This window comes from Alnus glutinosa, chromosome 13, assembly GCF_958979055.1.
Source record: "Alnus glutinosa chromosome 13, dhAlnGlut1.1, whole genome shotgun sequence".
NCBI lineage: Eukaryota > Viridiplantae > Streptophyta > Magnoliopsida > Fagales > Betulaceae > Alnus > Alnus glutinosa.
This window is the reverse complement of record NC_084898.1, coordinates 7308762-7380850: the sequence shown is the minus strand read 5'-3', so window position 1 is coordinate 7380850 and position 72089 is coordinate 7308762. Positions and strand designations below refer to the sequence as shown.

Genomic DNA, 72089 nt, shown 5'->3' with positions numbered 1-72089 from the left:
GCATGGGAAAATCCTATGCGTATCTGTGAAGAAAATTAAGAATATAGAGATTATATTGTTCTCGATATAGAAGATGATGAAGAAGAGCAGCAAAAGAAAGTGAAAGACCTCGACGCATAGGATTTTCCCACTCCCAGCCCCTAGGAAGGATAAACGCAGAAAAAAGAGTAACGGATAGAAAAATCACCAAAAATACCGACGTTCAAAGAAGAAGAATGAAAAGGACACATCTTTAAAATCTTGGGATTTTAATTTATAATATAATAATAAAACATAATATTTTAAGATGATGTGGCGAAAAGGCTTTCATGGCACTTGTTGGGGAAAAATATTGACCTTCTCGGATGTAGGGCCCAACCCGAGAAGTAGGCCCACTCTGATCCACCCGACCAGGCCCAAATATTAAAGGGGCATGATCCACCCGGGCCCGTTAAGGCCTCTTGAGCCCAATATGTCAAAACTGGCCCGTATAGGCGACCCAAATGCTAGTTGATATCCACATCTGCGTATATCTCAGCAATACCCGGAATCTAAGGGACACGACGCACGTTATGAAACATGATGGTGCCTCCGAGGTAAGCGGAACCCGAAGTATCCGTTCATCCGGGGCCACGTCTCCTCCAACCGCCTCATACACGAACTGAAAGGCTAAGTCATTAGGGGGTAACTCGGGACTACTCGGTTCAAATCAAAATAACTTTTTTAAATACAAAATGATAACTCCATTTATATGCCAACCTCTTGTCCCTGGCGGCAAAATTTAAAGTTTCAGTCCAAAATACAATCAAAAAATAAAATATTTTTTATACATTTGGACTGCCGGGCGAGTCGACTTCATCACAATCTTCAACTTCCACGACTTCTTCATTTCCGGGAGTGCAGTCCGAGATAGAAGGCCCGGATGTCAAATCATCACGGTATGGGTTGGGAGCATCCTCGGTCCAATCAGTCACGTCCGGAAAGAACTCCACGCCCAAGGTTTGAAGTTCATTAGTAGCATTCTCTGGCATCTCAATGAGGTCGGGAGTTACAGTCTCCGGATCGACTTCGAAAATTTCCGGATGAAGGAGCATAGTTCTCAAGCTCTCGAAACCCCAGTTTGAACCCCGACCCCAACTAAGGCCTCGGAGCCAAGGAACCAAATCGAGCTGCTTCTTCAAGCGCTTAGACTTGGACTTGTAATGGTGAATCTTCTTCCGGAGCTTCTTGCACTGAGCACGAGCTTCCTTTTGCTTCTCCGCAAAGGCTATCTTCTCGGATGACAGCAAGTCCCTCTCCGTCTCCAGTTCGGCCACCCGGGCAGTCAGAGCGGCCTTGTGTTCGTTAGCCTCCGTAAGGTTAGTTAGCACCCGGTCGAGGGTCTTCTCATTTTCAGCGGCCTGGACACGAGCCTCCTCTGTGTGCTTCCGGGTTAGAACCAGATCTTTGTCCCGAGCCTCAATTTTTCTATCTCGAAGTTGAATGTCGTTTTTTAAGGTCTCGATCCGGGACTCCAAATCTTCTGTCCTAGACACGTCGAATTCCAGCTCCTGAATCTGGGACTGCATCTCGGTAACCTGGGTCGCCAAAGAGGGTTGATTCGTGGAAGCTTGCCGGTGGATCCGCCACAGGGCAACTGTCCTTATTATACTCTAAAAAAAAAAAAAAAAAAAAAATGAGTAAGAAATAGAAGATAATGGGTTTGAGAAGTTAGGCGGGCAACTTACCTGAAGTTGCGTGTAAAGTACAGCCTCTGCGAGTTCTTCCTGGGACCCAATCCCTAGCACCTTCAAAAACCCTTCCAGGAGTACCTCCTTCAAAGCCTCCAAGGGACAATGTCACGCCCCCGTTTAGGAAAATAAGGGAAACACGAACTAAAAGATAAATAAATAAGTAAATAAAGACAGAGAGTTACAAAACACAAGTAGTATTACTATTTATGCCAACTAAGATAGCAGTATCAAAATTTTACACTGGGGCTCGAAGTTATTTACAGCTCAAAAAGTGAAGTGGTAAAACAAAAGCTAGCAATCTACATTGCTAAAAAAACCACCACATAAGTTAAAAGACTGAAATGAGTACAGTTTCCATCAACAAAATATGACTGTACTATCATGATCTATCAGCTCTACAGTCTATGTCCACGACGGAGTCCCCAGGTACCAAACTGCTACTATTTACAAGAATCTACATCCTCTACTGGTCCACTGTACAATAAGTCCAAGTTGCCCATGGATGGGGCCAGATCTGGGGGTCACTGACCACCAAAAGTCCTACAGGCACTCCTCCCCTCAAAACTATGATGTACACCTTCATCTGAAAATGGTTATAAGGGAAAGGGGTGAGTTCGACAACTCAGTAAGGAAATATCAACACCAGGAAAATAAAACATGCTATAAAATCATTAATTATGCATAATGACAAAAATATCAAAATGAGCAATTAAGACAGAATTTATAAGTATAAATAACAGGACTTAAAAATAGATGAACAAGAAACATGAATAATGGCACGAATAATCAAATCAATTCTTTTTATTTTCTCTTTTATCCTTTAACTGTGGTTTAACCCTTTATAGACTCTAAACCGCTGTTACCCGTGAGCGGAGCACGTTGGCTTTTGTCACACAGACCTATGGACTCAGCCTGTCGTCACAGGGGAGAGTCGGTTCCGAGTTGGGGATCTTCCCTAGGTGAAGGCCAACCTCGGCTGGTAGCACACACCAACACATGGTATGCTTGCCATGCTACCCTATGGGTACCAATCCTAGCTATAATAGTGCCTCAGGGTTAAACGGTTACTGCACATGAACATTTTCTGTAATACTGTGGGCTCTGCTTTAACTGTATACTTATTTCAAAACTGTAAGAGCCGTTTTCATAACTGTAGTCATGTGCAGAATTAATTTTAAAATCTCTTTTCTTTCATTCACTGGATTCATGAATAGAATCATATACTTTGGAATTCTCTGTAATCATATATTTCAAATGCTCTTTATCATTTCTCTGAGTATGCATAATTCATAATTTTTGAAATGCTCATATTCATGACTGTAAACATGCTTAATCCATACTTTGAAATGCTCTTGATCATAACTTTAATTATGCATAAATCATAACTTTAAAATGCTCTTAATCATATCTATAATTATGCATAAATCTTATCTTTAAAAATGCTCTTACTAATAACTGTAATTTATGCACAAAATTCTTTGAATAATAACATATGAGCAATAAAAGCTTCGCATTAAAAATCACATGATCAACGCTATGTAAAATTCCCCAACACTTTTTCAACAGATTTATAGTAAAATCTTGTTGGGGGTTTTTCGGTGTTGTATCCCCTTACCTTGATAGCCCTTTTTGTCAGAGTTGCTTTTACCTAAATAAAATGCAAAGGTAAATTTTATTTAGAGGATATTCTGAAATTAGTAAGCCGTTATAACAGTTAATAATAAACCTTAAAATCTAAATTAGAGCTAATTCTTACATTATTATTATATTCATACCTTTTCTAAAAAATAAAATTATTCTATCTAATTAACCAAAAATAATCCCATAATAAGTAAATAAAAAAAAACAAACCTAGAGATAAATTAACTAATAAGACTTAAATATCAAAACCCTACAATTTCAACCCCAACTCACGGGTCTACCTAAAAACACAACATCTACCGGGTAGACTAATACTAACCTAAATAACCCACTAAAAACCAAAATCTACAAGGCATAGAACCACCAAAACCACCGGGAAAACCAAAAACTCAAACCGGTTAGCACAACAAACCAAAAACCCAAAGACAACATCACGGAACCGGCCAAAATGATAACTCAAAATAGGACACACACACACGGCCAGATTCCTTCACCATAGCTCAGTGGCCGAATAGCTCAAGGAACCACAAAACCAAAACATCCATTCAGTTGAAATACTACACACACAGATCTGCCAAAAACATCAACATCTCAACACACTCGGCCAGCCCTTCAAACGAATCCACTGCCCTCTCCAACCAACCGGCCGAAACCCACAGCCAACCTCCTTCCAACCAACCGAACCCACAAAGCCAACCCAAAAAAAAATAGACAGAGAAGAGTCTTCGCAGGTTATACCCATCTGAAAAAAAAAATTCTGTTCAAAACCCATTCAGCCTACCCAACGAATCTTGCTCTAAATTCTTCTCAAAACTCAACTAAAAATTGATAAAGACTAAGATTTTCACTTACCCAAGGAGAAAATTGGCTTCCAAAGGTATGGGTACCGGCAAAGTCGCCGGAAAAAAAGGCACCAGGAGACGTCGCCGGCGCGGGACCGTGGCCTGCCGGTCCGGCGGCGTCGTCCGCCCAGTCCGGTGGCCCACCCACCGGCTGGGTCCTCTTCCTTCCTCCCCTCCCTCTCACGGTCACACACACACAACTCTCCCTCATCTCCACTCTCGTCTCCCTCTCAAACTGTGCAAGGAGAAAAAATGAAGAAACACAAGCAGAGAAGAAGAAGAAAAGAGGAAGGAAAAGAAAAAAAAATAAAATCTTGAGGATATAGGGTCTGGTACACGCACGGCATGAAAAGGAATAAAAAGAAAATTGAAAAAGAAATGAATAAATAGTAATGAATATATGCCAAAATTATTAAAGAGCTAATGAACAAATAGAGTGCACTAATTCTTAAGAGAAAATACCTGCAGATTTCCTCTGAGAAGAGCTTCTTAACTGAACTAAAGTATGATGTGCAGAAATAAAATAACTCAGCTCTTATAACTGTGACCGGTAGAAAATTGATTGGTGAAGAAGAAACTACTTACGTGAAAGATACGCAGTTCAACATGTCCATAAGAAGATGAAGCTTCAAACTTGCCACGTAACCCTCAATTCAGCCAGAAATTTAATATTTTTTTTTCCAGTTATTACTACTGATTCGATTTTATCACTTATCTATTCTTTTTTTTTTTTTTTTTTTTTTTGCAACTAATTATCAAATCTTAAAATATTTTAACAATTATTATTATTATTAGGGTGTTATAGACAGACCATTAAGTCTTCCCTTAAGGAGTCTATCAACGTTCCTAGTCGAGAGACGCTGGTTTCCCCAAGTCTTTTCATCCCGGGCGAAACAACCGCTTCGGTCGGATTTGATCCTTCTTGAATCGGCTTTAATAAATTAGTTGTCTCGGTTTCTATATGATCCAGGGTCCTCAAGGCACATCCAGGACTTAGCGAAGCTTCTGGCTCTACTAGCAATCGGTCCTCTAATATCAAACCCGCACCAGTCTCCGAAAGAGCCTCGGTCTCGACAGCAGGTGAACAGTCAACAGGCTCCCCAGTAAATGGCACGGCTAGAGTATCGGAGTCTGGAAGAGAAGGCTTTGCAGGGATCTCCATTGTCACCGGCGCTGTTGGCAAAACAAAGCGCGGGCGACCAAAAAGAAGCTCGGCTTCAGTGGCCCGAGTAAGCGCGTACTCCCGGGTATCCGAGGCAAAGCGGGTCCTCTTTGTTGACCCTTGCACTTTCTCCTTTCCTTTACGTTTGGCTGCATTTTGAACCGAAGGAACCTCCTCCGGCTCTTCAAGTTTGTCGTCGATTTCAATCACAACGGGGATGGGAGCATTGTCGGCGCTGTCCAGGCGATCCACGGACGAAGCATTGGGGACCCCATCCCCGGATGCTTCCCCCAAATCCTTCGCAAGTGTAGCGAATTCTAGTGGGGCAGCCGGGGCAGAAGTAGTTGGAAGCTTTTTTTCTGAACTTCCGGTTGACTTGCTATGGGGAACGGTTTCACGGACGGAAACGGTGGGGGTACGGTCATCCGCTCCCGGAATAATGGTCGGCTTCGCGACCTTCGATTTGGGAGCGTCTGTTTTCGGCTTAGAGCTTCTCTTTGGCTCGGGGCAAGCCACAGCTCAGGGAATAGGAGCAGCCTCGCTTCCGGATTTCCGCACCATTGTTTTTCCCTTCTGGTCGTACCAAACTTTGCCGGTGGGAATCTCATATTTGAGAACTTTCCGCATGTTCTCATCGGTAACGATATTGTCATAATCGATCTTCAAGACGTTGGTTGGCGTTTGGGAGAAGGTCAACATTGTGGCGACTCTCCTCCTCCCCGTTGCATTCAGGGCCGGAGGTTCCCTAAGATCAATTTGGATTGGTCTCCACTCCCGGGACATCCTTTGGTTCTCCGCCAGGGGTGTAGCCAACTCCCATTCACCCGAGACCCTAAAGAATTCAGATCTCCACCCCCGGTTGTTTGAGTAACTCGGGGAAAGAAAAATGAAGATCGGGTTCTCCCGGATGGTGAACTCAACAACCCCTTCCCTTTTATAGTTGACTCTGTATATATTGAAGAATTTCGGAATCGTCATCCGGGCTTCCAGCACTGTACGCCATAAAATGAAAGACGTGAAGAGGTATCTCCACGCATTTGGTGCGATCTGACTCGGGGAAACCCCGAGGTATAACACCATCTCCCGAGCTACGTCAGGAAACGGAAGTCGTAACCCGGCTGTAAGCATCTTCTCGTAAATAACTATGTCACCTCTTTGGATCTCCAGGGTGACTGGGTTCTGGAAGTGGAGAAGTACTGGCGGAAGAATATCATAGTTGTTACGGAGGCGGAACTCGTCCCTAACATGAATCCTCGAAGCCCCTCGACGATCAAGTGGCACAAGAGGCCGGAGGACGTTCCCTCCCTGAGCCAGATTGTCACCCAGTTCGGGCATCACCTCATCGTCGGACAGGGCGTCTTCTTCTTCAGGCTCCGGAACGTCGACTATTTCGAATTCCTCCGCGTTAGACATTTGATAAGAGAAAATGAGGAAATGATGTGTTATATGATACTGGAGGGAGTTGAGAGAGGATGGGAAGTCTAAAGAAAATTCGATGTGGAAATGGGCGGAGTGTGGAATGAGTATTTATACAAGTAAGTGACCCGGGTTGGCCGGTTTCCAATGACCGGTAGTCGAAAGGTCTCATTCAAATTTTCTACCTCAAAACCGGCAGCCGAAGAGCCCCCGGTTGTACGCCTGACAGCTGCAACGCGCCTCAAAAGATGAACCAACGTCCAATCACATTTAAGGCACGGCCGGCGTATGTCAACAAATCCTGTAGCTTGCGGATTTCGATGAGAGGAAGATTCAGAATTTAAAATTAGAAAAGCACGGGATTCCATAAAAAGTGCGGGAATTTCGAAAATGGCGCTCAGAGGTTCTCGGTTGAAGCGACAGATAAAATTAAAATACCCAGTTACACCACCGATTCAGGTATAAAGCCAGTCTATTGTTCTCGGTAGTATACCTCCGGCATAGTCTCAAAATAAAATGCGATTTAATTACAGTTGATTATACATAAATTCTCTCAAGCACAAAATTTGTGTAAGAGAATTGGGGGGTAACTGTTGGGGAAAAATATTGACCTTCTCGGATGTAGGGCCCAACCCGAGAAGTAGGCCCACTCTGATCCACCCGACCAGGCCCAAATATTAAAGGGGCATGATCCACCCGGGCCCGTTAAGGCCTCTTGAGCCCAAGATGTCACAACTGGCCCGTATAGGCGACCCAAATGCTAGTTGATATCCACATCTCCGTATATCTCAGCAATACCCGGAATCTAAGGGACACGACGCATGTTATGAAACATGATGGTGCCTCCGAGGTAAGCGGAACCCGAAGTATCCGTTCATCCGGGGCCACGTCTCCTCCAACCGCCTCATACACGAACTGAAAGGCTAATTGAATTGCTCCTCAACCTCTATAAATACTAGAACCACTTCAGATGTTAAGGTACATGCTAATCAGTCTTTTAGCATTATTCTGCGCATTTATTCTCAGAACCATACACTTACTTAAGCATTGGAGCGGGGTTGTCGGAACCCCCCGACGCAGTTTTATTTTGCAGGATCGTTTACATAGTTCATCCCAGCTTACCCCTGATCGACACGTCACCGACCGGAAACTGTCTCAACAGCACTAATAGAAGTAAAAAAATTGGATGGAAAACTCACAGAGAGATCTCTCTCAAATCCGTGAAAACTTAAGGAGTAAAAGTTGATTTTTAAAAAGTGAAAGAGTAATTTCAAATTGCGCGTTGACTCAAGAATTTATGAGACATTTACCCTTATTTTAAAATAGCATTGTTCTTCATAAAGTTCGTTATTGGCTTTAACCTTTAAGGATTTTATTTTCCACTACACAAACATGTTTTTTGCAAACCAATTCCCAACAGTTGGGAGCCCTCAAGGTCGTGTTGTAACATTTTTGAGGTACCAGTTGATCTTCTTTGATTTCTCTAACTCCATTATCTATTGGGAACTTCAATTTTAAATGATGGGTAGAAGTTATCGCCCTCAACTTGTTCAAAATTGGTCTCTCGATTATAGTGTTGTAAGCGGATGGACGATCTACTATCAGAAAATTGGTCATAATTGTAGCCTGTCTCGGTGAGGTCCTAGCAGTTACGTGGAGCGTAACGACACACATCGGTTGGACTCTCTCTCACGAGATATTGACTAAAGGAATTTGAATAAGTTTCATCATGTCTTGGCTGATTTTCATTTGTTGAAGCATTAGCCAATACAATATATCGGCCCAATTTCCATTGTCCACCAAGATCCGATGTACATCGTAATTAGCCACTGTCAGCTTTATAACGAGGCCATCATCATGTGGTAATGATACACCTGTTTCGTCTTCTTCAGAGAATGTCAAAACAACTGACTATTTCCTTGAGATTTTAGTGGGTTTTTCCAAGTCGAAGACTTCATTTCAGGATCCCATTTGGCGTACATGGGCTTTTCTTGTTGACACAGATTCTCCCACTCCAGCGAATCCACTAGATATTGTATGGATCTTGACGATGAGTTCCTGATTTCTTTGGAGATTTGGCGTCGAGGTAGGTTGTCTCTCTCTGTTCATGTTGGTGACCATCATTGTTTCTCGAAGGATAGCAATCCTGTGGAGGATTTTGTTCCTGTCGAGGTCTTTGTTGCTATTGGTCGGCAAGGAACCAGATCAGTTTCTCATTCTTGATAATCTTCTCGATTTCGAAACACAGGGCAACACATTTTTCCGTATCGTGGCCATGATCATTGTGGAATTCACAATATCTATTTTGGGACCTCCTGTTGGTAGGAGTAATCATTTTTGGTGGCCAGATTAACTCTAGATCTTCTCGGATTTCCATGAAAATCTCAACCATAATAGCATTCAACCAATTGTAAGAGCATTCCTAGCAGCTTCCCTTCCCTTCCTCTTCATTTTTCCTAAATGTAAGGAATAAAACTACTTTTTGCTTCCCTATCAAAAAACACCCCACAGCAGCTTCCCTTCATTTTTCCCTAAATCATTAAAATATTATTTTGTTATTTTTACTTTAATTAAAAGTAAGAAAAGAAAGAGATAAAGTAAGAGAGAGATTATATTTTAGAATAAACAATTGATTGGGATGTGAACAGTGCTTCCCAATGCATTGGGAAGCACTGTTCACTTCCTAAGGAACAGATAATTGTAGGGAAGCTGCTGTTGGATGGTTTTTTTTACTTTCTTAAAATTTTCCCTAAAATTTAGGGAACAGATCCCTTGTAGGGAAGCTGCTAGTAATGCTCTAAGTCGGTTCCCACTGAGGTGCAACCATTCTTAGATGAGTTATTGCATCTATCTTCTTAGCAATTTTATTCGAGGCTTTTCTCCCCTCCTCTCGAAATTCCTTCCGTTTTTTCTCGAGATCCTACTTGGATTCCATCAAAGCTTATATAGTTTCTTTGGTGTTGATGGGTTCTTCTATTTTATCCATTAACTCTGAAAGCGAGCGAGAGTTCTACAAGCTAGCTCACCCATTAGTGGTCCTCCAGCTAGGACCCCATTCATGAGGGAAGCAAATACTAAATCATGCTTAGGGTCATCAACAGTCAATTTTTCATTATTGAACCGTGTGACATAATGCTTTGGAATGGTACTCTTTGACATCATGCTTACAATGACGGATTTATATATGGAAATGTAGTCAGTTCTAATAGATGGAGCCAATTTCTAGTCTTAGGCTGCACTTAATGATCAGATAAAGAGTGACATACAAAAAATAAGAATCAGAGTTCGTCGGGGATGGTCCGGCCGGGATAACTCTGGCACTCAAGTTAGTCTCTTTGCCAAGGAGAATAATCTCACAATAATAAGTGTTTGAGAGTGTATGCGAATAGAGAAAATCGTCCCCCTTTACCTGGCCTCCTTCTCCCTTTATAGGGATGGTTTTGGTGTGCCTCTCTCTTTCCCACAATATCAAGAGGTTAATGATTTGCTGGAGTCTTTCTCTCAAAATTTGGTGGATCGTGATGTGTAACAAACCATTCAAATAAGAGAAATGCTACACTTTGTAAGAATTTTTTTCAAAATTTGGTTCCTAAATAATGTGTTACAATCTTATGAGATGATGACACATTTCTCGAAATAATAAATCACATGAGATTGTGACACATCATTTTGGAACCAAATTTTGAAGAAAAAAAAAATTTAGGCTTCATTTGGTTCGCGGAATGGCCATTCCATTAGAAAATGAATAGTTATTTCTGGGAATAGAAGGTGGTGGAATGGAATGACTATTCATATTATTTTATTTGGTAATAACTCACATATTTTAATCGGAATTCAAAATAAATTACTAAAAAAACCCTACATTATATATATATATATATAAAAAAAAACTAAAAAAAAAAATTGAAATAAAATGGTAAGTAGCCGAACCGGAGGTCACCCCCGACGAGAACTTGGAGTGGCCTGTGCCACCCTCAATTGCTCCGGGGGTGGTCGCACCCTCCCCCCAGGCATTCTAGGGGTGGTGCGACCACCCCTGGCCCTCCACAGTGGCTAACCGACCACCAATGGATGGTCGGCCAACCACTTTGGGGTTTAATTTTTTTTTTTGAAAAAAAAAAACAAAAGATTTGAAAGAAAATAAAAAATGAGTTTTTTTTTTAAAAAAAATGTAGTCTTTACCGTCAAGGAATATGTATTCCTATTCGTAAGGGAATAACTATTTCATAAAATAAACTTCTACCAAACTAAAGAATAATTATTCCTATAGAATAGCCATTCTTTTCCATATGCTTAACATTAACATTAATACTTTTATTTCAATTTTCAACTAACAGAGTCTAAGAGAAGTTTATATATATATATATATATATATATATATATATATATATATATATATTTAATAAATATAAAAAATAAAAAATCTACATATGAGAATGTTTTACGCCAGACAAACCGACGAACCCATATAAGCACTGCCCTCCCGTCGTCTAGTTCCCCAATCAAGATCAAGGAAGCTCCCCAGAAAACCGCTGCTCACTCTCGGATCCGAATCGAAGCGAAAATGAACGACGCCGATGTCTCCAAGCAGATCCAGCAGATGGTCAGGTTCATTCGCCAGGAAGCCGAAGAGAAGGCCAACGAGATCTCCGTCTCCGCCGAAGAAGTACGCCCAATTCCTTTTCGCCTACGTATATGAACCGTATGTTTATACTTCTACGTGATCGTGTTTTTCTCTTGGCAGGAATTCAATATTGAGAAGTTGCAATTGGTCGAGGCTGAGAAGAAGAAGATCAGGCAGGAGTATGAGCGGAAACAGAAGCAAGTCGAAGTTCGAAAGAAAATGTAAATTGTTTTCCTGGAATTTGAATTCGGTTTCTCGTTTTAGTTCGCGCGGTTGCTTAATTTCCTCGCGTTTGTTGTTAGGATAGGTTAGAAGTTGAATTTCAATTTCACAAGAGCTTGGATTTTTTTCGATTAGTGATATAATTGTGGTTCTGTTTAGCTGTGTGTGATGAATGAAACGAATCGTTTTGTAGGTTGTTATCAATGTTAGTTAGATTTTTGAATATCGGTGAGATCGAATGGGGCAAGTCGAAGTTCGGAAGCTGTAAATTGTTTTCCTGGATTTGAATTCGATTTCCCGTTTCAATTAGTCAGGCTGATATTTTCTTCGCCTTCTGTTGTTAGGACAGGTTAGAAGTTGAATTTGAAATTTCCGTGAGCTTGGATTTGGTTAATTTCCTCCTCCGGTTTTGTTGTTAGGATAGGTTAAAAGTTGAATTTGAACTTCACAAGAGCTTGGATTTGGTTCAGTTAGTGATATTATTATGGTTCTGTTTGGCTGTGTGATGAATGAAAAAAATCGTTTAGCATTTTATTTTTTATGTTAATTAGAATGAATATCAGTGAGCTTGAATGGAGCTAATTGTCCCAATAAATATAGGAATTCAATTAGTTTGGCTGAAATATTTCTTTGGAATGGAATAATGTGACAGATAATCGATTGTTGGATTGGTGTGTTGCAGTGAGTACTCGATGCAGCTTAATGCTTCTCGGATAAAAGTTCTTCAAGCGCAAGATGATGTGGTTAATTCCATGAAAGAGGCGGCATTGAAGGAGCTTTTGAATGTGAGCCGCGATCACAATGTGTACAAAAGGCTTCTAAAAGATCTGATTGTTCAGGTCAGCAAAACCCGACTTCGTGTTCTGTAGTTTAACATCACATGTATTGATGAATCTGAAATCATATTTTGATACTCCTGACTATCCTTTGGCTTTTAAGAATGCGAGAGCATCTCCAGCAATGACTTTTAGTTTAGCCACTCAAAATATCACTTTTTCTAGTTTAGCTACTAATTTTTCTCTACAAACTCTAACAGGACTATCTATTTCACTCTCTACTTTATTTAAAATATTGTTCTCTTCCCCTCTCTCTCCACCCTTGTTTGTTTTTTTCCTGCACTTTTTCTTGTTTTCTATCAAATTTTTTTATTATATTGGTAGAAGATGCTCTGATGGAATTGCATTTACATGTATAGATCTTGTAGTGTTTATAGTTCTTTGGTAGTTTAATTCAGATCACTTTCAGAGTAGAGAAATAAATTATTAGCGTATATGATATACTTATTCGGACATGTTTAGCATACGCATATAATTATCTTTGAAGAATAAGACACTGAGTTCTGAGGAAGTACGATAAATACTTCCCTTATAAGCTCTAACTGTAGTTGAAAGTGTAAACTGACATTACCATCATCTGTGATGGTCACTTGAGTTTTTAGCGTCATTTTTGGTGATGGTTTTTTTATTTCTTAATCGATCCATTGTTGGATGGGTTGTTGCTGTTAAATGATATAAGAGAAATGGATCCATGTGATCTTCAACGGATGCCAAAAAGATTTTTAATTACTTCGAGTTTGAGCATAATGTATGGGAAAAAGTTAGTAATAATCAGTAACTTGGCTTTCTGATATTAGTAACATTAAATTCTGTGTTGCAGAGCTTGCTCAGACTGAAAGAGCCTGCTGTCTTATTACGTTGCCGGGAAGATGATCTTCATTTGGTGCAGTCTGTGCTGGATTCAGCAGCACAGGAATATTCTGAGAAAGCACATGTTCATTCACCTGAGATCATAGTTGACAAGAAAGTCTATCTTCCAGCTGCTCCTACCCATCATAATACCCATGGTCCTTTCTGGTAAATTTTTTGTTAACTTGATACACTAAGATATTGCCAGACTCCATTTACTTTGCCAATTACCCTTCATATGTGCTGTTGGGGCTTCGCAAAGTGGTCTGGCTGAGTTGTTCCAAGTTATTGCTGAACTAGTTATCAGGTTGCAAAAGCAGCTTTTAGACAGGTCTTTCTGAAATTCTGAATCATCCTCCCTTTTCCGTTGTTAATTGTGTATCAGCCAGCCAGTTGGGGAAGATTGAAATTGGCTTGCTTAACATCTTATGTCCTCAACAGCTCTTTGTTATTGAAAATATATTGATGGAATAGCTTTCTGATAATCTTTGTTGTTGTTCAGCTCTGGAGGCGTAGTGTTGGCTTCTCGAGATGGGAAGATTGTTTGTGAGAACACCCTTGATGCACGGTTGGATGTTGTGTTCCGTAAAAAACTTCCAGAGGTACTCCATTTTGTCTTACACAGAGACAGCATTACATAAACTGCCTTTGTTGTTTTATTTAGTAGTCACTTGCCTCATGGATTTTGATATTATTTCTAGTCATTCTGCCTAGGTAATTGTTATATTAGAAGAAGTATCTATTATTCGTGCTCCCCTACACTGCATCATTTGCTAATTTGCTCCAAGGGAAGATTCAAACTAGTGACCTTTACATTATGAAGTGTGGTCTCTGGCCGATTGAACTGTCCCATGGGGTTTCAATGACCAAGTTATATTAGATATGATGTCATTAAAGTGGAAGATATCTCTTGTGAGAAATTCTGTAGTACATGTTATCTTATGGAGTTAGAATAATAGCCATACGTGGTGAGACCACATTTGAACCAAGTTTCTGTTTTTCTTATTGCAGATCCGCAAGTTGCTATGTGGTCAGGTTGCTGCATGATGGGTTGGATTGTATTGTTTTACTGCCCCTAAATTATTTGAGACCTGAGATTGGTCTTTGATGATAAGATTATTGTCCAATCAATTGCTTTGTTTGTATGTTCATTTTCTTGTTTGCTGCATAACTTTATATAGTGTAGATGTTCTTCAGTTTGGTGCGCTCTTTAAGTCTTATCGATTGGGGCATGAGAAAGTACTTATTCTTAGTGATAATAAATGTTTTCAGCTTGAGTGTTTCTGTTATTTGTTCCTTATGAAGTCAAGCATAGTTCAGGCTAAATGGTTTATATCATAGGATTTGACGGTGTTGTGCTGTAGTTTTTTTAATGGTCTAAGAAAATGAAATTAAATCTAGATCGTTAAAAAAACTGCACACAGAAGCTCTAGTTTTCATAGAACTGCATAGCAAACCGTTCTTTGCAAATTTGGCATGATCCTTATATGGCAGCAATGCCCCACTCCATTCTTTCCTTTTAAAAGCTAGGAAAATTATGCTTATTAGAGCATTCATGTTGAACTAGTCAAAATTTAGGGTCCGTCTAGGTTTGCGATTTTAAAATGTGCGATTTGAAAAAGTGATTTTAAAAAACGCAGTTAAGCATTTGGCAAAATCGTAGTTTGACTTTTAAAATCACAGGTTAGCTATTAAAATTCTGCGTTTTCAAATTGTAATTTTTTAAAAACACAATTTTTGAACGATTTATTTTTTGCGATTTAATTTAAAATTACAAATTTTATCTACGAAATTGCAATTTCAAATACACCCTTAAGCAAATTTTAGCTCTAAAAAAAAAAAAAAATTGTTATTTTAACTATCCACTTTTTAAAAGCACCAAATATCTAACTCTTTTAAATATTTTTCTACTTTAAGAAAAATATTATTTTTTATTAGATTTAGAGCAACCACTTCAACTGATGAGGACTAATTCATGTTAATATTTCATATTATGCTATCCTTCGGTGCTACACGTTAATGGGAAGAATATTTTGATATTTGGCATTGTGTACATGCAAAATTGTCACAACCAAAGTTGAAGAATTAAGATCAGCCCCTATCAAGTCTCTTCAATCATATGGAAGCACAAAAAAGAGACAGAAAATTAAAACTCATTTGCCAAATTGAAACTACCAAATACTCGGCCAAACCATAGACATGGCAAAATTAAGACCCATTAACCAATTAGAAACCAGTTTATTAGACAAAAATTTCAACCTATTACCTAAACAAGTGTTGTATTTTGCTGCTCTCTTTCTCAATAAACATCCATAATAATAGAATACACTCGGAGAGAGCAAGAGAATCAAAATCCGTAAATCTAAATCAAAATCAAAATCAAAATTTTATATTCAGAATCAAAACTCATAAACCAAATCAAATTTGAGATTTAGAATCAAAACTCATATACTAAATCAAATTTGAGATTTAGAATCAAAAACTATAAACCAGATTAAACTTGAGATTCAGAAGCTTGCAAGATGCAATCTATGAGGTGCGAATGAGTTTTTCTGCTACGACTTCAAGAGATAACGCGGGAAGACTGAATAAACAAATAAAAAATATGAAGAAACGAAAGAAATTTGACTCTGCAGACCAAATGAGCAAGTCTGACTATAAGCAAATTTATTGAAGCGTTGACGAGACGCAATTTTAAAAAAATTTGGCAAATATTGGCAAAAGTTCCCCTTCAACGAGCTTGATGCGAATGCTCTTAGGAGTGTGATCTGAATTTGTAGCTGGAGAATGACTTTCCAAGATAGTGTGCATAACCATGCTTCACATTTTACAGTGATGTGGCTAATTATTTTTAGTATTTGCAACTCTAAGAAATACTGGCTTAGTGGCTGCTAAAGTAGATTTTAATCGGCCATTTTACCCTGTTTCTAACTTCATTGCACAATTTTAGCAGCTATCTTTATGGACTTTGTTTTTGCTTTAGTACCCTCTCTGATTTAAAAGAAAAAAAAGCCTATCGAAATGCTCAAACTGCAGAATGATTTGGGTGTGTTAAAATTTTTGTTTCTGACTTTAGTTTTTTGTTCTAAAAAAAAATAAAAATTTAGTAACAAACAATTCAAACATAAAACACTCTTAAAAACATTAAAACAATTCTAATATTTATATATATAAAAAAATAAAATAAATAAATAAACAACAAACAATTTTCAAATTCACATCACACATAACATTTTTTCATTTTTGTTAAAAAAAAAATCAGCGGAACACATTAACAAATAAAGGCTTTAATTTTGAACCTGTTTATTTTAAAATGATTGATATTATATACTAAATCCTCATTATATTGAGTTGATGTGATAATGGTTATCAGTCTTTCAATTTTTTTTAATAAGGGTGGATGAACATTGTTAAATCAGCTCGATAAAATAAAGTTGTAATATGTTACATTAGAGCATTCTTATCAAACTCTTTATTTTGAAAATTTCACCAAATTAGCTTGGTGAAATAAAGGTATAATATATAACATTAGAACATTCATATCAAACTCTTTATTTTGAAAGTTTGACCAAATTTTAGAGAAAAATCGAAACTCTTTCTTTGAGAAATTTTTTTTATAGTTTTTTGAAGGACAAATTTTCTACAAATCGATTTATAAAAAATTTCATATAAACTACATATAAGAATAATGGGTGTCTTTTAGAGAAAAATTGAAATTTACATCATGCAGAGCAAGCTCTTTACTATTTCTTCAAAGAAAAGTGTTACAAAAACACTCATTACACACCAATTACATTCTCTCCTTACATGAGGTGGGACCCACCATCACATGACCTCACTCAATATGAGTGAGGTATATAATGAGTGTGTAATGTGTGTGTTTTTTTAATCATTACTCTTTCTTCGAAAATAAGTTACTTCAAAAACTCTCTTAAAATTTGATTCCAAAATTTCTTACGCTATTTATATTTTTATCAATTTTTTTTTCTTTCTCCTGCTTCTTCACTCTCTCCCTTAGTCCCCACTCCCTTCGACCCTTTTCCACCCCCTGCTTCACTTCCATATCTCAATCCCAAAATTCATGGGATATCCCATTATCCCGATTCCCATTACAAAGTAAAAACCAGACAGACTTCGTTTCTCTTTGCATTGATTTTCGTCAATGCATTTATAGCTTTTTTAGTGCAGTGACGACAGAGAGCAGCCTTGACGTCCGATCATCATTCAAGACCCTCCTACACCGTTCATTTTCCTCCTCGTCTTCCCACGCCAATGACGCCATCGCACCGTTCAATATACTTAAGCCTTTTGCACGATGGGAAACTCAAACTTAACGCCTCCTACAAGGCTACAACCCACAACACTTTCATCTCTCATAAGATATTCAATGATTCATCCAATTGTAATCATACACGTGGCATTTACCTTTCTATCACTCAATCACTCCTGCAACATTTACTTTTTCAACGCTCAATCAACTTTTAGGCTTCGTTCAGTTTGCGGAATATACCCTTGAAATGAAATGGTTATTCCTACGAAATAATTATTCTTTTGTTTGGTACGAGTCTATTCCTTGGAATACCTATTCCTTTACATATTCTTCTAAAAAATGAGAGAAATAGTTATTCTTTGGGGTAAATATAATATTTTTCAGAAAAAAACATTTATTTTATATTTTATTATTTTTTTTTAAAAAAAAAAAAACCAAAAAACCAAACCTTTCACTGTCTAGGTGGATATGGAGCCGGGGGTGGTGGCGTGGTGCGACCACCCTTGTCGCTTTTGGGGTGGCCGGGTTGGCTTCGGGGGTGGTTGCGGCCACCCCCAAAGTCCCTCGGGTGTGGCCGGCCACCCCCGACGAGTATTTTAGGGGTTGCCGCGAAGACCACTCCGGGGGTGGTTGCGGCCACCCCCGACTCTTGGTGGGCAGCCGACCACCCCAATGGGTGGTCCGCCACCCATGGGTTTTCTTCTCTTTTTTTTTTTTCTTTGATTTTTGTTTTGTTTTTTTAATAATTTGATTTTCTTTTTAATTTTTTTAAATAAAATATGGGGTTATTTTAGTAATTTTGATTGAATTCCAATTAAAATATATGTGTTCTTACCAAACTAAAGATTATGAATAGCCATTCCATTCCGCTACATTTTATTAGCAGGAATAACTATTCCTTTTTCTAATGGAATAGCCATTCTGCAAACCAAACGAGGTCTTAGTCGATTCACAGCATTAAACGTCTGCCTACGATCTTATCACTGCTTTGAGATTTTTACCGTTGTGCCCTCACGTCTTCCCACTCATTTTAAAATTGTGTTAAAAAAATACTTCTAATGCATAAAAGTTGTGTTCAAAATATGAGCAATATTAAGAAATATTTTTTAATTCTCTTTTTATTCTTTTAAAATTAATCATGTCTTTTAAAATTATCATTTAATTAAAATTTAATAATAATTAATCTCAAATCAAATAATAATTTTAAAAATCAAATTAATTCTGAAAGGATAAAAAAAAAAAAATAGTTCATAACATCACTTTTATATGATAAGAGAAAAAAAGAAAAGAGAAAAGGAAAGCAAAGAGACAATGATGAATCACATTTTGACCGTATAAAAATAGAGGAATCGTAGAGTTTATTTTAGTGTGTTTTTAGTATTTATCTGAAATGATATTAATATAAGAAAAAAAATTAAAAAATTACATTCACATCATTCAAAAAGATATAAATATATATATTTTTATTATATTTCTATCATTCTAGATGAACAACCATAAAACACTAAAAATGAGGTCTAGCATTCTTTATTAAAATGCACAGCACAATATTTAACATAAGCTCAAGCTCTTATTTATAGTGATGTCATGAGTAATGAGTAAGAATATTAAATAAATAAACAAAACCTACTAAAAAACTAGAATAAAGAAAATAATATAAAATATTATATAACATCCCCTTCAAAATTAGACAAGTGCATGAGTGCAGTGGTGCATCATCGTCCTCTTCTTCACAACTCTCTACTTGACACCTTCACACAGACAGACGTGACTCCCATATACGCTTAGGAGTTAGGACTAGGGTCACCCAACACCACCAGAATACGTCACCACCGGCCACCCCAACTCCCCCCTCCGGCGGCGAAATCCGGAGAGCTCTTCGCAGCTAGGAGCTACCCCCTCTAGGTCTAGGCTAAGCACCAAGATAAAAACTAAGGTACTTTCTTAACTTTCTCAATCTAACTGCTTTGGTTCGCGTTTGTAAATAATGGGTAATGAATAATCTAATGGAATGTAAGATGATCATAATGCGCATTTGAAGGGGCTGGAAGGGCTGGACTTTGGGAGGGGAAGGTGCGAGTTCTTTAGGTGTGATGGAGGTATGGAAAGTGGTATGCACCATTTTTGGGGGCTTGGATGTTGTCGAAACCCCACGGAAGTGGCTTCAAGTTTGGGACTTTATTCATGTTTATGTTTTGGAAAAAAATGTTTCAATCCACTTTTGATTTATTTCTTATTTTTTTTTTTATTCTTTTTTTTTCTTTCTTTCTTTCTAAAATTTTCCTGTGAGATTATGAATCGTGGTAAAATGATTGGAGGTAAATCTTCCATCTTGGTAGGTCTTTATTCTATTTAATGTCTCTGAAGAAGGTGGCTGGTGTTGAACAATAAATATATATATATATATATTGAATTTGGATACCTCTAGGCTGATGATTATTTTATGTGGTTCTTTTGTTCTACAGCTGTGCAGAGTTTCACATTCTTATGAATGACATGGAGAGGACTTGCGAAAAAGGTTAGCTCTTATTAGGTATCAATATATATCTGAATCCATTTTTTTTCACAAGCATCTTTTCTTTCCTGTCTTCTTAGAGTTCACTTAAGTTTATATCACCAATTTAAACATGCCTAAGTGATTGCACTGCACCCTCTTAGTATCTTACAACCTTAGATTGCTATCTTGTTTGACGTACACAGGATCCAAGAAGAAGCAAAAGGGTTTGGTGGTTGATGACTTGATGGTAAGGGGTCCGATGGTGTGAGCACCGGCCACCTCGAATTTTACTTATGATCACAGGAAGTCGAGAGAACTTTGTTCTCGCACGATCCGTCATTATGAGTATCCTTTTGAGTTCGTGGAGGATGTGTTATTTAACAAGCTTATAAGGTTTACCACACCGCACTGGCAACAAATGTCCAGGGCTACTGCTATGAGTGACTGGTTTGCCACTTATGAAATAGAGAAGAAGAAATTAAAAACTTTGTTGAGAGGGGTTGACAAAGTTAACATCACAACTGACATGTGGAATTCGCAACAAGAAATTTCTTATGTAGTTGTGACATGTCATTTTATAGATTCTGATTGGCATTTACATAGGCGTGTGTTGAACCTTTTTAATGTGTCGCCTCCACACTCCGGGGTTCTTATTGCTAATGCACTTTATAAGTGTTTTGAAGACTGGGAAATTGAGAATAAAATTTGTTCAATCACATTAGACAATGCAAGAGTGAATGATGTTGTCATGAGTATCATAAAAAATGATTTTAATTTGAAAAAGTCTGTGTCTATTAAGGGAAATTTGTTTCATGTGCGCTGTTGTGCGCACATAACTAATTTGTTGGTTCAAGATGGCCTTGGTAAGATTGCTGAGATCGTTGATTTGTGTCAGGGATGGTATTCAATATTTGGTGGAATCAAATGGAAGGTTGAAGCAATTTAGTGAGATTGCAAAACAATTGCAATTGACTTCAAAGAAATTGGTTTTGGACATACCCACTCGATGAAGTAGCACCTATTTGATGTTAGTAGCTGCACTTGAGTTTAAAGAGGTCTTTCCTAGATATAAAGACACGGACCAAAGTTTTCAGTGGGTGCTGACAGTTGACGATTGGGTTAAAGTGAAAAATGTGTGTCAACTCCTAGCAATCTTCAACAATGTAATGAAAATTGGATCAAGGAGCAACTATCCAACTATCAATTTATTCATTTTTGAAGCGTGTATGATAAAAGAAATCTTGGCTGAGATGTGTTGGGATCAGAATGAGTGCATCAAATCTATGGCACTTGAAATGAATGCTAGGTTTGAGAAATATTGGGGAGAATGTAACTTGTTGATGTCAATTGCTGTTGTGTTGGACCCAAGTTATAAGATGATGCTGATATGTTTTTGTTTCCCTTTGATCTATCAAGAGCTGGAAGCTACTACGAATATTGAATATGTCCTTACAGTTATGCATGAGTTATATAATGAGTATGTTAAGGAACATAATTCAAGTGTTATGGAACAAAATGTACAAGGCGATGCTAGAGAAAGCTCTTCTAGTAGTTGTTCTAGTAATGCATTTAGGAGGAATGTCCAGAGTGGTAATGCAATGTTTCAGTCATTCCTCGAAAGTGTTGATACATCACAACCGGTTAAATCATATTTGCAAAGATATTTGGAGGAGGGTGTATATATATGTGACAGGGGTTCAGATGCGGAATTTAATGCCTTGGATTGGTGGAAAGCAAATGCCCACAAGTTTTGCATCTTGTCTAAATTGGCTCGAGATATATTGTCAATACCAATTACCACTGTGAGTTCGGAGTACATATTTAGTGCTGGTGGAAGGGTTATTGATCCGTATCGAGTTTCGTTGTCACTAGAAATAGTGCAAATGTTAGTATGCGGGGCTGATTGGGTCAAAGTACAATATGGCAGTGAGAACAAATCTACTGTAACTGTTACTTTTGTCTAGTGGTCATTGTTATTTTCATTTGCTTTTAAAATGTACTAACCTTTTCTTTCTTTCTTTTTCGTTTTTTTTTTAACCTTAGGAGGAGGATGACCCAACTGAAGTGCCAATTGTCTTACCGTAGCAATTTACCTTTTTGTATCAAGTAAGTAGAATTGTTGTAATATAATTGCATATTTTGTTTGGGGGATTTTGTTGGACAATATTATCTTGTTGAGGACCTAAGGACTTGAGGTAATGTATGATTTCCTATTTAATGATTAAAGCAAATTAAATTTTGTGCTATTATCAAACCTCTTTAGACATCTTTGCCAAGTGAAGAGAACTTGAGTAAATAATGCAAGTTAGTAAAAACTTAATATTTTTAGTGTGTATACATGTTCTATTAAAGAATTTGAAGTTGTCGGTTTTAAAGGCCTTTGAAGTTTCTGTTTACGTGAAGCCCATTTGATTCAATGTAGTTGTATTTGTTTAAATTTGATTTGTAATTGCATTGATTGTAATTGTAAAAATTTGATTGTATTTGTATAAATTTTGATCAACCCATGTATTGATCAACCTGAAATCATATTTTGATACTCGTAAGTAACAATGCATTTGAAAAATTAATAATAATCAGTAGCTTGTCTTTTTTATATTACTAAGATTACATTTTGTGTTGCAGAGTTTGCTTAGACTGAAAGAACCTACTGTCTTATTACGTTTTGGGGAAGATGATCTTAATTTGTGCAGTCTGTGCTGGATGCTGCTTTGCAGGAGTAATTTTTTTTGTTTTTTTGTTTTTTTTTAAGGGGAATTGCAGTAGTATTCTTAGAAAGCAAATGTTCGTTCACTTGAGATCATAGTCGACCTGATTTTTGAAGCGTAATTCCCAGTCAATTGGGCTATCCTGTGAAATTTCAGTGGAAGATATCTCATAGGATAAATTCTGTAGTACTTGTCATCTTATGGAGTTAGATGTTCTTCAGTTTGGTGCTTATTGTTGGTTATAATATATGTTTTCAGCTTGAGTATTTCTGTTATTTGTTCCCCATCTTCTCAAGCATAGTTTGAGCCGAATGGTTTATATCTTAAGATTTGGCTAATTTCAGTCTCTTTTAAAAAAACTTTGAATTAAATCTAGACCGTTAAAAAAACTATAATACATACGCCCTAGCTTTCATAGTTCAGCAGACCCTTCTCTGCAAATTTGGCATGGTCCTCATATGGGATGAGTTGTGCTCTTATGAATCTGAGTTGTCCAATGCCTCTACTCCATTCTTTCCTTTTAAAATCTAGGAAAATTATGCCTATTAGGTGTGTGATATGGATTTGAAGCTTGAGAATGACTTTCCAAGAAAGTGTGCATAACCATGCTTCACATTTTACAGTGATGTAGCCAGTTAGTTCTAGTATTTCTAGTAAGCCATTTTACAGTAATGGCTTAGTGGCTGCTAAAGCAGGCTTTAATCGGCCATTTTTACCCTGTTTCTCTGACTTCGTTACACAATTTTAGCAGCTATCTGTTTTTGCTTTAGTACCCTCTCCGATTAAAAAGAAAAAAAAACATATCTAAATTTTCAAACTGCAAAGTGACTCGGGTGTTTAAATTTTGTTCTTTAATTTTTTCTTTTCAAAACAAAAACATTAATAAACAACGTATGTGCATTCACACCAAGCTCTCCAAACTTTAATTAAATTTATTTTTTTAACTATTACTTTTAACAAATGTTGTATACCAAACTCTCCAAATATTTATCTATTTTAATTAAATATTAATTTTTTTATTGGTTTTAAGTAATTATTACTAACAAATGAGGAGAGAGGGAAAGTGAAATGAAAGGGGAGAGAAATTCAAAAAATGATAAAAAATAAAATAAAATTGAATTGTTCATGGAATTTGTGAGCCAAATTTGTGATGGAATTCTGATAAGAGAGAAAATATAAAAATTATAGAGAGTCAGTTGAAATAAGTTTTTTTGAGATATTCACAAAAATTTAGAGAAAATTTTGAAATGGAGAGCTTGTTGAGGATGCTCTAAGCATAAAACATTTTTAAAGAACAGTTTTTAGCTTTACATCACAAAAAATTAAATAAATAATTTTCACATTTATATTATTACATCATAACAATTTTTCAACTAAAAATAAAAAAACACAGTTCAAAACACATTAACAAATAAGGGCTTTAAATTTGAACTTGTTTACTTTAAAATGAGAAATATTGAGAGTGAGATGGTGATGTAAAATGTAACTTTCCTCGTTAAAAATAAAATGCCCTTCACTATTTATATGAATCTCTTATTAGGCTAATAGTGATTTCTAACAGATTTGTAGTGAATATGAAGCTTTCAGATTTGTGAATGGAATGAAATGGTTTTGGTGATTGATGTGAATGAATTGATTAATGGGATTTGAGAATGGATATGAAGTGATAATGGTGATGGAAATTTGGAATTTGACTAAGGGCGTGTTTGGTTTGCATAATAGACTCTTGAAAATAGTCATTCTTTTATTTGGCACGTCCTATTCTTATGAATAGCTACTCACATAAGAATAATTATTCATTTTATGAAGAGTAATACTTAATTTTCTAAAAAATTAGAGGAATAACTATTCTATAGAAATAGAGTACCATTTCAAAAGAAAATAAAAAAATAAAAAATAAAAATGGGGAAATACAATTAACCCCTTTAAAGTTTGACCACTTTTTCAATTTTGCTTTCAATGTTTAAAAATTTGCAATGTGCCCCAACAAAGTTTTTAAATTTGTCAATGTGGCAAATCCGTTAGTGATTTCTATTTGCTCTGATAGAAAGGGCCACGCGTGCTCCGCACGTGATTTTTTTATGCGAGCTTCTCCATTTTAATCTCAGTTAGACGCAGTCAATTACCAAATTGACCCTCAAATATTTCACGCATGGACGACCCTGATCTTGTTCTCCTTCACTAAACACAGCAAGTACAAAGCCGTTGTTATTTTCCTTCTTTTTTCACCTTAGGAGGAGGACCCAACTGAGGTGCAATTTACCTTTGTATTAAGTAAGTAGAAGTGTTGTAATATAAGTGCATATTTTGTTTGAGAGATTTTGTTAGATAATAGTCTTGTTGAGGACTTAAGGACTTGAGGTAATGTACGATTTCTTCTTTAATGTTAAGGCAAATTAAATTTTGTGTTATTATCAAACCTCCATTGACATCTTTACAAAGTGAAGAGAATTTGAGTAAATAATGTAAGGGAGTAAAAACTAACTTCATATTTTTTAGTGTGAATACATGTTCTATTTCAGAATTTGAAGCTGCTATTTAAATGAAGCCCATCTGATTGTATGTAATTGTATTTGTATTAATTGTATTTGGGATTGTATTTGATTGTATTTGTTTAAATTTGATTTGTAATTGTATTTGATTGTACTTGTACAAATTTTGATCGATTTGATTGTATTACTTTGAGAAATAAATTAATAAAATTTGTTAATTTCATTTATTGAATCTTAATTTGAGTACCCGGATCGGAAAGCTCAAGCTTATACAAAATTTTGGTCTTATCGAGCTGCACCGAGCCCATGAAAGAGGCAACATTGAAGGAGCTTTTGACTGTTAGCTAGCCACGATCACCATGCGTACAAATTAAAAGAACTTTTGAATGTGAGCCTATGAAAGAGGCAATATTGAAAGCTCAATTTGTTTCGACGTAAAATATTTTCTGTTGGAAAATGATTTTAGCTGAAAATATTTTTTAACGTTTGGCTTGTATGAAAAATCGATGGCCGCTGGAAACGGCTGGCGACATCCTGTGGAAGCAACCGGTGACTTCGGGCATAGGGAAAATTGAAATTGGCTTGCTAACATCTTGTGACCAAGTTATTAGATATGATGTCATTAAAGTGGAAGATATCTCATGGGATAAATTCTGTAGTAATACTAGTAATACACACTGAGATCGCATTTGAACAAAAGTTTTTGTTTTTCTTATTGTAGATCCGCAAGCTGCATGATGGGTTGGATTATATTGTTTTATTGTGTTAAATCCATATATGTGTCCGCCTTCCATACATGATGATTCACACCATACATTCAATTATTATAAACTGTATAATAAGCAAATATCCGTTTGAAGAAGTTATAAACATTTGATAAATTTAATAGGATCATGGCATAATTTCTCAATTGAAACAAGAAATTAAAGTATATTCATGGTGAAATAAAATCATTTTGTAAGCATTTACTTATCTCGGATGATTCTTCTCACTTTCGAATATCTTAATTTCAAATTATTGCAAATCAAACTTTAGAATTAGATACATTCCACATTGAAAACCTTAATATTGCATGTAAAATCTTAATCATGCAATCAAAATCTTAATCTCCTAGTTTTTGCAAGCATCGACCATTCGGTTCACAAGGGTCGGAATGTTCGTTATACATACATCGATTGTTCGACCTCAAGGTGAAACATTCGATGACTGTTAGGAACTATAATCTATTAAAAACCTCTTACTACACCTTAATCACAAACTTAAATAAGAGCTTTACACTATGCACATACATTTAATCAAGCATGGCCTCTATATTGTTTTAAAAAGATCAAAATTACAAGCTTTGCTTTTTCGATCAAACTCTATTGTTAATCATACGAGGAAAAGTGTTTTGAGGAATGCCACATATTTTATTTTATTTTTTTCCAAATTCTGCTTGTTCTCAAATGATCTAAAACCCACGTTTATTTAAGGAAAGAAAAAATTAAACATAATTATTTCTTGAACGGACTAGATCATTTGGGAACAAGAATTTGGGAAAAAAATTTGGGATTTATAGCATTTCTCAAGTATTTTTAGGTATTGAAATATATAGATGCTTGATACGGTTTTAACATAAAAAAAATGAAATCTATCTTTAATGTTTATGTTATACGTGTAATGACCAAACTTTCCCTTTATAAAAATCCAACTTTACTACATGAGAGATTAAAGCAACACTCATGTTTAAGTACAAAAGTCACAATAATAATCATGCATAAAAGTGACGACTAAGATTGATTAGACTCCCTTACTACAATATAAAAGCTTCTCCAAACAATAGAGACACAAAACCTCCAAGTTGACCCCATTTCTGTATACCCCTCTCTCTCTCTCTCTCTCTCTCTCTCTCTCTCTCTCTCTCTCTCTCTCTCTCTCTCTCTCTCTCTCTCTCTCTCTCTCTCTCTCTCTCTCTCTCTCTCTCTCTCTCTCTCTCTAAGGTTTATATGCAAAAATGAGATGCAATGGGGTCTAGGGTTTATCCTAGGTCCTTAAATAGGTCACATGAACGCACAAAGAGTCAAAACTCTCTTAAAATTTTCTATGCATATTGTCATCGGTCATTCGATAGAAAATGTTGAATGTTCGAAAAAAACATAACTCTATTTCAAAACATTTATTTTTAAATATTATGATGATTATCTTGAGTATTGTAAACACTGTATTGAAAATCTTTTTTATGTAAATAAAACTAAGGGTCTTGATTTGAAAATTATCACTGTCGTTTTAAAAAGATATTTATATATGTATTTCTTTTTAGGGTATTACATTCGGTCGCCCAAACCAAAAACTCGACTACCTCATAGCTCCTCGAGGTGAACGTTGAGGAGATTTGGGGGTGACGTGACCACGCTCAGTATCATCGAGAGTGATCGGAACTTCAATGTGCTGTGGGCTGACTGCGACCATCCATTTTAGATTTTCTTTTTTTCCAAAAATCTTTCTAAAAAAATACAATGGTCTTTTGGAAAAAAAAATTCAAAACTTTTTTATTCATGATAAAATAATTATTACTCTCATCTTTTGAAAGAACAACTTTTCTTTCAAAATGGGGAGTAGTCATTTTAAGAATAATAGACAAACCAAACTATGAAACCATTCACGAACCTGTTCGTGTGTACTAAATGTGTCCTTAGTTGATGGTCTGAAAAATAAGAATAATCTTTTTCTTTTTATTTATCACATTTATTTCATACCAACAAATATAACGTGTCTTAAGTGACTTATTTTGTATCGACAAATATAACATGTTTTAAAAATAGCTTTGTCGGTATGGAGGACAGAAATTTCTTATAAACTGGTTTGTAATAAATTTCATACAACTCACATATAAAAATGACACGTGTCCTTTAAACATGTAAGAATCACGTGTTTTTTTATCAATGCTATTAAAAAAGCATGTGAGAAGCACATGCTATTAAAATAACATGTGTTTCTTATATGTTAAGGGACACATGTCAATCTTATATGTAAGTTGTATGAAATTTTCTATAAACTAATTTGTAAGATAAGAAACTTCTTACAAACTAACTTGTCAGAAATTTATGTTCGGTATGAAATGAGCGTAAAGCCGTCCATCAAGCCTCAAACGAGATCGTTTTACCGCAAGGTTTAATAAAGGGTAGAGCCCAACAGACCACTGTGCATCATCGTCCCTCCTCTTCTTCACAACTCTCTTTCTTCGTCCCTCTCTCTACTCGAGACCTACAGTACACACACGCGCGCAGGCGCCCATATAAGCTTAGGCCTGGGGTCACCAACACCACCAGAATCCGTCACCGCCGGCCACCCCAACTCCCCTCTCCGGCGGCGAAATTCGGAGAGCTCTTCCGTGCTAGGAGCTACCCCCTCCAGGCTAAGCACCCAGATAAAAATTAAGGTAGTTTCTTAACTTTCTCAATCTAAATGCTTTGGTTCGTGTTTGTAGATAATGGGTAATGAATAATCTAATGGAATGGAAGTTGAGAATGTGCATTTGAAGGGCCTGGAAGGGCTGGACTTTGGGAGGGAAGTTCTAGGCTGATACCCATGGGGTTTGATTTCTTAAGATGTGATTGTTGGGAATTTGTGTGCTGAACTCTTGGAGATATGGGAGGTGGTTTGTGTCATTTGGGAACTAAGGGTGGCCGAATTTCGTTTGTCTGCATCAGTACTCTGTCTTCTGATCTGAGGGGATTAGCATGCTTGACTGTGGATATGCAGGAAAGCTGGGATGATATTCGGACATGGGAAATTAGATCTCGGGTCTGAGCAAAAGGTCATTTTCGAAGAAATAGAGTGAACTCCAAGTATTCTTGGTACATAATATAGGTTGCTGTTGTGATTGTATTAGTTTGTCTTGTCAGATTGGTTGTAGTGTGGTAATCTGCAGAATGTGGATTACGGTTAGTTGTTTGGTTGTTCCAGTTGGTGTTTTTCCTTACTGGAGCGCTTGTCATTGTTGAGTTTTGTTAGTAAATATTTACTCATTCATCTAAAAAAAATAAGAATTTCGTATAGTGGTCATGAAGGCTGAATCACGCAAACACTCTAAATCCTCGTAGTGAAACTTGATTTGAAAATATTTGGACAGAGATGCGAACAGACAGATTTATACGTGCATACATGCATGCACGCGCGTACATAAACATATGGAATGAAATAAATGGGTTGCTTTCCATAAAATGGTTATGGTTTATTAAAAGTGCTTATTTGGCTATACCTCTAGATTGATGATTATTTTATGTGTTTCTTTTGTTCTACAGCTGTGCAGGGTTTAACATGCTTATGAATGGCTTGGAGAGGGCTTAACAAAAAGGTTAGCTCTTAGGTATCAATATGTATCTGAATCCATTTTTTTTTATCTTTCTCAAGCATCTTTTCTTTCATGTCTTCTTAGAGTTATCTTAAGTTTATACCACCAATTTAAACATGCCTAATTGATTGCACTGCACCCTCTTAGTATCTTACAACCTTAGATTGATTTCACTTTGATATTTAAAGAAAAAAAGAGGAAAACATGTAAATGTGATTTTGTTTTTCCTAATTGTAAAACACAATATTGAGTGCAGAATCTCTGGAGTATCATGCTCTTTGTGTGATCACTGGTAGATAAATATATCATGTCAAATTCATGGAGATGTGTGCGGCCTGGCTGCTTAAATTTGACTTAGTGGATGGTAGTGCATTTGGCTGTTGAAATGATGATAGTTTTGACGCATGCTTATGTTAAAGCTAGTTGAGATTAGGATCAATAGTCTTTATGGTCCTGTTCATCATGTTTTGCTTGATTTGTGTTGTTAGAATAATGATTTAATAGTTTAATTCATAATTTCCTATCACTTTAAGCTTTTAAGGCATGTGGCAGTTTTTCACGGAATCATAATCGGTGGCCTGAGTTTGAACTGTCTCTACTTTATGTCTCTCAATTAATGGTGAAAATTATATATATTAGGCTCCGCTCATGCAAAGGCGTGTTTGGACTCACTAGTGAAAGGAGTGCTAGAATAATGGTTAAATGATTGAGTTTACTATTTTCCATCAGAAACTAGTGCTATATATATAGATGGATGGATGAATGAATGGACTAGAGAAGCCTTCCGAATTCACAGTGACCAATTTTTCATTGTGTTCTAGCCCATTAATGTTTTTCTGCTCTACTTATTTATTGTGTGTGTCTATATATATTATAGTGTCCTGTTTTTCACTTGTTCCAGCCCTTTTTTTTTTCCTGCTTTATTTGTTTAATGAGAAGGCTCCCATTTCCAAGCGGCTAACTTTTGGCTTGTTGTGACCCGTTATAGTCCATTTGCATGTTCCAGTTTTTCCCGTCTTAGCAAATAGGATGATTCTATTTCTCAATCTTTTCTGTTGATGATTAATTCCTATATACTCTGACTTTGCCTTTTGGCCTGATCTTAGGTCTTGACTCACCCTCCATGGATGAACCTTGTGGAGGAGCCCTTAGGTTTTCGGGCATTTTCCTCTTTATTTTCACCATTTTAACTTGTTTCTATGCAGGTTATACACACCAGTATTACAAGAGGTTTTAATTCTGTACCGCCAAGGCCTACAGTTTGGTCAAAATTTTCAGCTGCTGTTGAGGATGCAGTAAAAACATCAGTCCCTGCTCCATTGAGATGCATATCAGGTACTCTTATTTTGTTTTAACATGTTTTCCTAGCTTTTGTTACCATCGTTGTTCAATCCAACTTAAGAAGGCCTTAATCCTAATTTCTTGGGTTGCTTTTGTGGTTTAGTTATGGTAAGGGATAAATACTCTTTAGCCCTTGAACTACTATCACATTTTGTTAGTACCACATGTTATGCTTGATGAGCCATTAGTTTGATTTAACTAGCAATTTCCAGATTTTGACATTATAGTATGGGACTTGACCTACTTGGAATACACCTCTTCCCCCATCCCTGGACATACCTTGGTTAATTCTTTTGTTTGATAAGTAAAGTAAATTTATTAAAAGCACAAAGAGTGCAAACCAAGTATACAAGAAGTATACAAGAGAAAAACACCCAGTAAGGTAAAAAACAAGGAAAAAGAGCACAACAATCTACGAAGTTAGAGACATCAAAATGGATGTTAACAAAGATCCATTCGAAGAGGGATTTGAGAAAACAAAGTTATAGATCCGAGTTCGTGAATTGGAGCATGATCTGTACTCCATTACAATCAGGTGGGTTGGGAGTTCACAATTTCATCTAGTTTAATTGAGCTCTCATGGGGAAATGGTTGTGGAGGTATGGTAGGGAGAGAGAGGCATTATGGAGAATGGTGATTGAAGTCAAATTTGAGAGTCTAAAGGGTGGGTGGTGTTCTAAAGAGGTGTTGGATACTTTTGGAGTGGGTGTGTGGAAACATATTAGAAGGGGGTGGGATAAGTTTCGTAACTTTGTTCGTTTTGAGGTTGGGGTTGGGTCACATGTAACCTTTTGGCATGATTTGTGGTGTGGGGATAGATCTTTGAAGCAATGTTTTCCAGTTTTGTTTAGTATTGTGAGGAATAAAGATGCAAGGGTGACAGATAATTTGGTTGTTCAAAATGGAGTTACTCTGTGGAATGTCATTTTTACGCGTCCAGTTCAAGATTGAGAGATAGAGATGGTACTTTCTTTCTTCGCTCGGCTTTATTCTATTTCGGTTCAACATGGAGAGGATGATAGGTTAGTTTGAAGCCTCTCTAAAAGGGGTCTATTTGAAGTGAGAAGTGTTAAATAGGAAAGATGACCCTTCATTTCCTTGGAAGAGTATCTGGCGTGTTAAGGCTCCGGCGATGGTGGCTTTCTTTATATAGACAACAACTTTAGGTAAAATTTTGACGCATGACAATCTAAGAAAGAGAAATGTTGTGGTGATTAAATGGTGCTGTCTGTGTAAAAAGAGTGGGGAGTCCATTGAACATCTGCTACTTCATTGTGAAGTTGCTTGTAATCTATGAAGTTACATTCTTTATTTTGGGTAGAATGGGTTATGCTATGAAGGGTGTTGGAATTGTTGACTAGCTAGGGTGCGTCGTTTGGGTATGGTCCAGCTAAGGAAGTTTGGTGGTTAGTTCCGTTGTGTTTAATGTGGTGTCTTTGGCAGGAGCGGAATGCGCGGCATTTTGAAGATGTAGAGACATCGATGTTGGAGCTACAAAAGTGTTTGCTTAACACATTATATATTTGAATAGCGGCTCATCATAGCTTGAGTGTTATTACTTATGCAGATTTTTTAAATTTATTTTCTGTTTGTTCTTATTAGGAATTCTCTTGTATACTTCCTGTGTACTAGAGTTGCGCCCCTCTGCGCTTTATTAATAAATTGACATTTCTTATAAAAATATATATATATATATATATATATATATATATATATATATATATATTCTGCGCTTTATTAATAAATTGACATTTCTTATAAAAATATATATATATATATATATATATATTCGAGTTCATCTTCTCACAACCATCAAAACTTTGAGCATTCTTTTCTCTCCATCACATTAAACAAGAAGGGATTACATTCCACCTCAAAATATCTTCTTTTTGAAGGAACCCAACAACACTTATCTTCATCTCACCTATTCTTTCTACACAATAGAGCATGGAAAAAAGAAGATACAATATCCACCTCCCAATCATGCACCAATCTGATAAAATTCATGTCCCAGTGCACCTCGTCGTTTGTGAGCAAACATATGGTCAACGCCAACTATTAAACAACTTGGGGGAAATGTCACAAAAGACGTCTGATTAGAAATGTCACGAACTCCCCCGCCCTTGGGGGACTGCCCTCAGCGACGAGGAATATGTGCTAGGGTGTATGTGTGATTCGTTCAGCCACTAGAGACTCTTGCAATGCAAAATAACTTAGGAAAGGATTCCTTGAGTGGACAGTTCCAACACCAAACTTTATGCCAAAATCACGAGAGCTATTGCAAAAGTCATTGGGAGTACCATTAATCAAAATAGAGATCCGAATAGTAGATATGCAATGCGCAATCCAAGTTTGCGATTTCTCCCCAAAGCCACATTTCCTTAACATGTATAACAAAAAATCCTAGCTATCACAGTCATAAGCCTTTTCACTTATTATAAAAAAAAAGAGCCTTTTCTAAGTCCAATTTACATAACACTCCTAGCTTGCTAGATTTAAGACGACTATCTATACATTCATCGGTGATAATAACAGAATCTAAAATTTGACGACCTTTGATAAAAGCTTTTTGAGTCTTCAAAATGATATTCTCCAAAATAGTTTTCAATCTATTAGCCAAAACCTTCGCAATAATGTTATAAACGCTACTTACCAGACTGATTGGATGAGTCTTTTAACGAACTTGCCATGCTCATGGAAGTCAAGAAAGACCTTCATAACATCTTCTTTGATAACATCCCAACAAGACTAGAAGAAAGCCATAGAAAAACCATCTAGACCCGAAGCCTTATCCCTATTCAAATCTTTCACCACTTTGAAAACCTCCCTTTCCTCGAAAGGCCGCTCCACCCAAACTGCTTCCTCCTCACCTAGAACTCTTCCATAGCGAGAGAAAAGTTGGCCTCTCCCAATTGCTCGCTAGGGAAGCTAGTCACGTTAAAATCACCTCCAGTGCCCCAAGGCAAATCCCACCAACTAATCAAAACCGTTAGCTCCTCCCATAGAAACTCCTTTCTAGGGCTTCTATTCTCTCTTACTTGCTCAGCCAAAGAGGGAATCACAACAAAGCCCAAATTATCCACCTCGTGCTCCCATCCCACCAAGTAAGAAGAGTCTGGGGTGGAACCATGGATTAGGCTTGTTCTAGCATCACGTCCTCCTGCTTTTGCCCCACACAATAGACTTCCCCCCTCCACTTAAGGGAAGGGAAAAGGGCCCGAGGGGTTAAACTAGGGATGATAACCCTCTTCTCTTCCCTTGGAACAATCGACTAACTCAAATCCTCCGAAGTAACCACATGGCCAACACCACCCACCCAAGACTCCAACAATGAAGCATCACCACCATTACCTGTAGTAGACCAATACCTGAGGACCGGGCATCCCTCTCAACTAGAACATAAGCGTTCTCTTTTGCCACCAAACCTCCGTTTCTCAAGTGCTTGACGTTTGCGACCTTGTCGGTGTTGGAGACCTCTTGACTGAGGGGACACGCTGCAACCCTTCGAGATTGGGCACATCACCATCGAGAGGGGATCTAGAGTCGGAGACATCCCACTTAGCCTCATTGCTTGCGAAAATTTGGCTAGGGGAATTGAGTGAAATGTCGCGACTGGGTGACCCGAGATGGCGTTGATGACAAATAGCCATCGATGGTAGGGGTCGCTGTTACTTTGCCCCTTGAAGCATTTTGACTCCCTTCCCAAAGACTGCTGTGGAAGTCATGGCTTTGTGACGAGGTGAACAGTGGGCCATCAAGCTGACTTGAGCACGCGCTCGCACCCGTAGAAGCCAATCCCACACCCAAACCTTTTCCTGAGATATAGGAAGACCCAACTTGCTTTTTTACTACCAACCTAAACGCGGGTGTTAAATTGGGCCTAACATGTTTATAAATTCTTGGCCCATTAGGAAAAAATGAGCCTTTACCCCTTATGAAAATACTCTTTGTTTGGCCCAATTGATGAACTTAACTCTTGAGAGGGTTGGGTCCTTCCTAAGGGGATTGGCTTCAAACTGATTACAATGGCCCATGAAGGGCTTTCAAGCTTCTTTGATCCACCAAGCTCCAAACCCACATCCACTTCCCCAATTAAATGATCTACGTCACCTCTCAAAGCCTCTAGTTGTTTCTTCAAGGAATGAAGGACAATACGAGCATCCTTGCCACTAGCATGCATGTCCTTTGCAGTGCTGGCGAGATCGGTGGAATTTTGCGGAACCTCTCTTTCCCGTATGCCTCCTGACCATTGGCGCTTTGGGCTTTCAGAATTGTGGCGTTGTGACCAGCTAAGCTTCCTCCATGCTGCCTCTGTCCAACCACAACCTCCACATACGACAGCTTATCAACCAGCGCGGCCAGCTCACGTGTTACCGGTGCCGGAGGTTGCGTGGCCAGTTGGGGGATGGAAGCCCATATAAAAACTCTCCGGATTGTGTTGCCCTTTTTCCACCACCAAAGGGCATTTGGGAGGCTTCAAGGAACCTCCGCGGCTCAAGAGCAATGTTTGACCAGCCCCTACCTCCTCTGCCTTCTGAAATGACCCCAAAATCTCTCCTGCTGCTACTGTCATACTCTACAACAGCCACAAAACGGCCAAAACGATTTGAGCCACGTTGAGAAATGACGGCTTTAACCCCCACCCACTGAAGACTTCACAAATTCCTTGAAGCTCTCTGCTTGAAGCAGAGCCCTCATGGTGTCCAACAACCGCGACACACTAACTTTCCCCCGTGATATCCAACAAGCCCTCTGCTTCTTTAGCACACTGGTAAAACCGAGACCCCCTCACAAATGAATTCAAAGGACTTAGCCTTGACAAGGAACCATCTGGAAGAAGCCATCTCGACCAGCAAAGAACCAAAGATGCCAGAAAACAAAGAAAAAACCTAACATTGGAGCTGGGAAACAACCAGAAAGACAAGAAATGGCAGAACACGTCTACACGTGCCACCGAGAGAGAGAGGGAGGGAACTTTTTACAGATTTAGAATCCATTTACCCTTTTTGCGCAAACACTCCCAAACTTTAAAAAGTGATACTTAGCCTTCTCGAAGGGAGGGAGGGAGGGAGAGAACTTTTTACAGATTTAGAATCCATTTACCCTTTTTGCGCTTACACTCCCAAACTTTAAAAAGTGATACTTAGCCTCCTCAAACTTTCACTTTGTTGCGAGTTCCATCTTCCGTTAGCTTTTGATGTTAAAATGGACCGAAAAGGTCACAGGTGATGCATGCATGCTAATTTTTGACTGGAATGCTCAAATTATCCCTAATATGAAAGCAAAATTTAAAAAAATATATAAAAAAGGAAAAAATACAACAAAGAAAAATTAAAAAAAGTAAGAAGAGGTGGTGGCCACACCACCCCTCAAGGTCAAGGGAGGTGGTTCAACCACATTCAAAAGCCAGCCATGGGGTGAACAAGCCAACCCCTTAACCTTGAGGGGTGGAGGGGCCACCACTATAAATATATATACTTAATTTATTTATCTTATTATTATTATTTTTAATTTTTTTTTTGTTCTATTAGTATGTGTGCCACTGTGCGTCATATATTATTTTCTGTCCATTTTAACACCCATAAGCTAACGGAGGGTATAACTTATAAAGATGGGTGGTAGTTTGAGGAGGCCAAGTGTCATTTTTTTTTTTTTTTTAAAGTTTGGAGGTGCCTTTACTAAAAGTCAGTTTTGGGGGATTAAGTGTAATTTTTCCTATATCTTTTCATGCTAATGGATTTTTTCTTCAGGCCATTTTCATATTTTGATTTATCTTTTTAGTACTCATATGGCCTTTATCAAAATATTAGCCCCCCCCCCCCCCCCCCCCCCCCAAAAAAAAAAAGGAACAATGCATTTACTAAGACAAGTAGGATTATTAAGAGAATAAAAAGACAATGTATTTTCTTGTTTATTTTTCGATTTCTAGTTAGGTGCTTTCTCTTGTATACTTTTGGTGTACTTGGAGCGCCTTACGCTTTTAATAAGACCAGTTTATTACTTATAAAAAAAATGTATTTGATACTTAAAAAAAAAAAAAAAAAGACAATGTATTTGATAAAAAAAAGGAAAGAAGATATTGCTTATATATGGAAGTAAAGTTTTGACATGTCTTATTAGAAGGTAACCAAAAACAAACTACTTATTCCTTCCCTCTGGGACCTTTTTTATTAAAGAAAAAACCCAAGTACTTGTTATTCATTGAAGTTAGTCTAATGGAAACATATTAATCTTTTTTAGTTTGTATAAGTTTGACAATCCAGTGTATGACGAACAATCTACCAGGAGTTGAATCCATTTAAACAAAGTAATCTTTCTAAAGGGGATGGATTTTATGGCCAGGGGACTGACTTGAAACTCACTAGATTCCCCACCGGCCACCACCACCACCACCACCAAAAAAAAAAAAAAGAAGACATAAAGTAGAAGTAAAAAACAAAAAAAGATGGGGGTTGGACCATTCCTCTATTTATCAGTGGGCTAATACCATTTTAAGCAAAAGCCCTTGGTTTTGACATGAAATTTCCATGATTGTATTTTTCCTACATAATGTGGAGCACTTTTTTGTACATGTATATTTTGAAGTTATTATGTTGAGAAAATTTCAAGGTTAATTGTGTAATTGTCATGAAGTGTTGCGCAAAATTTCTTTCACAGAGTTCTCTTCCAGCTTAGTATTATGGCAATTGGCTCCTCTTGAAATTCCAGCAGTATTGTCCTTTACAAGGTAACGAAGTCTAATTTTTTTTTTTTTTTTTTTGAACTTTTTACTCGTTTATCTGGTGCAATGGAAACTTTTGACTACTACCTTTGTGTTGCTCTTTTCTGCTTTACAAAGTAAGAGGTAGAAATAGATCATCATCATTATCATTGTTATTGTCATTTTCGTCATCATTATCTCTATCACTATCATTATCATTATCATCATCACGATCATCATTTTGTTTATTATTATTATTGTTTCTTTTATCATGCTATTCTTTTTATGGGCCATTGTTGGGTGTGATGGTAAAGCTACATTGGGGTCCGGGGAGGTTGGGGGACGGGTGTGGTTTGTGAAAAAAATTTGGTAAGTTTATTCTAAAATAGGGTCCCATTACAGACATACATGACTGAAATTGAGAGGATAACGGTGGGCTTCCGAAAAAGTCAAGCATGCGGGTGGCTACATATGACAAATGATAAATTGCTGTCCAAAATTTATGATATCTCCAGAAGAACATGTCTGGAATGAAGAAATTTCAGACTAATTTAGTTTCTCCTGGATTCCTAAAGATTTTAATTTTTGTTCATACATCATGCATAGGTGTTTTCATGCCACTCCGGAGCTATGGGCTAGAAGAACAAATAATGATATAGTTCATGAAAACAATTCCAAGAACAAGACTTCCAGGAAAGGGAAGTTTGTGAAAAGAGCCAGGACTGAGCCACCTGTTGAAGCTCCTTATGTGCCTCCTAAACTAAAAAGAACGAACAAATCCTTGCCAGACAAAACAGTTGACATATTTGAAGGCATGACAATTGTTGAGCTTGCTAAGCGTACCGGTGAGTCTATATCCACTATGCAGGATATTCTTGTAAATGTTGGGGAAAAGGTTGAATCTGAGTTTGACCCTCTCAGCGTTGATATTGCGGAGCTGGTAGCAATGGTATGTCCCCTTCTTAGTCATATATATTTTATAATGATCTCTCACGTAAAAGATATTTAGTTCTCATCTCCAGCAAGTGTAATGTAGATTTCAGTTTAGACTGTCATCAGAAGTTGGCTTATTGATGTTTGTGCATATACATATTGTGCACATGATTGGACTTGGTTTCAGCATCTTATAATCTGTGCCTGGTAGATCTTTGAGGGTAAATTCAACTTGAATGAAGAAACCTTACTTCTAATGGTGATGAAAGAATTGCATGTGGAAAAAGAATATTCTGTGAATAAATTGATCAGAGATATTAAATCTATGTGGGGCCTATTCTTGGATCTGAAATTCTTTTTTTTTTTGATAAATAATCAAGTTTTATTGAAAAAAAAAGCGTAAGGCGCCCCTAAGTACACATGAGGTATACATAGGAGAAACTAAAGCTAACCCGAATCACCCACCAAAAACCAAAGCAACGCCCAAAAAATAACCCACAAAAGCGCCCAACCAAAAACACCCACAAAATAACCCACAAAAAACACAAAGCTAACCTGAATCACCCACAAAACCACCAAGGTATATAACCCTACATCAAGTGGGTCTTGCCCTTCCTACATCTAGGAGAAGCTTTAATGGCGCCCAAGAAGGAGCTTCTGAATCTACAAAGCTCTGTTAATTATGGCAATTCTAAAACTTCTTCTAGGTGTAGGAAAGGCAGAACCCATGTGTTGTAGGGTTGTATGCCTAGGGAGGTTTTTGTGGTTTGTTTCTCGGGGCCTTAGGTTTTTTTCCTGTTGCTTGGGTTGTCTGTTGGGTTTTTGGGTTAGCTTTGGTTCTCCTTTGTATACCACATGTGTACTTAGGGGTGCCTTACGCTTCATTTCTTAATAAAATTTTAATTACCTATCAAAAAAAAATTATAAAGCTTTGCAGATTTAGAAGTTCCCTCTTGCCCTTCATCTTCTGACACTTGATACTTTCTTCCACAATTACCTTGAACCTCTCGCCGTGCTCCTCAGTCACCGTCCAAATCTTGGACAAACTCTCACAAAGCCCAGCAGTCTTCTCCCTAACTTCTTCCTCCCATTCTGGCGTCAATTTCTCACCCATCTTAGCCGAAGAGATCTGCAAGGGGATATCCGACCCATGGCTGTTAGGCAAGGAGGCATCATCAACCGCAGAACCATCAGAATAGCCAGACTCCAGATCAGAAAAAGCCGGCCCAGACTCTGCCGGCCATAGAAGAGAAAGCGCAGCACCCTCAGAGGCGCCGTCAGCCATCTTTGAGGCTTCCAAAGAATCTGAGAGTAACCTATCGTTCCACTTCACAGAGTGGCCAGCCCTGAGTTCCCTTGCTCTCTTGTAGTACTGCCGAAATGGTTTGGAATTAAACAGCACGGGGAGAGAAGAACGAATCTTCTCCCCCAATTCAGCAGCCCCTGAAAGGGGAGGAGGAACAAAAGCGGGAAACTCTGCAGCACAAGAGCTACCGGAAAACCCATAGCTAACTAACTGACCGACCGGAACCGGAGGAGAATATAGTGAATGAAGCATGATCATTTTAGCATGCTGAATGACATAACAATGGCACTCTCTCTCTCTCTCTCTCTCTCTCTCTCTCTCTCTCCCTCTCTTCCTCCCTCTGTGTGTGTGCGCGCGCGCTCTCAAGAAATTGAATCAACCACTTACACTTGGCAGCCGGAGGCTTTTAACATTGCACCAGACCGTACCCCTAGCATGCTGAATGACAACTTAACGAGTAGTATAATTATTTGCCTTGATTTTTGTACCCAAAACCTTTTCTCTTTATCATCGTCGTCATCATTATTATTGTTATTATTATTACTACTTTGCTGCTCCTTGGCCATTTTTTTTTTTCTTTTTTCATCCATATCATACACTCTGTATCAAATGAATTTTAGTTGCTTTGGACGCTTTTGGACTAAATTGTTATGTTATTACTTCGTCAGGAAGTTGGAATCATTGCTAGGAGGCTACACTCCAATGAAGGTGCAGAAATTTTACCCAGGCCTGCGGTTGTAACAGTTATGGGTCATGTTGATCATGGTAAAACTTCTCTTTTGGATGCTCTACGGCAAACATCAGTGGCAGCAAAGGAAGCTGGAGGGATAACACAGCATCTTGGTGCTTTTGTTGTAAGTATGTCATCAGGAGCAGCAATCACATTTCTAGACACCCCTGGTCATGCTGCATTCAGTGCAATGCGAGCAAGAGGTGCAGCAGTCACAGATATAGTAGTGCTAGTTGTAGCTGCTGATGATGGAGTGATGCCCCAAACTCTTGAAGCCATATCTCATGCAAAAGCAGCTAAGGTGCCAATTGTTGTTGCAATTAATAAATGTGATAAACCAGCTGCTGAACCAGAAAGAGTAAAACTCCAGCTTGCTTCAGAGGGCTTGCTACTAGAAGAGATGGGTGGGGATATTCAGGTGGTTCAAGTTTCAGCGATAAAGAAGACTGGATTGGATAGCTTGGAGGAGGCTTTGCTTCTCCAGGCTGAAATGATGGATCTGAAAGCACGTATTGATGGGCCTGCTCAAGCTTATGTGGTAGAGGCAAGACTTGACAGGGGACGGGGTCCATTGGCTACTGCAATAGTGAAAGCAGGGACTTTGGTTTGTGGTAAGCATGTGGTTGTGGGCTCACAGTGGGGCAGAATAAGGGCTATTAGGGATACGACGGGGAAGTTGACAGAGAAGGCAACGCCTGCAATGCCTGTTGAAATTGAAGGGCTGAAGGGGATGCCAATGGCTGGTGATGATATTGTTGTTGTGGACTCTGAGGAGCGAGCTAGAATGCTTAGTGAGGGGAGGAAAAGGAGATTTGAGAAAGATAGGCTTAGAAAGATCAGTGAGGGGGCAACAGAAACTCTGGAATCATCAGATGAGGAGTTTAAGAGGGTTGAAATGCCAATAATAGTAAAAGCAGATGTTCAGGGCACCGTCCAAGCTGTCACTGATGCATTGAAGACTTTAAATAGCCCTCAGGTATGGCAAGATCATTACTGCCTTGTATCCTGAATTTTGTGATTTCTTTGTAGTTGTCAACAATGTTCTAATAATTACTTTTTGCTTTAACCTTTTTATTTTTTTTGGATAAGGTAAATATTTTATCCAAATGAAAACTGTACGAAGGCACAGAGCATACCCCAGGAAAAAGGAAAAAACATAACTAGGTTGGGTGAAGAGGAGGCTCCCACCAAGTTAGAAAACCAACAGAACCTAAACTAGACTAATCAAAAAGACTGAAAGATCATCTCCGAGATACCCCATGAACATTGAAGCATCTATTTTCGTGAGACGGGTTTGAGTCATGGTGGTTGTTGCTTTTAGCTCTTACACTAAACAAAAATTCTGAATTACATTACTAACGAGCATAGTGCCGTTGTTGTGGATCCAAGGATTTCCCTCTCTCCATATTGCATAGGCTGTTGCAGCAAACATAATTTTGCCAATCAAACTAAGTGGTAATAGTTGTTTGGTCTTCCTCACTATGTGATAAGCAGTGATCAATCTCTGTTTTGTCATATGTCATAATACGGTCCTTTCAGAAATATCCTGAAGGTTGAAATGCTCTTTGGGCTAAGTATACCAGAACAAAGAGTTGAGCTTATATGTTTTTTTTTCTGCCAACTGCTATTGTATTGTTGTTTCTCTTTCACTACATATGACTTGAACCTATAATCTACCCTATTGGCCACCCCCTTCACTGAGTCTAGGCCCAGGGGGGCAACTGCGGCTTTTAGTAAAACATTGGGGTTGTTACCTGAAAGTATTGTCTGGTATTTCACTGCTTCCTGAACTTGCCACTTATTGTAATTCATTCATTCTTCAATATATTTGTCAGGTTTTTGTGAATGTTGTCCACGTTGGTGTTGGGCCCATTTCTCAATCTGATTTGGATCTAGCAAAAGCCTGTGGTGCATGTATAGTTGGGTTCAATGTAAAGAGTCCACCTAATTCTATCAGTCTGGCAGCGACTCAAGCCAGTATAAAGGTACCAACCTGTTCTCTCAATCTCAATCTGCTGACGAGAATGTTAAATTCGTTTTAACCCATCAAGTTTTAAGATTATGCTTTAATATCATTTCTGGGCACGTGCAGTTGATAGTATTTTTAGAGAAAAGAAAGACATAAATCCTTAACTATCTTTGTTGTTTCTTTTGTTGGCTGAAGGTAGTGTTGCACCGTGTGATCTATCACCTTTTGGAAGAAATGGGCAGTTTGATAGTAGACAAGGCCCCCGGGAGTTCTGAGACGCAGGTCTCCGGGGAGGCCGAGGTGCTGAACATATTTGAGCTCAAAGGAAGGAGCAAGTCGAAGGGAGATGATGTGAAAATTGCGGGCTGCCGGGTCATTGACGGGCATGTCTCGAAATCATCAACCTTGAGGCTGTTGAGGAGTGGGGAAATTGTGTTCGAAGGATCCTGCTCCTCTCTCAAGCGGGAGAAGCAGGATGTGGAGAGTGTGAGAAAAGGAAGCGAGTGTGGATTGGTGATCAGTGATTGGGATGATCTGCGGATTGGAGATATCATCCAGTGCTTGGAGCAAGTTGTGAGGAAGCCCAAGTTCATTTCCTCAGAGAGTGGTGCTGTTCGAATTGAATGCTGATATCCCCTTTGCCAATAGGAAAATGATAAACTCATAACTCCATCACAACTCCCTCACAACCCCCGCTCACAATGGTGTGGGGCCCATGTGTGTGGGCTCCACACCATTGTGAGTGGGGTTGTGAGAGAGTTGTGACCCAATCATGTCCCTTGCCAATAACATGTCCATTGGCATATGAGATTTAGATTCTCCTTTTTTGACAAATTGATGTAACGTCGGGTCAAAGCCTGGACTTTCTGCGATTTTGCAACTGATGGTCCTGCCCAAAATTACTCAAATATTACTTCTTATGAGTAGGACAATTTTGAAAGGTCATAGTAAATTATTTGGGAGTTGATATAAATTTTGTTGTACAATAAAGAAACTTGTTATTCTTGTCGTAACATGAATCAAGGAGATGAATTCATTTATTGCTACTTTACAATTTAATTATTATTTTTTATTAAGTACATAAACCAAACAGTGACAAAACTAGGCAACCTCTACAACAACAGGAGGATCTTTCTAGTTGACAATAGGAATCAAGGGGAGGGAGGGAGGCTCAATGGAAATGTGGCTAGAAAAAGATCTAGTTGTTATTCAATGTGTCAAAATGTGGGTACAGAAGTTTGTATTTCTATTAATTTTCCTAGTATTCTAAGAGAAAGAGGCTGGGATGGTATTAACAGTATTGGAGATAATGAAGGAGATTTGCTAATCTTCAACGATGTTGGAATTTTGGAGGGTCAGAATAACGACTCGAGAATCACTTTTCAAAATAAATTGCTCAAGATTGAGGGACGAAGCCAAAGACACAACTAGCTTAGCGGCTAGGGCTTCTCCAAAATTTGGCAATCAAGGAGGAGATTTGGAAAACCATTCGAATGATGTGCCCTTTATGATTTTGATAGACAACTGCCTGCACTGAGAAGGATTCCCGAATAGCTTTGTCTAAATTGATATTAAACTAGAACAAAAGAGGGTGGGAGCCATTTCTTCACATAAGGAATAGACACATGGTGTCATGCATTAAAAAGATCCATAGTGACTTTATTAATATTCGCATAGATAAGGATGACTCAGCAACTAATCCCATCATGATAGGCCTTGTTTCGGTAAAATCATAAAAGGTCACAAACCACAACAGCAAAGATGCAGAACCTGTGATGATTAGCTGGAGGGATGTCAAGAGAAGACCTTGGAGAGATAGTGAAAATAAATCAATCCACCATATTTGAGAAAGCAAAGGCAGTTGAATCCAGAGGCCAAAAAGAATTACGCCAAACAATACGGGCAAATGCGCAATTGAAGAATAGATGATAAAGATAATCTTCTGCTACTTTGCAAAGAGGACACAAAGCTTCAAGCCTTGAAGAAGGAATGATGGAATTTAACCTAGCTTTGGTAGGGAGAATATTCCTTACCGGCCATTTTCCACAAAAATAGCCTTAGCCTCTCATTTAAATTTAACTTAGATATCTTTTTAGACAGAATTGGAGAGTGGAAGATCCAGATCTCTGGAGAGTTATTTGCCAATATGGAAAGATAGGCTGAGTTGATGGAGAACTGGCATGGCCAGAATAAGGAGTCCAGAGAGAAGATGCTTGCTTCTTTGGATGCCTTTCCATAACCGGGAAGCATTTGTGGTTGTTGAGGAGGAGAAAAAATTACCAAACCTGATATATTTCTTTCTACATCAAACATCATTCATCAAATAAGTAAATAATTACTGGTTATTAGGGTTGACAATTTTTTACACGACTCGTGAACTTGATACGAAATTAGCAGCTTGCGGTTGAAGGGTCTGACCCATTTAATTAAATGGGTGGGATTAAAGTTGATCTATATAGTTTTATACTCTTGCATTGACACTAACAGAACTCGACACGAACCTAACACAAAATCAACGAGTTAAAATTGAATAGACTGGCTCGTTTAATTAAATAGATCGGGTTAATATTAACTTAAAGAATCTTTTAAGCCTCTTCAATTACTTTTTGTACTTTTGATAAATTCTGCCCTCTTTGTTTGATCCAATGTCTTCTTTAGAATTTTTCATTGATGATATCATGCATGATTTTCCCACCCACCAAATTTCTTCTTCTTCTTAACTGCCAGTCATTGGCGGCTCAAAACCAAATGGGTTGGATCATAGATTTTCCCATTCAAACATAATTGAGATTCATGCATGAGTGTCAGTGATTGTCAGCTTGCCACTTTTTCCTTCATTCATTGAAGCAAGTTAAAGCTGAAACACGTTTTTTATTGCTTCTGTCAGCAGCACGTTCCCCCCCATCCCATAGAAGACAGAATTATCGATAATGACACCTCTCTTCAGTTTCTTCTTCTTCTTCTTCTTCTTCTTCTTTCTTTTTTTTATTTTTTTTTTATTTATTTTTTTATTTATTTTTTATAAAAGAGTGAATAGTATTACTGAAGAGAAATCATCTTGCTCCACGATCGAGTACAATAAGTCGGGTAAAGGAAGGACATTCTGCAATCCAAACCTTATCTAAAAGCTAAGAAATAGCACATCTATGCAAACCATGAGCTGTCTTATTAGCTTCTCTCCTAACACGAGAGACTTCAGCTAAGATAAAAGAAGGAAAAATAGTCCATATATCTTCAATAAGGTGGTTGTAAGCATGCATGGTTGCCAACGCCGCCCCTCTAGGTCTCTACAACACCAATGAGAAAATGAAAAAGAAGTCCTCCATCATTGCGAAGAAGGTAAAGAAATTACAATCATAACATAGAAAAATAAATCATATTGGTCACTTAGGATGAAAAAAGTCCTAAAGATGACAACTCACGTACGTTTCACGTTAATTAATCACGTGGATTCACCCAAGTTTTTATTCTTTTATTTTTAAAATTTTTCATATTCAATGCATATTTCTAGCAAATATTTGGAATTAAAATATATATATATATAAAAGAAAAGTACATGAAAAAAATAATTGAACCTAATTTATCAAGGGTGCTGCATAAGTAATGACTAATTTTCTTAATTTTACAGCATCTGAGCAAGGGGTTAAAATCTCAGCCATAAAATAGAAGGGTCGGACACATTTAAAAAAACAAAAAAAAAAAAAATAATAAAGTGTGCTGTTAAAAGTCGCATGGCAATACCGAAAAGCAAAATAAGTTTTTCTGCCTATTTACTATTCACACTAAAACAGGGACGGAGGGAGGGGGGCTGGCAGGGGCCATCCCCCCCAATTTCCTAAAAATAATAATTTATTAGGTGTAATTTTTTTTTTTCTAAAAAATTTAAAAATATAAGGTAAAAATAAAAATTTAGCTTATTTGACCCCTACCAAAAAATTTTTTTTGGCCATTGGCCAATTTCCATAAGAACTTCTTGCTCCGTCCCTGCTCTAAAAGGAAAATTTCTATTCTGCCGGAGACAAAATATGGCTCATGATAATCAAATTTGACTATCATCATGAACCATTTACCTATTCTGTTAGAGATGCCGTTACAATTCGAATAGCTTACAACTTAAGAGTCACGAAAGGCGATACACAGGGACAGGAAATCGTTCCCTTACCGGCCATTTTTCATTAAAAAAAAAAAAAAAAAGCAAATATATTCAAAAAATATTATTTGATATCACATCAAAAAGATTCCTTTTGATTATATTTGATTGTTTTTATTAAAAGGGACCCATTGAGGAACGGTTTTTTGTCCCCACAAACCATTTTCCAAGAGTCACAAATACAAAAGAAAATCTAATCCCCTAGATTTACACGAAGGTGTTAGGTGGTCTTGAATCACCTTGAAGTCAGGATCTTGTCTGGCTGTGAATCACCTTGAAGTCAGTGTCTCTGAAGCTTATCTTGTCTGAATTGATTGGAAATAACGTTGGCTTCAGATTCAGTAGGAATTACTATGTAAGAGGTTTTGTGTTCTTGGCTGTTCGATGATGAATCTATCTGTCTTTCTTTTGTTATTTTCAGCTTTATCTCTTTGATTTTTTGGTATATGTTTCTTGTTATTGTTTGCAACAAAATTTCAATTTGTCTGTATGGTTTGAGAAAGCCCAAAATATAAATATATAAATCAAAGAAAAAGATTTGAGAAAGCAGGGCATATAAATTCATTGAGTGGACTTCCTTATGCATCAATTGCCTCTAAGATGACGTGTCAGTAAAAATTATTTCTTAATTTTTTGAAAAAATTTCACTTATTACTCCTAATCTTTTATCATTCTTGCAATCATACCCTTAAACTTTTTAAAAAGTATCAATTTAATGTATTCATCTTTTAATTTTTTTTTTTAATTTCACTCATCCGTTAGGATTTTATATTAAATTTTGTCAAAATTTCCAAAATATTAATTTTCTTTTAAAAAAATTATATAAAAAAAATAATCAAAGATTCAGACATGGATATTTTTTGAATTTCCGTTAAATCTTGACCAATGCCTGAATCTTTGCAATTTTTTTTTTTTCCTAAAAAAAGGATGGGTGTTTTAAGAATTTTGACACTCTTCCGTTGAGATTTAACGAAAAATTCTAATGAAATGGTGAAATTGAAAAAAATTGAAAGATTGATATACTAAATTGACACTTTTTAAAGTTGAAGGGTATGATTGTAAAAGTGATAAAAGATCAGATGTGGTAATTGAAATATATTTTTACAAGCCCCAACCGATTCAAAAGTTATTTTTCATTATCACGTTATCCTAATAGCAATTGTATAACATTCTACTAAATATAATTTGTCTTAGGGTCCGTTTGGGTTTGCGATTTCAAAAAGTGCGATTTAAAATAACGATTTTAAAATGTGCGATTTGAAAAAAGCGATTTTTAAAAACGCAGTTAAGCGTTTGGCAAAATCGCAGTTTGACCTTTAAAATCGCAAATTTACCTTTAAAATTCTGCGTTTTCAAAAAAGCACCATCTTATCTGCGATTTGAAAAAGCAGATTTTTCTGCGTTTTCAAATCGCAATTTTTAAAAACGCAGTTCCCAAACGATCTATGTTCTACGATTTGATTTAAAATCGCACTTATTGTCTACGAAATCGCAATCCCAAACGTACCCATAATAAATTCTGTCTCTTTATCCAATGTTTTCAGTAGAATTTTTTTATTCTTCCTTTATGATATAGCACACCAATTTTGAAAAAGAAAAAAGAAAAAAGAAAAAAAGAGAAAGAGAGGGTAAATCTTGTTTAAAGTTGCACCCCAATTTAACCCTTAGGATTTTTTATTTTTTATTTTTAAAACCCTTAGAAGTCTTCGGTTGGTGGTCTACTGCTTTTTCTTTTTTCAATAAAAAATTAAAAAATTAAATATTTATGTCGGCGCCGCACACATTTAGTTAAACGGTGCGTTTTTTACAAAATAAAAAAGTCAATCTTCTTCCTTTTCCTTCTTCTACCTTTCTTTTAACCTAATTCTTAACCCTCAAACTGAAACAGAAACAAGCCTGCAAAAGAGGGGTGAAAATATAAAGAAATCTTTTTGTCTTTCAAAATGAAAGTGGTCAAAATATGAAGAAAAGTTTTTAAAAGGGACAAAAAAAAAAATTATTTTAAGAGGACAAATGTATAAATTTACTTATTTTAAGAAAAATTTCAAAATTGTTGGAGGACATTCGTCCCCACCCATGTACCTGGTACTGTCCCAGCATGTAGAGACAACAATTATTAATTGTGACAACTAAAATAATTCCACATAAGGTTAAGACATCGGAGCCCTCCTTAAAAGCAAGGAATATGTTACTTGCACTACAAGCCTCTAACATGGGTACAATAATTCCTCACATAAGGGTAGAGCCCACCCTCATGTGAAGGGTTGTTGTGCCCCTGTTGTGAGCTTGTAGTGCAACAATCAAATCTCTAAAAACAAAGAAAATAAGTAGAGTTTCTCCTGCACTCTCCAATTAACAACTTGCTATCTATTACGTACTTGTGACGTAATATCATACTTAGCATATTAATTTGAAAATGACATAACAATGAAAAAACAAACAAAAATTTCACTAAAAGACAAAAAAAAATATCATAAAATTTTGTCTTTCTGATTTTTCAAGGACAACTTGTATACGAAGTTTGTATTATTTGAATTAGACATAGCTCATCGAGTACGAGATCAAATAAGTTGCGGCTTTGTAATCGAATTACGAGCCCTAGCAGATTCAAAAGTTATTTTTCACTACCATGTTATCCTAATGGCAATCGTATAATAGTCTATTAAATATAATTTTTCTTAATAAATTCTATCTTCTTTATCCAATGTCTTCATTAGATTTTTTTTACCCTTCCTTTATGATATAGCACACCAATTTCTTCTTCTTGACCGCTGGTCACTGCAGCTCAAAACCAATTGCTTGGAAAATTTAAAATGATTTACTTTTTATATCACATTAATTATTATTATTATTATTTCACTTTTTATATAATATCAATTACTTTTTAATAACCATCTTCACTTTTTCTTACAAATTATTATTAATATTTTTTTGTTTTTTAATTATCACATCCTTCGCTTCTTATTACTATAGCACCAAGAGGGTGTGTGACCCATGCATGTGAGTTTTACATACATAAATCCTACACTTCTTGGTGTAGAATTGATGTAAACCAAAATGATGCATGTAGATATAACACATCCTAACAACTTTTGAGTATGGCCCGGGGTTTTCGAAGTTCAAGGAGGAACGAAAGCACATTTTACGAGAAAAGATAACATAAGGGCAAATGATATTTGTACATATTTTTTTATTAACATTTTATACACATACTTATATTTAATTGGTGTGAGATTCATGCATGTAGGACTCATACTATATGCATGAATCTTACACCAAATGTGAGTGTATGTACAAAATGTGTACAAATAATACATTTCTAACATGAGACAAGCATCAAACATCTCAATAAATTTAGAGATATGTTATTTACACACATATGGTACACAAATTATACACGCAAGGGTAATACTGGGGAGAAAGAAAAATTCCGAATTTCATCCGGAAATTTGACTGTACAGTGGCATTCTTGTAATTATTTAAAATTACAAGAATGCCACTGTACAGCCAAATTTCCGAATGAAATCCGGAATTTTTCCTTCTCCGTAGCACTGCTCTACACGCAATACCTGGTGGTATTTTTATTTTTTTAAAACAAAAAAATGCCCAAAAAGCATTGTGTATACACTATGTGTACAAATTAACATATCTCATTCATTTAAGCTTGTTGATGTAATTTTTTTTTTTAAAAAAAATGTTTTGATTTTTGGATTTTTTACTGCTGAAAATTGTAGTTAAACCAAAAACATTTTTGGTTGACCAGAAACCTGCTATAATTTTTATAAAATAGTTTTTTTTTAACCATAAACCAATTTATGAGTTTGAGCTTCTCCTTCTCGACCTCCATTATCCGACCTCCTTTTAGCATTCTCTCTCACTGTTGAAGCCGGCCGGAGTTGTTTCTGGAGCAGTCAGAGTTGTCGCCGAAGCGGCCATAACAGATTTTCCGTACAAGCTATAGCAAGCCAAAAAGAAAACATTTTCCGTCAAAAATAAATGTAAGTTCCAACATTTTAAAATAATAATGATAATAATAATACTAAATACTACTTCAACCTACCTCATTTTACGCTGCTAATGTCACAGCGCACGTGGATTTAGGACCCTTTGGAAAAACATATAAAGAAGACAACTCCAGTACGCGGATTCACCCTACTTTCCGGGTTAATTAATTGACAGACTTGCAGTTGACTGATCAGGAGTATCCTCCGCGTGCGTGGTTCATGAATCTAACTGAAAGAACAAATGCCAACCCAGCTCATCATAAATTTAAATTGTATTAATTTATTGGTCGTTGAATTCAGCTCATTTCTGCTACATTGTCCTTGCACTATATATAAGTGTTTTATATATATATATACCTTGGCATGCAGGAGGCTGCAGCCATACCACTTAATTTGCAAGTGTTCATAATATAATAGGGAGAAGAAGAAGAGTTTTTTTGCACGACGAAGTAAGGAATTCATGCTAGTTCAGCAGCAAAACCCCCCTCAAGCATGTACACTTTCTTTTTACCCATCCTTTTTTCTTTTCCTTCTTGGATTAACGAAAGGTTAGGTGAGCATATATCATAACAAAAATACAGTGTTTAGTGTCGCTTGAATCCCGTTGTTTTTGGGCAAAAAACCCGACACTAGTAATTTAATTTAATGTCGTTTATTGTTCAAACGATACTAAATTCAAATTTTTTAGTGTTCAAACGAAACTAAATTCAATTTCTGAGTGTCGTTTACTGTTCAAATGATACTAAATTTAAATTAGTGTCATTTAAATAGTGAACGGCACAAAATAATATCGTTTATTATTCAAACGATGCTATTTAGTACTGTTTTGTACAAGCGACACTAACTCGAACGACACTGAACAGTGTTATTTTTTGTAGTGTATATACAAGCGTCCTTTTTGAATAGTTGGTCATACTTCTAACTTATATTCATGTTGTCTCATCCCTCAGTCTAAAAATAGGATTTGAGTTCTTGACTGTTTGATGAATCTATCTCTCGTTCTTCTGTTTTGTAATTGATGCTGATATTTTCAGCTTTATCTCTTGATTGGTTTGGTACATGTTTGTTCATAACAAGTTTCGTTTGTAACATGATTAATTCAATTTGTCTGCATCTGTAACAAGATTTGAAACAGTCTCGGCAAGGTTATCGTATATATGGAATAGACGGTATATTTATAATATATGTAGTTGTTAACTTTTGACATTCTTTGTGTTCATCCATTTCACCTGTTTGATTTTTCTTTCTTGTTAGGCTCTATCTGACTGCCCCTCAACCACATAAAGCTTCTTGTTTGAGGTTGCAGCTTGCAGACATTAGCCATGGCAAACGGTTTCTGGAGAGTTTTCTGTGGGAATTCTGAGTGTTCAAGTGAAGTTGCAAACGGATGCACTTATGGTTTTCTATCCATAATCGACCCAAATACATGCATCAACAGTTGTTTGCTCATTTCTTTTGATTTTTTGCTTCTGCTCATGCTCATATTTATCTTCCTCTATAGATCATTCTCAAGGAAGGTTATAGCTCCCTCACAGTCTAATCGCTTCCCTCCAGTTGTGATTTTCTCGGCCATTTTTAATGGTGCTCTGGCTTTAGCTTACTTGGGATCCGGGGTTTGGATATGTTATGAGCAACTGAAGGCAACGGGTACCATTTTACCATTGCATGGATGGCTAGTAATGCTATCCCAAGGGTTCACATGGTTGCTACTGGATCTTACATTACTTATTGGCAATCTACACCTTCGGCACATCACAACTGCAAAGCTTTGTTCAACTGTCCTCTTCTTGTTTGCAGGTTTCCTCTGCTTTTCGTCTCTCTGGATCATTATTGTGAACAAAACAGTATCTGTTGAGATGGTTCTGGAAATATTATCCTTTCCGGGAGCAATCCTGTTACTCTTCTGTATTTTTCAGGGACAGAAGTATGAGGAAACTGAAGCAGACTTCAGTCAAGATGCTTCCTATGCACCTTTGCAAGGTGAAGAAGCCAATACCACATGTGAAAATTGTTCTAATGAAAATGTCACACCTTTTGCCAAAGCTGGATTTCTTAGTACCATGTCATTTTGGTGGATGAATAGATTAATGAAGCAGGGTAAGGAGAGAATTCTCGAGGAAAATGATATTCCACAGTTACGGCAGGCAGACCGGGCGCAAACATGCTACTTAATGTTTAAGGAGCAACTAACCAAACGAAAACAAAAAGGAACATATGAATCCCCTTCAATGTTCTCAGTAATTTTTTCCTGCCAGAAAAAAGAGATTCTAATTTCTGGGTTTTTTGCATTGATCAAGGTTCTCACAGTGTCAACTGGTCCATTGTTTCTTAAAGCCTTCATTGAGGTTGCTGAAGGCGAAGCAGCTTTTAGATATGAGGGTTATGTGCTTGCAGGAGGGCTCTTCCTGGCGAAATGTTTGGAGTCATTCTGTGAGAGGCAATGGTTCTTTCAAACCAGATTGATTGGGCTCCAATTAAGATCCTTCCTGTCTGCAGCTATTTATCAGAAACAACTACGGCTCTCAAACGCTGCTAAGGTGACTCATTCTCCTGGTGAGATAATGAACTATGTCACTGTAGATGCCTATAGAATAGGGGAATTCCCATGTTGGTTTCATCAGATATGGTCAACAAGCCTTCAGCTGTGTCTTGCATTAGTGATCGTCTACTATTCTGTGGGGCTAGCAACTGTTGCGGCTATAATTGTAATCATACTGACTGTGCTTGCAACTTCTCCATTAGCCAAATTGCAGTATATATATCAGACAAAGCTCATGGTATCACAAGATAAGAGGCTGAAGGCCATTGCAGAAGCTCTTGCAAATATGAAGGTCTTGAAGTTGTACGCTTGGGAGAAACATTTTGATAATGTCATACAAGCCTTAAGGAAAGAAGAATCCAAGTGGATACTAGCAATTTTATCTCAAAAGGGCTACTATCTGATATTGTTTTGGTCGTCTCCCATTTTAGTATCGGCTGTCACCTTTTGGTCTTGCTACTTCCTTGGAATTCCACTCTCTACTAGTAATGTATTCATGTTCCTAGCAAGTCTGCGTATTGTTCAGGAGCCTATTAGGATGCTCCCTGATGTTGCTGGAATTTTCATTGAAGCAAATGTTTCGTTAACTCGGATTGAAGAGTTTCTGAAGGCACCTGAGTTAGAGAACAGAAATGCAACGCAAATGTGCGAGGGGAAGGAGCTTGAGCAGTCCATATTTATGAGGGCCACTGAAATATCGTGGGAGACTAATTCTGCAAATGCCACACTAAGAAACATAAGTTTGGAGGTGAAACCAGGAGAAAAGGTAGCTATTTGTGGAGAGGTTGGATCAGGTAAATCAACCCTTTTAGCTGCAATTCTTGGAGAGGTGCCAAACATCAAAGGCATAGTAAGTAATCCTTTCATTCCTTGTCCATGAGGTAGCATAAAGTCTCAATTGTAGGCTAGTATTATGTTAAGTTTTTCAGGAGACTTAGGAGGCATATTTCGAAGAAGAAAAGGATATTTTGCTTTCATTTTCTCTAGCTTCCCCCTACTAAGTTTGTGGAAGATCGATACATTATTTGTCTGCCGAATTTTATGCATCAATTACACATAGATATATGTTAAATCACCACTTATTCCAAAAGGTTAAGCTTCTAGGAAGTGATGAATTTAATCATTTAATTATAGCATCTAAGTTCTTAAATGAAAGAAATATTGATAGAGCTTTGGGACAACTTTTGCAGGTTAATGTTTATGGAAAGAAAGCATATGTTTCTCAGACATCCTGGATCCAGACAGGGTCTATTCGAGAAAACATTCTATTTGGGTCTTCCATGGATGCGCTTAGATACCAAGAAGTGCTTAGAAGATGTTCCCTATTAAAGGACCTCGAGATGCTTCCATTTGGCGATCTCACAGAAATAGGAGAAAGAGGTGTTACTCTGAGCGGTGGACAAAAGCAGCGGGTTCAACTTGCACGTGCGCTCTATCAGGATGCGGACATATATCTCTTGGATGATCCATTCAGTGCTGTTGATGCACATACAGCAACCAATCTATTTAATGTAATCATTTTTCTTATCCAATCGATATGCAACTAATTGTATTTTGTCTTTGTTTGTTTAGAGACAGCTAATAAAATATGCCTTGTGGCCAGGAATATGTCGTGGAAGGTCTATCTGGGAAGACAGTATTGTTGGTGACTCACCAAGTGGATTTCCTTCCTGCATTTGATTCTATTTTGGTGGGTATATCAGTGAAACTATGCTGCTCTCTCAAATCTCTTTCTTTGATTTATATATTTATTTTTTGGGTTAGGGGCTACTTTCTCCATTGTTCTTCTCATTCATGCATTTCATTTTCCAAAATTACTACATGTCTGTGTTATAGTATTAATTAAATGATTAAATTTACCTCTTTCTATTAGCTTAAACTTTTGGAATAAGTGGTAGTTTAACATAGTATCAGAGCCAAAAAGTTCTGAGTTAGAACATTGACTCCGTCATTTATCTTTCATTTCATTTTAATATTTCATGTGTTGGGCTTAACCTATTAAAACGGAGTTTGAGTTCACACATGAGAGGGAGTGTTAAAGTATTGATTAAATGATTAAATTTACATCTTCCTATTAGCTTAAGCTTTTGGAATAAGTGGTAATTTAATAGTCTGCAATTATCTGCTGGGATTACTGTGAAAAACACTTAGACCATGTAAACTTGGTTTTGTTGGCAGTTTATGACTGAAGGGAAAATCCTAAGAGCTTCTACATATGACCAGTTGCTGGCTTCTAGTCAAGGATTCCAAAATCTTGTCAATGCACACAATGACAGTGCTGGTTCTGATAGACAAGCCAAGTATGCTTCTTCTGGAACATCTAAAACCTCCAAAAGTGAGATCCAGAGAAATTATAGTGATAAGCAGTTAATATCATCTTTAGGAGATCAATTGATTCAGCAAGAAGAAAGAGAAATAGGAGACACTGGTTTCAAGCCTTACGTACAATATCTGAACCAGAACAAAGGCTTTTTATACTTCTCCTTGGCAATTATATGCCATGCTATATTCATAGTTGGTCAAATTATACAAAACTACTGGTTGGCTGCTTACATCCAGGATTCTCATGTAACTAGATTAAAACTGATTGCAGTTTTCTCTGTCATCGGTTGTATCCTAGTACTCTTTTTGCTTCTTAGATCCTTTTATGTAGTTCTTGTAAGTTATGGTGCTTCACAGATGATTTTTTCCAAACTTATGACCTCTCTTATCCATGCACCAATGTCCTTTTACGATTCGACGCCTCTGGGAAGAATTCTCATCCGGGTAAGACTTTCAGAACTAGAAGTTTATGTCTATGCTGTAGAAGAACTATATTGGATTTACACTAAGGTTTTACTTTTACAGGTATCATCTGATTTGAGTGCCGTTGACCTTGATGTGGCTTTCAAATTTAGTACTGCCCTTGGGTCATATATGATTACATACTCTGGCTATGGAATATTAGCTATCCTAACCTGGCCAGTCTTGTTTGTCATCATTCCCATGGTTTACCTGACTGTACTTTTGCAGGTAATACATACACCAACAACAATGGACATAAAGATTCTTTGACAAATTTTTTGTATATGATTGAAAGTCAAGTTAGCAATTTTTGAAATGATATGTAAACCTAACACAAAATTAATTAGCAGGTTAGGGTTGAGGGGTCTGACCCGTTTAATTAAATGGGTCGAATTAGAGTTGACCTATATAGGTGTTATTCGTATACCTTGACACGACCCAAACCCGTTATGCGAACACGTATTGCTACCTCTAATTGAAAGGGAACATTCCCTTGCCCCTACATCTGATAGCTATTTTGACATCTTGCATGACATATGTATTTGCTCAATGTATGGAACCAGTGCGTTATGGATGCTATATTTGGTGGATTTAGAGCCTAATTCTCCAATAGGTTGGCATTTAAGACAGTAGCCTTCTCTAATACACTGGTTTCTCTATTGATATTGGTGAGAGTCTGCATTTTTCATGTTTCTGAAGGGGTCATATTTTGTTGTTACTACATTCTTTGAGGTCAATAATGAAATGGCTGCAAAATAGATATACACACAAATTCTCACCATGTGATGTTAGCTGGGAAGCTACATCCTTCCCTATCTGATTTCGCATACATTTTCAGCCTTCTCAAGAAATAAATATTGTACTTGTTTTCGTTTGGACATATAGAGATACTACTTTGCTTCCGCAAAAGAGTTGATGCGAACAGACGGCACCACCAAGTCTTTAATTGCAAGCCACCTTGCTGAATCCATTGCTGGAGCCATGACAATTAGAGCTTTTGGGGAGGAAGAGCAGTTCTTCTTGAAGTACTTGAACCTTATTGACAGAAACGCCAGACCATACTTCAATTGTTTTTCAGCAAATGAGTGGTTGATCCAACGCCTTGAAATTCTATGTGCAATTGTTCTCTCATCTTCAGCGCTTGCTATGACTTTGTTTGGTCTTGGAGCTTCTGCCTCTGGTTAGTAATATCAGTTTCATTAATCCCATACTATTCTAATAATAATATATGATTCAGTTACATTCTTGTTGTTTCTGTAGTAAATGTAATATTTGCTTTACACATCATTTTCTTGTCTTGCATACCATGTGCCTTATTTGGCACACTTCACCTAGCACCATGTACTATCTATAACTACATTCCCTCGTAGTTCAATATAATCAAAATGTAGGTCTCTAAGACCGAACCACTTAAATTATTTGTCTTTTTTTTTTTTTTTTTTTTTTCACTCTAATATTTCCACATATTTTCATTTTATATTTTGTAACTTGTGGTGCTTCTGCATATCATTGTTATCAATTCTCTAAGCTTCACATTGAACATATGTTTCTTAGAACTAACATGTAAATCCAACTCCTCAAGCCAGCAAACACCTCCCTCTCTGCATTTTGTATCTTTTTATTTTTTATTTTTTTGGATGAATGAGTTACTTAAAACACTTGACACTATACAAGTATCATACTCTTTCACACCCCTCACCAACTATCTATCTCACCATTACTGATTTCCATTTTACACAGCAAACAACCCCTAGTAGCTATTACAGTAATAACACTCAAAACATAACTACACCAACATCCCCTTATCAATTCCCCAATTACAACATATCCCTCATTTCCCCAGTTCTTTTGAGTTTTCCTTTCCCCAAGATCCGAGCTCTAACTTCCCATTTAATTTTCTGCACAACTTGGGATGACTGCCATGTTTAATTTCATTCCTGTTTCTGCAGATATTATACACAGTTGAACCAAATACCAGCCTGCATACATTTGCTTTTAAACTCTTATTTCTACATTGCAGCACTCCCTCAGAAATCACATCTTCCCAACTCGTTGGAGGATCTACCGTATCACACATTCTCATATTTTCTTGCTAACCACATTGAAAAAGCAGGTGGTCATGGTCAGAATACACAATGGACATACCATTTATATCCACATCTCAATAGCTTATCCCCTGTTGTGAACGCATCGTTCATAGCCAACCATAATACAAATGCTTGCTTTGGAATAGCTAGAGGAAACCAAATCAACTTCCACCATACCACTTGCATCTGCATTTTGTGATATTTGAGTTGCATTAACTAACAACCTATGATAGAGGCGATCTGCTTCTTCCCTGATCATGTTTGAACTTCTTAGCTGAAGCTCCATCATTTTATCATCATTTGGAGCGATTCCTAGGATTCCTTACTTGGTATATCCACTCCAAAAGCTAGCTTCTCTACATGCCTAGCCTCATATCTTTGAGCTTCTTTAGCCAAATCAATGTCAACAGGTTGGTTTGCTTGAGCAACCTGCACCGCTACAAAAATATGAGGTTCATAAAATCATGGATAGGTAATTCAAGAATGTTATTTAACATGCATGCTATAAAACTGAAACTGAAGAATGGTTTGCAAAACATTAGCCATCTACAATACATTCTCTAACCAACATTTTTGTTTTTCAAAATTTGATGTCAGGTTTTATTGGAATGGCACTTTCATATGGTCTTACATTAAATGTGAATGTCGTTTATGCTATCCAAACCTGGTGCTTGCTAGAAAATCTCATTACTTCTGTGGAAAGACTCGAACAATACATGCATATTCCCAGTGAAGCTGCACAAGTAATTGAAGGTCACCGACCCATGCATAATTGGCCTGTTGTTGGTGAAGTGAAGATATGTGATTTAAAGGTAAACATGAAAGAAATTACCCCTAAAGAAAAAAAAGTATTGCTATGTGTACATCCACATGTTTAGATGAAAAATTCCACCCCCCCCCCCCCCCCAAAAAAAAAAAAAGTATGAGAAATGCTATATAAACTCTTTCTTTTACACTTTCAAGTGCTTACTTTTTAATGTGGCAGTTGCCGCGTCAACTTTCCACTACAATATTTTTTAATTCCATCTACTTAACTATGTTTATGCAATTGATACATTAGGAGGGTAAGCACCTAAGAGTATAAAAGAGAGAGTTCATCTATACATCCACATGTTTAGAACTATGGAAATGTATTTGTTGAATAACATGCATGGCATCAATATTCAGGTAAGGTATCGGCCCAATGCTCCATTAGTTCTTCAGGGGATAAGTTGCAAATTCGAAGGAGGGCATAAAATTGGGATTGTTGGGCGGACTGGCAGTGGAAAGACAACTCTTATTAGTGCTTTGTTTCGTCTGGTGGAGCCAACAGAGGGAAGGATCATTATAGATGATGTTGACATTTCTGCAATTGGGCTTCATGATCTAAGATCACGTTTAGGAATCATACCACAAGATCCAACACTTTTTAGTGGGTCTGTGAGATACAATTTAGACCCCTTGTCAGAGCATATTGATCATGAGATATGGGAGGTATGCATTTTCTTTAATTACCTGTTTTGGTTATAAGAATTGATTGAATGCTGGTGGATTATGAAGGTTTTATGTACGTGTTAAGTCTTACATTAATTCCTTATTAGATAAGACTAAACTGTATAAGTAACTCTAAAGAACTCTAATTGTAATTTTGACTAAGCTTTCTGCCTATATGGAGTATAAATATAGATATGACTAGCATTTTCCTGGATCCATTATCTATAGCACTCTTAGAGTAATGACCGGATTCAATATCTATAGTGTTGATGCAGATTTTTGGACGACTGTGGCAATGGGGCTTCTGTAAAATAGATATAGTCACTGGAAGTTCACCAGTCCCCAGGAGGATCAAGGATACTCCGATGCTTAAGTCGGTAAAAATATTCTAAAAAAAAAAACACTGAATGAAGAACGTAAGATAGGAGACAATGTCTATGTACCTATGGGCATACACCTTTTTATATCAATTTTTTAGCATTGATACCAATGAGGTGTAATTTTCCTTATTGGATGTGATTTGCCATGTGAATCGTATTAATGGCCATGAGGGTATATAGTTTTCATGTTGAAAAGATCTGAGTTTTAAAGTATGATTAAATTATTAAATTTACTTCTTCTTGTCAGCTTCAGCTTTTGGGACAAGTGGTGATTTAACACTGAGATTGTTTTCCTTAAATCACCTTATTATTGTCCATTTATATCCCAACAATGTTATTAAAATTAAATAGATGTTATGTCAACAATAACATCCAAGTATGTAGAGAAAAGTGTTACATTTATGAATGTGTTACAGGTTCTAGAAAAGTGCCAACTTCGAGAGGCTATCTGCGAAAAAGAGGAGGGCCTTGATTCCTTAGGTAAGAAATTTGTGTATATATGATGCAGGTGTCATTATTTACTAGTTTATATAAGTTGATTTAGGTTTATTTGTATAGGTCAACTTATTCAACTATAGATAGAGACCTATGTATTGTAAACAATCAAGTTATTAAGTACAATGTAGCCCTATAGGCTATTCAGAGTAGTGAACGTAGATGTTTAACACCGAACCACCCGTAATTTCTTGTCTATTATTCCCGTATTTTAGATTTTTACACAAATCTCAACAATAATAATATGGATTGCAGTTATGCAAGATGGATCAAACTGGAGCTTGGGGCAGCGACAATTGTTTTGTTTGGGACGTGCATTACTGAAGAGAAGTCAGATACTTGTGCTTGATGAAGCCACTGCATCGATTGATAATGCAACCGACTCTATTCTCCAGAATACTTTGCGAACAGAATTCAAATCATGCACTGTCATAACAGTGGCTCATCGGATTCCAACTGTCATGGATTGCTCTAAGGTTCTTGCCATGAGTGATGGTCAGTAACATATCCTTAACTTGTTGTGCAAAAAAATTGGCTCTGTTTTGTTAATATGTTTGTTAAAATGAGTTTTCAAAATCAGTATATATATATATATATATATATTTAGTTTGAGATTGTTTTAAATGAAGTTTTTTTAAAAGAGTTTTGCAATAACAGAGTTCCACACTAAATTATTGCTTTAAAGCAAGCAATACTTTGATGTATGCATTTGTGTATATGTTTTAGTTCGGTCGCGCACGTGGTAGTAGGATATGTAGGGCGCTAGTGGCGTCTTTATGGTGCACTTTGAAAGTCATGATCAGATGATCTGATGATTTGATCTGGATTGTAAGATGCTTCTAAGGTAGATCCAAAGGTTGGATTTACTTGACCATTAGTAAAGTCAACTGAAAGATTAAGTTAAGTTTGATCCAACGCTTAAAATTAAGTGTCTACCAGTTTAAGATACAGAAAACTCTTTCTTTCTTTTGCCTCTCAAAACCTTTTGTAGTTTTAAAATTCGAGTCTTTCTCTCTTGCTAGGATAGAAACTTTAAAGGTGTTCTAGTTTGGTTTCGTTTTATGCAAAACGTAATCAAACTACATAGGCCTTTCAGGGCTCCATTGTATCATGTATCCTGCATCGTGAAGAAGTGTTTGATGTAACCCAATGCATACCAATTCATTAGAATTGGTGGGGATAAATAACTTCTTAAGAAAAATGACTCACTAATGCACCTTAGGAGTGCCCATTTAATTTATTGTTTTCAATATCTACAGTAATAATGTTTTGGGAGGTATTTTTTGTTTAAAAAAGCGTTCCAATGTGACATAAACACGTCCAAACACTTTTTATGTTTGAATTGCTTGTCAATGCTTTTATTTATTTATTTTAAAAAAAAAAGAGGACGGAACAAAAAAATTTAACAAACGGAGCCGGTATCTCATATTATCTATGATACAATTAAGTAGTGACATGTTAGTTTACATTGACAATTTGACAGGAAAAATAGTAGAGTATGATGAGCCATCAAAGCTGATGAATAATGATGCATCGCTATTTGGGCAGCTTGTTAAGGAATATTGGTCTCGTTCTTCAAATGCCACAATCTGATCGAAAGATTACTCGACAAAACAACTCAATATAATTAAGCTTAATTATGGCTCTGCCCAGTCATAATTAAGCTTAATTCAAGCCTTAACGTTATTATCATCATCATCATTCTTTGTAATTATTATTATCACTATTATTTTGGTGAAAAAGAGATTAGTTGGAAGCCTTTTACAGTTAGCAGCATTTGTATTCTTTTGGTTTTATTTTTTGAGCAAATAAAACAAACTAAAGGAAGAAAGAGATGCAACATGAATGCTTCTACTTTGATATGTAAAGGCGGCTCATTTGGCAAGGCTATGCTCAATTTTTATTGTGATAAATTGTCATTTTCTTTTAACGTGATATTGTTAATTTATTTTTAGATTAATTTTAATTAAAAATAATAATAATAAATTGACAATACCATATAAGCATAGAATGGTGGGATAAGGAGAAGAAATTAAATATGAAAAACCATTTCTAAAAATAAAAATAAAAAGTTTAATTAATTTAATGCAGCAAAGTGAAGAATGGCCATGTGTTAAATGATGACTTCATTTTTAATGTGACAGGCAGGCATTTATTGATCGATCAATGTAGTGGGTATAATCCACGTACCTTCTCTTGTTCCCATTTTCTGACGTGAGATAAGTGATTGATCAATAAACCCATACCTGTCACATTAAAAAGAATGTCCTTCCCTGATGTCTGCATGTCTTTTCACTGAAGTTTCATCTAAGTAGAAAAAGGTTGTAATATGCTGCATTGCTAAGTTTGATTGGAAAAAAAGTTGTGACTTGGTGCATTGCTAAGATTTGAGAAAAGAATTTATAGGCTAGTCTTTGGCAGCCAAAAAATGCTTTGGTGTACAACAGCAATTTGAGATTTGAGGAGACTATTGTTAAACAAATTACGTAGGGAAGTTCGTACTCGGATCCTATTTAAGGGATCATTTAAAAACCTTGATAAATGCATAGAGCTTGTAATTAGTTGGAATTTACAGAAGTTGTTTCTGTAGTAATGGTTGTATAGGTCGTTCTGGATAGTTGTCCTCTCTGCTTGAGGTGTTTCTGAGCTAGTGTTTACTAGCGAGTGTAGTTTGCTGAGCTTTTATAAAATTCTTTGATTCATTATTAAAAAAAAAAAAAGAAAAAAAAAAAAAAGAAGAAGTCCTTTTAACACATGGCCAATTCACCATTGATTCTTCACTTTGGATCATCATCATGCATGTGCTAAATTTCCATAGCCGTTGAGCCTCCTGATGTATTTTCTGGCGGTAGCAGAGGCTTGCAGCAGCCTCAGAGACAAACACCAAACATAAAAAAGACGCCCATAACATAAGAAAGAGGCTAGAGGGGGTCAAAAAAAAAAAAAAATGGAGATGAACAGAAAGGAGGACCACTGTACGTATAGTTTATATGATAAATACACCCCATCTTTCCATTTCATATCGAATCCACTTCTTTTGACTTCTAATTTTTTTTCTTTTTTTTATTTTAAAAATTACTACTTCTTTCAAAATATTAAGATAATAGAAAGAGATAAATTTAATCACTTAATCAATACTATAGATATTTAATTGAAATAATGAGTAATGATGGAGTCTAGGTTCGAATTTAAGATATTTGACTCTGATACCATATTAAATCACCACTTATCCCAAAAGCTTAAGCTGACAGAAAGAGGTAAATTTAATCACTTAATCAATGGTTTAACATTTTCTACTCCTGAAAATTGTGGTTAAACCGAAAACATTTTTGGTTGATCAGAAAACTTACTCTAATTTTTATAAAATGGTTTACGTTTTTTAAAGCCGTAAACCAATTTATGAGTTTGAGACGCTTATTCTTTAGAAAATTAAAAAACGGTTTTTTACAACATAGAAAGCAAGAACCTGATGAAATTATACTTAATTCTCAACTATAACGTGCCACATTTTTAATAAGTAGCATTTTTCAAGAAATAATGTTCAAGAGTCTACAAGGTTCAAAGATGAATGGTCTGGTCTGTAGCGCCCCAGATTTTAAAACACATTTTTATAGAATAATAAGGTTAAAGAATAAAAAAATGATTATCTATGTGAGTGAATAATCATTCGTCTTATAAATTATTTTATAAATACTTCCAATTAATTTAATGAACTATATTTTAATAAAACTGATAATTAATTTATAACCGAAAATTACTGAGTTAAAATAGACAAAATAATTAATCATTAGATTAATTAGCTTTATTTTATAATTGTACAAAATATTATTTGACACTTTATTATTTAGTGTAATAATAATATGTGTATTAATGTTCGTGATAAAATTACTTTATTTATGAAACGAACTGGATTCAAAACGGTTTTAAAATTACACTTTAGTGAGTTTTTAAAATGATAAAGACCTAATATAAAAATATCTGCAGATTAACTTCATCTGCACTGATATCTCTGATGAGATTCGATGCATTATTACTTCTACACAGTTCAATCCAGCTCATTCTCCACTCTGATTATAATAAACCCACCAGCCTACCTCTCCAGCTCCCTCCACTCATCACTCTCTACAGCTCACTCTTTCATAATGTACTGCCGACACTCAGACCTTTATAACTGGCTTCCTTCTACAGCAGGAACATGCATCCTTCCTTCTTCTTTTACTTCTTCTATTTTATTCTTTTCTTTTTATTATTCTTTCATCTGTGCTCCTTGTTGCCCGAATGAGAGATAGAAGCAGGCGAGAGATAGAGAGCTGAGTTGGGATGGGAGTCAGTGAAACCGAGAGAGGGAGAAGCCGATTTGCAGAGGAAGTGTGTAACCCACCGAACCTGCCGGAACACGTAACCCGAGCCGGACCTGTCAACGCCGTGAAGCCAGACCCGACAACCCAGCAGCGACCCATTTCAAACCAGAAGACCCGACTTCTCCCGCGACCCGATCTCCCTGGGTCAGCAGCCAGATGCGCCGACCTCCAGCTATCCTGCAGTGGGTCGAAGCGGTGGGCGCAATCTCCGGTGGACCTGTGCTCCAATCAGTGAAGCCGGACCCAGACCCAGCAACCCGACGCTACCCGTGGCTGAATCGGCGAACGTAGGGCATGAATCGTCGACCCGTTAACACCGGGGAGCCCAGACCCAGACTCCCAGCCGAACCGTAGCTGGCCCTCCACCGTGACCCGAACCCAGCAACACCAGGCCGAGCTCCCGGTGATCCAGCCCAGACTCGAATCCAGCTCGGATCCGCAGCCCGTTAGCCCAGAATTTTTCTGTAACGCCCCGAATTTGAACCAGCAAATTCGTAAGCAGAAACCTCTAGTTTCCACGTGACGTTACTACATCAGAGATAAACTCTCGCAGCGGAATATATTTTTATCCAACAGGCTTGGATTAAATAACACATTAGAGCTTTTAAATTAAATACCTCTAGATATTCATTAGAAAATACTTATAACAAATACAAGGAAACAAGTGTCCATAATGACACAAAAGAATACATATAAATCATTAGCAATCTTGTCAACATAAAATGCTATAAACACAGAAGACTACAAACAAAATATAAACTATGCGTCCTTAGCTATAAAACCTTTTGAGCTCTTGTCTTTGTCTATTAACCTGCATTAACGGAATATATATATATATAGAAACAAAAACACAAAACAACCAAAGTGAGTCCACTGTTTCCAATAATAGAGTGAATGCTGTTTTACTTAATAAATTCCTTATCATGCAGATATGGCTTTATAGCCACGCGTATAATGCAAATGTATTGGTTGTATGAATATGCATCGTAGTAACCATTTAGTTTGATGTTTTATGATCATCTTTCTTCAGACCTCTCGTTCTAGGTTATCTGAACCCGTTCACGTCCGTTGCCTCCCACTTAAAGTCTTACCTGTTTTTACTAGAATCCTACCGGTCCCAGCATTAGTTATATATTAGGTCTTCGGATACCCTTGGGTCACTATGAACCCCTCTTGGATCCAGATTTTAAGTGAAACATCTAATTATTAAACATGAAAAATAAACAAGTATACAGCATCGTATGATAAATTATCTTATATAAAATTTATGCTCATCACAGATTAAACTAGTATGTAGACTGCAGAAAAGAAAGCATTTATTTATCTTATTATAAGGAAAAACAATTTCTTGTATAACATTTTCCTTTGTGAAGATGCTTCCAGATAGTCTTGGTGGAAAGCTTGCCAAATGAGAACATGGAAGCCTCGAAGGAGAGGAAGGTGGGGAAGGTGAAGAAAGCAAAGAAGGCGAGGCAAGCAATCAGGAAAGGATATGAGTGCGGTACTCATATCGTGGTGCTCTCTCTCTTCTGTCACAGATCGCCATCACCGGATTGAGAGTAGATGCCAGAAAAGTTTATGGTGATGCGAAGGAAGAGAAAGATACTTCATCTCAGAAGCATGATCAAGGATAATCTTGCTTCTGGATGACATGATCAAAAATAATCTTGCTTCGTTGTTTGTGAATATGGTTGTGATGCTGTATTTTTCTTGATTTAGGTTTGAGGTGGTGATACTACATCTTTCTTCTCAAGAAGTGATGATAGGCTCAAACCAGAAGGAAAATTTTGGCTTTCGAAGTGTGAAGGGTTGAGAGCTGAAAGATGTGCTTTGCAAGGGAGAAGATGAGTGAATTTATAGAGGAGATTTGAGAGGGAACGGTGCAAGTGGTGCCGACAGTGGGTCGCTATTAAATCCATACCTCTCTCGAAACGCTCTTCCACGTCTGCTAGGTGCGAAATGTGCGGTGATGAATCCGGAAAAGTCGTTGAGTGAATTCAAAATTCGAGGAGGTGAAAAAGTGAAAGTTGAAAAAGAAGGAGACTCGTAATTCGAGAGCTGTCTGCTAGTGGTAGTGGCGGCCCGGCTCAGAATGACATCTATTAGACCGCATCTTGTCCACTGATTAAGTTCTCTTTCCTTCTCTTCAGATCTTTCGAAGAACAGCTTCATTTCTATCTTCTCTCCTTCAGGTCCTTTGAGGAATATTTTCATTTCCTGAGTTTTCCAAAAAAAATGGCTTCTTCCTCTTCCCAAAATAATCTTGATCTGAATGCTGCGCCTGTAGTACAACCAGAAATTTGGCGCCCATTATTCTTATCGCAAAAAGGTCATCTTATGACCAATGACTCTGTGATGCTGAATGATGCAGTAGCTGCATCCGTGGCTCAAGGCATCATAACTCCTCGAGATGAAAAGTTGTTGGCAGATAGGACTGATGCCCAAGCCATCAATGACTCTTTGGCGTTCAGTATTCAGGGTGCTTCTTCAGTTACAAATATGGCTCGACGTCTGCAAGTTCGAGGGAATGAAATTCAAGCGCCGAAAGCTCAAATTTTGACTTTGCAGCGAATGTACATGGACTTTAGGCGAAGGAATAGGGTTCTTCAGCAAGAGAATAAAAGGCTGAAGAAGGTGGTAGATTCGTATGCGAAAGACTTGGGAAAGAGGTATGCTGACTTGGAGCAGAACAGTAATCGTCTCCAAGAACAACACTAGGATCTCTTGCGTGCAGTCCAAAATCTTAGGGTTTTCCGCCCTAAGGTTTAGCCAGGTATTCTATTTGATCTAGCAGTTCTTTACTAACAAAAATGAATAACTAACTGTAGTACAATAAAACGCAGGTATAAGCATACCGAACTTTCAGGGGATGAAGCAGAAAAGGTCCTATTGGCAAGTCTATGTTTTCTTTGAATTACCAGTAGTCTATCTTGTAAGACAGTAATTATTCTCTACGTACTGTTCTTATCATCTAATATTAAAAACTCTCTTAAGATTGCTATAATCATTTGAACTATTATTTCACCTCGATCTTTTACTAGGGTATAAATCCTATATGGTACTAAGTTCTTCTTTCTTATTCCTGCGTAATTACTATCTTCCTCAAATATCATTAGATTAAAACCTTAGTATTATTCTAATTTAGTTATGCAGTTATTCAATACTAAAATTGATAATTATACAAACTTATCCGTCAAACAAGGATATCTAAGCGAATCAATGAATTACATAATCAAGACTGATTTCATATTAACCATTTTGTAATATAATTCTGACTTAGCGTATAAATCATGTCAATGTGTTATCTAACATGCAATAAAACTATATTATACCTACGGTTATAATTTATCAAGGATCGGTAGCATATACAAGCATACATCATTCAATATCTATAGAAGCATAAATCATCATGCTACACAAGCCCGCAGTGGTTAATAATATTCCTATGCATATTCATAGTATATTACTTATTTGGCATGCAATTTTTAATAGATCATATCGATATGTTTCCTAAGTTGTATAGCAATGAAAACACATAAACATATGAATCATACAATGCATACATTCACATAGGCGTAAGAATCCTAACTGTAAGTGACGATTACTATTCTCTTATGCCACTTAATTTCATACAAAAACTTTTAAGGAGTTTATAAAAAGTTCATTTTTCCTATAGCTCTTGTGTTATTCTTAGACATCTAGGGTCAAGCCTAACGGTCCTCAGAGCAAACTGCTCTGATACCATTCTGTAACGCCCCAAATTTGAACCAGCAAATTCGTAAGCAGAAACCTCTAGTTTCCACGTGACGTTACTACATCAGAGATAAACTCTCGCAGCGGAATATATTTTTATCCAACAAGCTTGGATTAAATAACACATTAGAGCTTTTAAATTAAATACCTCTAGATATTCATTAGAAAATACTTATAACAAATACAAGGAAACAGGTGTCCATAATGACACAAAAGAATACATATAAATCATTAGCAATCTTGTCAACATAAAATGCTATAAACACAGAAGACTACAAACAAAATATAAACTATGCGTCCTTAGCTATAAAACCTCTTGAGCTCTGGTCTTTGTCTATTAACCTGCATTAACGGAATATATATATATATATATATATATATAGAAACAAAAACACAAAACAACCAAAGTGAGTCCACTGTTTCCAATAATAAAGTGAATGCTGATTTACTTAATAAATTTCTTATAATGCAGATATGGCTTTATAGCCACGCGTATAATGCAAATGTATTGGTTGTATGAATATGCATCGTAGTAACCATTTAGTTTGGTATTTTATGATCATCTTTCTTCAGACCTCTCGTTCTAGGTTATCTGAACCCGTTCACGTCCGTTGCCTCCCACTTAAAGTCTTACCTGTTTTTACTGGAATCCTACCGGTCCCAGCATTAGTTATTTATTAGAACTTCGGACTCGCCTTTTTAGGGTTCACTTATGAGCCTTACTTTCCCCTAGCTACTACATCAGCTTTGGTCTTTTCTAACCCCCCGAGTCCACTGACTAGCCATACTTTCCCCTAGCTACTACATCAGCTTGTTGATGGCTATCTCATCAGCCGTTATATTATTTTAGACACAACATGCTATGCATGATCGGCCACATGCAATGATCAAATTAAATAAAACAATAAACACAATATTATGGAAAAATCCACCAGCTTCGTCCTCAGTAAGTATAGAAATACTTACAGTCATATCCGCAGTCTCGTATTCCATCATCCTGTAATAATTGAAGATATATACACATAAAGTGTTAACATCATTCATCACAAAATCCTAATTCTATTATTGGACCTCTTTTACATAATATTATTATTATTATTATTAGTTTAAACCCATTTCTGACAAAATACTAATATTTCTAATAACACCAAAATATCAATATCTCATATTATTCCACATATTATTCCACTCACCAATATTTAATTTTTAACTTGAAAATCGTAATAACCAAAGTATATTAAAAAATATATCAACATACTATATATATATATATATATATATATATATATATATATATATATATATATATATAAATTATTTACAATAGTCGATTATATATATACATATATATATAGCCATCATTAAAACCCACACTACATGTTTCACGTGTTTAACAAACATACTCTGCAATCACCATTACCTAACATAGAATTATAATATTAGTTTTAGTACTTAAACTATTTTCTATAAAACAACTAATATTTTAATAGGACAAATTATTATATAATATAACCATTACCGAAGTAGCTAAGTGTGGGGGAACACATGTGCTGTCCAAGACAAGAAAAGTAGATAAAAAGAACAAAAACAACACACCTTGAGCTGTTCACGCGTATACTCAGAGGAAAAGTCAGATGGGGGTTTGGTCCAACATGCAATATTTGGCCGGAAATCACACTATCGAGAGAATCGGATTTTACATCACGGTTCTCTATAGTTCGTGGCTTATTGAGTTCCGCCGGATTTCAGCCCAGCCGCCGCTCGTGGAGGATCGGGTCTGTTTTGGTTCGCGCTATGGGTCACGGCCAGGACCGCCGGACATGCCCCTGGGTCGACGCCGGCGATGACCGCCGAAAACTCAGCCTCTGACTTGCCGATTTGCTGGATCGTGTCTTGGCTGTTCGTGGGTCGTGAATCGAGTTGCGGGTAACACTGGGTTCGGGCATTGATGGGTCTTGATCGGGCCTGCTTCGGATCCCTCACGGCCGGCCTGTTCACCGACCCATCGAAAATCGGGTTTCCGGTGGCAGTGGGTGCAAATTCACCGTGGATTGGACCTCACGGCTCTACGGGTTTTGCTTGGTCTAACTCTTGTTTTTTTTCAATTTCTGCCTCACCCTTAGCCTTCTAGCTTGACTCTCCCTCTCAGCCCACTCAATCTCTTTTCCCATCTCATCCTCTCACTCTTTCTGATGTTAAGTCTCTTAATCACAGAAAAGAGAAGGAAGAAGGAAGGAGAACAGAAAAGAAGGGGGAGAAAGAAGGGGATAAAGAAGAAATGGGAACCGGGTCTCTGTTCCTTCACTGACCTCACAATTTCATCTTTGGTTCATGCCTCTCTTCAATTTCTTCTATCTCACTGTCTCATACTTCCTCACTCAGTCTCCTGTAATCTCTCAAAATTCAGAGAGAAGGAAAAGAATGAGAAAAGAAGGAGAAAGGAAGAAGAAAGAACAAATAAAGAAGAAAGAAGAATAAAGTAGAAGAAATAAAAGAAGGGGATGCATGTTTCTAATACCGAAGGAAGTTAGTTATAGGCGTAAGAAAGTGTCGGTAAGGATTTTTAGAAAGTGTCGGCAGCATATTGTGTAAGAGTGAGCTGTAGAGAGTGATGAGTGGATTGAACTGTCTAGAAGCAATAATGCATCGAATCTCTTCAGAGATATCAGTGCAGATGAAGTTAATCTGCAGATATTTTTATATTAGGTCTTTATCATTTTAATAACTCACTAGAGTGTAATTTTAAACCCGTTTTGAGTCCAGTTCGTTTCATAAATAAAGTGATTTTATTACGAACATTAATACACAATTTATTATCACACTAAATAATAAAGTGTCAAATAATATTTTGCACAATTATAAGATAAAGCTAATTAATATAATGATTAATTATTTTGTCTATTTTAACTCACTAATTTTCGGTTAAAAATTAATTATCAGTTTTATTAAAATATAGTTCATTAAATTAATTGGAAGTATTTATAAAATAATTTATAAGACGAATGATTATTCACTCACATAGATAATCATTTTTTTATTCTTTAACCTTATTATTCTATAAAAAATGTGTTTTAAAATCTGGAGCGCTACATCCCTCCCCCCTTAATGGAATTTCTTCCCCGAAATTTGTAAACTATGCTTCGCATAAAGTTTACAAAAAGGAAAGATTTAGATTCTTAAATCTAACAATACAGATTTTAAGTGAAGCATCTAATTATTAAACATGAAAAATAAACAAGTATACAGCATCGTATGATAAATTATCTTATATAGAATTTATGCTCATCACAGATTAAACTAGTATGTAGACTGCAGAAAAGAAAGCATTTATTTATCTCATTATAAGGAAAACAATTTCTTGTATAACATTTTCCTTTGTGAAGATGCTTCCAGATAGTCTTGGTGGAAAGCTTGCCAAATGAGAACATGGAAGCCTTGAAGGAGAGGAAGGGGGGGAAGGTGGGGAAGGTGAAGAAAGCA

The 72089-nt window shown here is 36.8% G+C and overlaps 4 protein-coding genes and 1 long non-coding RNA gene across 5 annotated transcripts; 4 read left to right on the top strand and 1 right to left on the bottom strand.

Moving 5' to 3' along the window:
- Positions 1-11204: 11204 nt before the first annotated feature.
- LOC133854975 (V-type proton ATPase subunit E) lies at positions 11205-14591 on the top strand. Its single transcript, XM_062291257.1, has 6 exons — positions 11205-11439; positions 11518-11618; positions 12302-12458; positions 13276-13472; positions 13807-13906; positions 14316-14591. Exons 1-6 carry the CDS (start codon positions 11338-11340, stop codon positions 14349-14351), a joined length of 693 nt encoding a protein of 230 aa, XP_062147241.1. The 5' UTR covers positions 11205-11337; the 3' UTR covers positions 14352-14591.
- A 6505-nt stretch (positions 14592-21096) lies between these two features.
- Positions 21097-22035, top strand: LOC133853857 (zinc finger BED domain-containing protein RICESLEEPER 2-like). Its single transcript, XM_062289881.1, has one exon. The coding sequence runs from the start codon at positions 21097-21099 to the stop codon at positions 22033-22035; it is 939 nt and encodes a 312-aa protein (XP_062145865.1).
- A 6418-nt stretch (positions 22036-28453) lies between these two features.
- Positions 28454-43224, top strand: LOC133854310 (uncharacterized). Its single transcript, XM_062290445.1, has 8 exons — positions 28454-28689; positions 29555-29607; positions 30810-30939; positions 37603-37672; positions 38252-38594; positions 40553-41590; positions 42450-42599; positions 42779-43224. The coding sequence occupies exons 2-8, from the start codon at positions 29581-29583 to the stop codon at positions 43211-43213; spliced, it is 2193 nt and encodes a 730-aa protein (XP_062146429.1). The 5' UTR covers positions 28454-28689; positions 29555-29580; the 3' UTR covers positions 43214-43224.
- Positions 43225-51761: 8537 nt separating this feature from the next.
- LOC133854089 (ABC transporter C family member 10-like) lies at positions 51762-62350 on the top strand. Its single transcript, XM_062290116.1, has 11 exons — positions 51762-54126; positions 54467-54787; positions 54880-54966; positions 55455-56042; positions 56124-56288; positions 56946-57240; positions 58745-58959; positions 59315-59620; positions 60417-60480; positions 60751-60990; positions 61979-62350. Exons 1-11 carry the CDS (start codon positions 52060-52062, stop codon positions 62086-62088), a joined length of 4458 nt encoding a protein of 1485 aa, XP_062146100.1. The 5' UTR covers positions 51762-52059; the 3' UTR covers positions 62089-62350.
- Positions 62351-68069: 5719 nt separating this feature from the next.
- On the bottom strand, positions 68070-71120 carry LOC133854092 (uncharacterized). The gene is made up of 3 exons (XR_009896774.1): positions 70206-71120; positions 69576-69606; positions 68070-68951 (listed from the first exon to the last, which is right to left on the bottom strand). It is a non-coding gene; the product is annotated as an uncharacterized LOC133854092 (long non-coding RNA).
- Between the last annotated feature and the right edge of the window lie 969 nt (positions 71121-72089).

Excerpts from the sequence above, each read along its gene's own strand:
- LOC133854975 (XM_062291257.1), top strand. The coding sequence starts at position 11,338 with ATGAACGACGCCGATGTCTCCAAGCAGATCCAGCAGATGGTCAGGTTC. Across the intron at positions 11,440-11,517 it reads TCTCCGTCTCCGCCGAAGAA|GAATTCAATATTGAGAAGTT; the intron begins GTACGCCCAATT and ends TTCTCTTGGCAG. Across the intron at positions 12,459-13,275 it reads TAAAAGATCTGATTGTTCAG|AGCTTGCTCAGACTGAAAGA; the intron begins GTCAGCAAAACC and ends TCTGTGTTGCAG.
- LOC133853857 (XM_062289881.1), top strand. The coding sequence starts at position 21,097 with ATGTTAGTAGCTGCACTTGAGTTTAAAGAGGTCTTTCCTAGATATAAA.
- LOC133854310 (XM_062290445.1), top strand. The coding sequence starts at position 29,581 with ATGGCTTGGAGAGGGCTTAACAAAAAG. Across the intron at positions 37,673-38,251 it reads GCAGTATTGTCCTTTACAAG|GTGTTTTCATGCCACTCCGG; the intron begins GTAACGAAGTCT and ends CATCATGCATAG. Across the intron at positions 42,600-42,778 it reads CGACTCAAGCCAGTATAAAG|GTAGTGTTGCACCGTGTGAT; the intron begins GTACCAACCTGT and ends TGTTGGCTGAAG.
- LOC133854089 (XM_062290116.1), top strand. The coding sequence starts at position 52,060 with ATGGCAAACGGTTTCTGGAGAGTTTTCTGTGGGAATTCTGAGTGTTCA. Across the intron at positions 54,788-54,879 it reads CAGCAACCAATCTATTTAAT|GAATATGTCGTGGAAGGTCT; the intron begins GTAATCATTTTT and ends CCTTGTGGCCAG. Across the intron at positions 60,481-60,750 it reads GGAGGGCCTTGATTCCTTAG|TTATGCAAGATGGATCAAAC; the intron begins GTAAGAAATTTG and ends TATGGATTGCAG.